General features: G+C 44.5%; 1 protein-coding gene and 1 long non-coding RNA gene across 2 annotated transcripts; both read left to right on the top strand.

Moving 5' to 3' along the window:
* The first annotated feature begins 41,068 nt into the window (after nt 1–41,068).
* LOC136520708 (transportin MOS14-like) lies at nt 41,069–59,685 on the top strand. The gene is made up of 28 exons (XM_066514352.1): nt 41,069–41,432; nt 41,909–42,249; nt 43,183–43,260; nt 43,694–43,756; nt 44,902–44,949; nt 45,026–45,172; nt 46,037–46,168; nt 46,787–46,827; nt 46,970–47,061; nt 50,384–50,511; nt 51,876–51,951; nt 52,041–52,161; nt 52,236–52,335; nt 52,468–52,549; nt 52,641–52,723; nt 54,032–54,151; nt 54,297–54,348; nt 54,632–54,787; nt 55,404–55,527; nt 55,635–55,716; nt 55,790–55,878; nt 55,954–56,028; nt 56,128–56,182; nt 56,740–56,859; nt 56,941–57,033; nt 57,117–57,262; nt 57,549–57,726; nt 58,983–59,685. Exons 2-28 carry the CDS (start codon nt 42,121–42,123, stop codon nt 59,268–59,270), a joined length of 2,898 nt encoding a protein of 965 aa, XP_066370449.1. The 5' UTR covers nt 41,069–41,432; nt 41,909–42,120; the 3' UTR covers nt 59,271–59,685.
* Nucleotides 59,686–65,378: 5,693 nt separating this feature from the next.
* Nucleotides 65,379–65,835, top strand: LOC136538313 (uncharacterized). Its single transcript, XR_010779293.1, has 3 exons — nt 65,379–65,498; nt 65,598–65,681; nt 65,767–65,835. It is a non-coding gene; the product is annotated as an uncharacterized lncRNA (long non-coding RNA).
* The last annotated feature ends 6,254 nt before the right edge of the window (nt 65,836–72,089 follow it).

Here is a 72,089-nt window from a genome sequence, read left to right as displayed (position 1 = left end):
CTCGTTGTCTCTCTAGATGCAATTTAGGAGGTCTCTTCTTGTTTTCGCCCTAGACTGATATCCTTGGAAGGTGGACAATAACTCTGTCTTGAGCTACTGCCAAGAAAGGATTGAAAGGGGTTTCAGCAAAGTGTACCAATCATGTGCGATGTCTTCGACTGCCATGATGAGAGATTTCACCAGAGTTTGTGTATCACCCCTGACGGAGACTATGGTGATCTCATAGCTGGCTAGGAACTTCTTTGGGTTTGTCTTTACGTCAAAAGCTAGAATGTGTGGCTTGTACCCTAGCGGACATGGGTATTGCTGAAGCTCTTTAGACAATGGAAAAGTTGAGTCATATGCATCGGCGTCCTCATTTAGCGCTGGGTCCTTAGGGATGACGAGGTTTTCACTGCCCAGCGCATTCCCTGTGGCCCCCGCTCCATGCAGTGCTCGGATTTCTCTTTGTAGTCTATTTCTTTGGATTTTGGCCTGTCAAATGGCTCATTGGGTTTGATCATCTCTGCTCTGTGCTATGGCTTGCTGCAAAAGCTAGCCCTTTTCACGCTGCAGCCTCATAATGTCTTTCTGGTACTGCTTCAGCCTCCATAATTCCCTTGCCTAATCAGTTATTTTGCCTTCTTCGTCTTCTTCGATCTCATTTCTATCTTGATCAAGTTGGACCTCTTTGACGATGCCTTTTGGTATTTCCTCACTGGTTTGGGTTGTCGCAGCACTGTTCAGCTATGGGTGTGGTGTGGACGGCTCCACTGTTGCCGCTACTGCCACGCCACTTCATGCGGCCACTTCTGCTACCACGGTGGTGGCTGTAGCAGCTGCGGACGGCTCTACCCTGTCCATCGGTAACTTTGGCTTCTTGGGTGGCATGATAAGCTCGGGCAACAACCACGGTGGGTGCTAATGTTTTTCTAGGCCTTAGCCTTCGAATACCAAGTTGTCGCATGAGCAGATCAAGCAGACCGGACACCAAAGTGAATACAAGGTGTGGAAAACACGGCAGATGCATTCATAGTGAAATAGTTTTTCTCCTCTAACAATTTCTACCCGTGGCTATTTATACACACCCATAGGCTTTTTATGGATGGAACTACCCTTCTACCTGCTACATAATCGAGGAAAAATCTTGTCCGCCTAGGACTTGTTCACCTTTTTGGGAGGTATCACTTGCCTCAGGTAGCACTGGCCCTTTAGTCCCCACACCGTGTCGCCATTTTGCCAACTGAGTGGTCCCCAGCGGACCAGGGTTGTCGACACCCTGTCCCTTGGCGAGCTCTCCTCTGGGCAAAAACCTGCAAGGTCAAATACACAAACAAGCTCCATGCATTCAACTAGGCAAAATGTCCTGGACGACTACCATACCTACCGGTGCGCCTGCACCTCTTCATCCGGGCGAAAGGAGCGTACCATGTGCCTGGACCACCCGAACCCAAAATGTGTGACCAACCTCTCGCCTTGGCGAAACGATGACAGTCTCCACTTAATTCAGTGTCGTCTTTTCGCCTTGGTGAAAAGACCATGATCCGTATGGGAAATAGGGCTAGCCTCTTCACTTTGGTGAAAAGGTAGTAGGCCCTTGTGTAAACATTAGGCTGGCATTTCGCCTTGGCGAAATGACAAGTGATACGTGAGCTGCGCTCTAGGCTTCTCTTTCATCTCCATGCGTTTTGAGTCATTTTGCTATGGCGAAACAGTGGCTACATAGGGGGCGACAATGTATGAGCCCCGTGGGGGTGCCCAAAGGCTTGGTGTGCCCCCAACATCGGGTGTTGCACATGGGATGCGCGTGGGAAGCAGTTGGCGGTGTGAACAACGTCTGTGGCAGCGTCGACCAACTGCTAGTGCACTTGCTCACTGAGCCTGATGCGCTAGGCGCTCGCTCCCTCCCTATGTGGGCACCATCCAGACGCTAGCGCCCAGATCAGACATTCGGGCGCTACCAGGTCCGATTCTTGATTTGTCCTGGTCATTTTTCTCCTAAGGGAGCACACTTGACATGAAACAACCACATGGTATCATCGTTGATTTTCTTTTACCTTTTTTTGGTGAAGAGAGAGCTTTATCTAGTTAAAGTTATGTGTATTTTGTTCAGTCAATACTAATGGGTCCTAAATGCGCGCAAATGTCTCTACCACAACCAAACCGCAAATTGACACTTTGTCTAGTTATAAATTTGCTAATTCATCTACCAATTGATCCTCTCTTTACTTTTTTAGAGGTAAATGCCCATAAGGGATGCACTTTGATCCATATGCATGAAAAAGGTACATATATCAGCCCATAAAGCCAGTTACAAAGTTTTTGTTTCAGAGGACAATCACTATAATGATTCAAGTTGGAAATATGAAAACAGGGCTTTCCAACCACATAGTAGAAGCATTTCTTGCTAATTGATATGTTGTGGAGTTCATATTTCTTGGAATGTGGTAGAACTTTCCTCTAATATTCTTGTAGTACTCCTTCATATCTTTAATGATATGTCTTATTCTCTAGTAAGGAAGAGTATCATATTGATCCTTCATACAGGACATGAGTTCAAAACTATCAATAAGAAAATCACACTCATAAACATGTAGGGAAATCAAAGAGAGGTAGACCAAGGAAAAAGGCTTAAGGCCTCTGCACAAAGAGGAGAATTAGCTTGAGAAGTTTTGTCTAAATGTGTAATGCCTAGGAGGACTGGTCCCTATGATATTTTATGCAAATGCCTAGACCAGTCTCCTGACCATTGACTAGTATAGTGCCCGTGCTAATGTCACGGTGTCATTTTAGAGATGCACATGAAAACTTTAATTTTATATATACACATTAATAAAAAAAAGTCAGGCTTGGCACTGTTGACGAAACTTGAAATTTATATATACACATTAATCCAAAATTTATATATACACATGATATAATCTTATGAACAGCACTATGCTTCCTCTTATTCCAAATCTGATAGTGAAGATGTCAATGAGCGCCTTGCCACTGGCCCACTGTTGATGAAACTTGATGATGACAACCTTCGGTGAAGACTCCCTCAAGTTGCTCAGCACAATTCATCTATGGTGTTGACCATAGCGAGCATTCCTATATTTCCTGATGAGAAACATGATTTGTAGAATGAGAACTTAGTAAAATAACTCTTGTCAGGACAAAAACAAGTTTATGCGAGCTAAGGAAATAGTATATTGCCCGTGCTAACACTACGGGGCCACATTAAATTCAAAGTTAATTCTATAAAATTTGAAGTAGACATGCACGTGTGACACGCACATGTCTAATATTTCATATGCAATGGAAGAATAACTACTGTTTTTCTTGCATTAAATATGCATACAAAAAATGAAGCATCACAAACAACTTGTAGTAGGATAGCAGCCAATAAAAATTCAAAAAGTCGACATGAATTGCCTTTAAAAAGGGTTACAATATAATTATAGTGTCATTCAGAAAGATTAAATTTTCTAAAGCATCGAATCATGACCTGAATATATACAAGTGCATCTTGAACTTTATTTCAACCTTAAATGAGCTCATTTAAAACAAAGAGAATTTCAAAATGGCACGATTATGGTCTATGGATCAGTTTCATGAATTTTCATTTGATTTCACAGATCAAAATGGCAAAAGTACCCAAGCATCTAGATCACTTGTTCGCATTTTAGAAACATCATACCAAGTCCTAGCTCTTTCACTGTTACCATCTTGCACATAGAGAAGAGAAAGGAATACTGACTGCATGTCCATTCCATTTCCTAGTGACTTCTTGTGCAGCCAGCCACAGCCCAAAAGCGAATCATTTTAGGAGGACTATGTATGCTCAATTAAGATTGTGTATCAGACAGCAAGTATCAATTAATTAAGAGGGAAAACACTCAAGAATGGACAAAGATGCGGTGAATATTTAGGTAAAAGGAAATGTTAATCACTGCGTTTAAGGTTGTTGGAATAGCTGTAATCCAAAGCTAGCAACTAATTTCAGGTTTTGAAAAGCATATCTTAACAACCTTGAGGAGTCTTGAGGAGCACATTGTCGTTGTAGAAGAGCTGCAGCTTTTCCATGGTGTCAGTCAGGCGGTCCAATGCGAAGACGGGATTGTCATTGCCGGCCTCCTTGACAAAAAGAGATTCCGTGACTTCTTCCTGTCCAAGACGTTCGTCAGGTAGTTCTTTTAGAAAACAATCTCCAAAATTTGTTATGTCAGTCCCAAATGCCTATTTCCAATGCACAAAGGTTTAGTCCTATGTGATTTATTATGTCAGTCAAACATAGTGTCTGCAATGTAATTCGGCTAAGTTGTGGCTTTTAATTCGACTTCAAACAAATGAGAAAAATAAAAATACCACAGTTGTCGAAAGTATGGGAGTGCCAAGGGAGGCACGACTTTTCTAGTTACCAAACGAATCCACCACTGGAGAACCGAAACAAAACAACGTAGATCGGGGCAGCGAAACCCTAGGGCTCCACCAAATCGGATTAACCAGGGAGGAGGGAGAGAGAGGCAGTGATATCTTACAAATCGGAAGTGGAGTCCGGCGGCTGGTGACTCCACGCCGTGGCCACGCGTGGCTTCCTAGCCCCTGCGGTCGGTGGCCCAACATCCGCAACCGGCAGCCTCCGCTCGTGCAGTGTCACGATGTCGATCTGGAAGAGGTGGCCGTCGGCGTGTGGGGCATCGGGGAGAGGAGGAGTCGGCGCGTGGGGCGTGGGGGAGAGGAGTCAACAACTGCCGCACCCTCGATCGCGCCGAGCATCGGGGTGTCATCGCCCCTACCATGCCCTACTCCTCCGTGTGCAGCCACCGTTTCCCCACCTGCCCCGATTTCACCCGTTGTTTCTTTTTTCTCGAACAGAACAAAATGGGGCGCAGGATGGAATCGAACCCGGGCCGAGCCTTGGCATTGCTGGGGCGCGGACGTGGGAGATGGAGGAGTACCATACGTGATCTCAGGCGCATGCACGGGGGAGGTCTGCGGGAGAGCGATGGAGGGCAGACACACTAAACATGAGCCATCGGATTTGGATGAGTAATGAGAGAGAATGGCTAAGAGATAATCTGGCACATCCGTTTTGATGGTGTTATATTTTCTGGTTGCATTCATGGGTTTGGATATAGCATAGGTCATGACTGTGGAGCAGGCATTTGTTGTGTGGCTGTAGATTTATTCTAACTGGTGTATTATAGGGGTGGTAGATAGATAGATAGATGGTAGATGTAAGAGGCGTCCTACTTGCAACAAGTAGAAAAACAACTATGTTCTTCATAATTATTATGTTTTCTTAAGGGGTCCTGAAAACTTTTTTTAGATTAAGGAATAAAGAAGTACTCCGACCCTTCCCCATTCATGGATGAATGAGTATAGCCAATTCTTACAACTCCAAGGTGCTTAGACCCAACTCCCAACTCCGCTAAACACAAACTAATCAAATAAAAAAACTGGGTAACTCAGACTCCTCAAAACCTGAATAGTACAATTCTCTATTCTAGCTAACATCACCACTCCATCTTCCCAAAGAATTCGATCACCATTACTTCCAAACGTCTGCATCCCTCCTTCAAAGCATGTCTCTCTTCCCCTTTAGATAACTGAGATAGGTGTCTAATCTAGTGCGTCCCTCTGAAAATTACCATCCCGAAAGAGTTAGTAGTGATTGCTTTATTAAAAACAGTATCATTTGTACTCAACCAAATAGCTCGGCACATCGCCGCTACACCCACTATTACTTGGTTCCTAATCTTTGGATCAAAACTCTTTGTCCAAGGACCAAACAGATGGATCATATCGCTAGGTGGTTGGAACTTGAAAATGGTAAACAAAGAATTCCAAATGAATTTAGTCATATGGCAATAAAAAGTATTGTTTCTTCGAGACCACAAAAAACACATTTAGTGTCTCCTTTCCATCTCCATTTTTTCAAGTTATCTTTTTGTGAGAACTACACCTCTCTTTAAATCCCAAAGAAAAAACCTTAGTTTTAAAGGCAATTTTGCCTTCCAAAACTCATTCTTCCCAAGGAGACTTTCTTTCTTCATAATATCTCTGTATAGAGATTGTGTTGAGAACTTCTCATTCTTATTCAGTAGCGAAATGAATTCATCCTTATTATCATTCAACGTGATAGGTAAAAATAAAGCAACAAGACTAATATAGTCCTTCAACTTTTCCCCAACCAATGCTCTTCTAAAAGAAATGCTTAGAGGATAGTAGGGATGAAAATGGTACAGAAATATCCCGTACCAAATCACATCATTTTCTACATTTGATCCGATCAAATTCGTACTTTCGGATAAATTCGAAATCGTTTTGAAATACAGAACACCAAATTTGAAATCTGAGCAAAAATGGTTTAGACATTTTCTGACCATTTTCTATTTTTCTACTTTTAATTCGGAATATCCCAAATTTGAAATTTCCACAAGAAGTCCAGCCTTAGAAAAATTGTATCGTTTTCATGTGATCTCGAATGAAGATGTTTTTTATATGAAAATTGTAGCTCTTGACGAGATCTACAACTCCTAGTTTTAGTTTTTTCATTTGAGGTTGTTAAGATATTCAAAAAATAAACAAAGTTTCAGCGGTATAGTAATCGCAAACAAGCGCCTGTTGCCTTAGAAAAATCATATCTTTCTTATATGGTGCCAAATGGAGATACTTTTTATATGGAAGTTGCAGGACTTGTTAATTGTTATGCACTTTATCTCTTGCACTTGTTAATTGTTATGCACTTGGTCCTACTGGTCAATATTCCGTATGGATTTTTTGTACACAGATCGTGTTCGGCATAATTCCACTCGAGTGTGTTCGTTTTCAAAATTCTCGATATTCCATAAGTTCGTGTTCTTTTCGTTTCTGGCTTTATCGCTTTCGCTTTTGTTTTCGTATTCAAATGTAAAAGTAGAAAACAGTTGAGGGGTTTTCTGACCGTTTTCATCCCTAGAGGAGAGCTACCTAGCACACTAGGTACCCTAGCACTCTTTCTTCTCACAATATTGTACAAAGTTGGGTATTTCAACATTAAAGGTTCCTCACCAATCCAAAGGTCCTCCCAAAATCTAGTTTGGTTTCCATTAATGACCTTGAATCCCTCTTTCTCTAGGAAAAGATCTTTAACTTCCAAAAGTCCCGTCCAAAAATGTGAATCACCAGCATTTTTAATAGCCTGAGAAAGATTCTTGTTTCTCATATATTTCCTTCTCAAAAACGCATCTTGCCATAGTCCCTCTTCATTTAGTAATTTGAAAAGCCATTTCGCCAACAAACAAAGATTTTGAACCTCTACGTTCAAGATACCTAGACCCCCATATATTTTGATTTGCAAAGTATGTTCCATCGAGCAAGTCTGTACTTCTAATTATGTTCACCGCATTGCCAAAAAACCTAGATCGATATTAATCCAATTTTTTAATGACTCCTTTAGGAGCAGCGAAAAAGGACAACATAAACATTTGTAAACTACATAAAACTAAGTTTACCAACACTAACCTCCTCCCAAAAGAAAGTAACTTGCCTTTCCAACTACTAAGCTTTAAAAAATGCTCCTCAGTCAGACTCCAATCCTTATTTAACAACTTTCTAAAGTGCATCAGAATTCCTAGATACCAAAAGGAAAGGTTGCTCTCCTTGTAAGCAAAATAGTTCACTCTTGTGGAAATTGGTTTTGAGGCCAGACAAGCTTTGGAAAGCACCAGTTTCAAGTTGCTAGCACCCTCAATATCACTATTCATGAAAAGAATAGTGTCATCCGCACACTGGGAAATGGAGAGACCTTCATCAACTAGATTGGGCACTAAGGCTTTGAATTGACCATTATTCTTAGCCCTAGAGACAAGAATGACAAGAATATCAGCAACTAGATTAAAAAGGATAGGCGACCAATTTCCTCGTCTGAATCCCTTCCTAGTATGAAAATAGTGACCAATTTCGACGTTTACTATAATCCCTACACTTCCCTTGCTAACCACCAACTCAATCCAATTACACCAAAGAGGTTAGAAGCCCTTCATTCTCAAAGTCTGTTGCAAAAAACTCCAATTGATTTTATCATAGGCCTTTTCAAAATCAAGTTTAAGAATGACCCCATCTCTCTTCTTCTTATGCAATTCATGAATAGTTTTATGAAGCACCACTACTCCTAGAATATTTCTTCTGGCAAAAAGGTTGTTTGTAAAGGTTTCACTACTCTAATGGAAATTCCATTCAGTCTATTTGTTACACCTTCGTGAAAATCTTAAAACTAACATTGAGCACACAAATTGGTCTATACTGGTGTATTTTGTTTCACTACTATAGATTGATTTATCACTGTCGCCACTTTCACTGCCATAGCGATAGAAGCGACCATGTGATACCTCCACCGTCGGTTGGAATGATGGCGAAGCCTCCTAGGAATGAAACTGGTAGTTCAAACTTCTACCACCGACGTGTTAACGTTAGATGTGATAGTGGTGTTGGGGTTGCATTTGCTCCATCGCATGAAAAGTCGGGCCGATTGGATACCCATTTTGTTCGTCGGCCCTAAACTAGCATTTGGTTAAGTGGTAGTAAATTTAATGTGAGTGTTGAATTGCCTCAACTTCCAAGGCCATCAAATCACCTTTACTTCCGCCGCTTGAAACATAAGAGTCGTACCCACTGCGCTACATATACTTCAAGCCCAGTGCCCTCTGAAACCACCCCTCTTCTTCATCCATCATCCCATTCTCTTCCAATCTACAAAGAAAATGTCAGAATGCCCATCAAGTTTCCAAGCTGTCTGTCGTCCAACGACGATGACTTGCCAGCCCACCAATCCTCTGAGGAGGACATCTCCTCCAACGACTGGAGGCCTTCTAACTATAGTCCTCCATGGAGCTCTAAGAAGGAGGACCCGAAGGACAAGGACGACGCCAACACCAACACCAATGCCAAAGATGACGACTCCGACTCCAACTCCGACTCTGACTCTGACTCTGATTTAACCTCGCCTCCTCCCAAGCGAGCGAGGCGAGCTATTTAGATTAAGTAGTTTATAGTTAGTATAAGTAGTTTTAATAGTTTAGGTTAGTTATTTTGCTTTTGAATGAGTACAATCATGTACTCATCCAAATTGTATCTATATGTTACATATACTGAATGAATCAATGAAAAAAATTCTATTCACGCAGATTTGATCTCTTCAATGCCACCTTTTTTATATGAAATGCAAAGCAAGTTCTTTCCAATACTACTTCCAAAATGGTAGTGCACGGATTTGATCTCTCGACGAATGTTTTTTGTTTTTCTATATATTTTTGTGAATGAAAAGGGAAAAAACTATCATGTACAGTTGTGTTTGTTTCTAGAAGAATCTAAAAGCAGTTTAACTGATGACAATCGCCGTATTATAGTGTTGGATTAGTGTGGCAATGATCGGCTTAATATGGACACTATTTAACTTATCCCGTGCCATCCATTCTCGCTGCCGATCAATCTAGACCGTCCGTTTGGCAAGAAACCTAGAAGCACCCGGCCCGTTCCCAACTCCCCTCAGGTCTTGTTGGTGCTTTAGCGGTGGTTCAACCAACTAAAAAACCCCAATATAAAACCATTAGTTCTCCCCACCCGTTGTTGCTTCATCTTCATTCTCCCCTCCCATTGCTTCATATTTATTCTCCCTGCTCGTTGCTTCATCTTCATTTTGACCCATCACCTGTACTTGCCCTGCCTCGAGCACCTTGCATTGTCATCATGGACAATGCCTCATGAAGGTTAGATGGATTCGATCACCCCCCTATTTGCATTTTGTTCCAATTGGTTTTAGGTTCGATATCAGTTTTGTTCATATTAGGAATTTGTTCATTGCAACAGATGTCTTACTTTGGAAGAAGTCATTTCAATGTGAGCAACCTTGCGTTTTGGTGGCTAGGGGTGCCACCAGGATCCCAGATGATGTTATTTGCTACTTTAGGGACAGAGCATTCACCTAGACCGACTATTGATTGTTGAGGGCCATTGTTCGTCACCTTCTCGGACCACAAAATTTGACAAGAATCGTTTAAGACCCTAATTATGGAGAGATTTTTGTGCTTTGCAGGTCTGGACAGGAAGTATACATATTTTATAGATACAATGTGTCCGTGGACGAAGATGCTATCATCTTCGCTATGGTTCACTACCTCTAGCTTTTGGGACCGCATCAACCAATTGAGTACCTTAGCAACTGCCTACCCATCCAACATTAAGTCTTAGAATTTGTGAAACTTTTATGTTAATGAAGTTTGTATGTACTGATGAAACCTCTGGATTAGTATGTATGGGTATTGCATAATCGTTGAACTATTACTTTGGTTGAAGTGTTAATTGAATTAGTTGGTCTTGATTGTGGTCCATGTGTACACCTCTATGTAAGCACAAATGATCCAAAGCATGCCTTCTTCTATAGGTAGATAGTACCATGAATCAGAGGTGACACAACATTTCATCTTGGCCGGAGTGCGAGGGTTTGGAAGGATGTTTTGATGCCTTGGTGGGATGCCAAAGCTTAGACAAAAGACCTAGGCTGGCCTCTTCACTCAAAGTGTCCTACACACCCTGACTGCTCCATGGCTACATCTAGCTCCAACTCCTCCCAGTGGTCAGCAACATCCTAGGGCGCCGTTGTGAGAAGAACATTGGCTCTAGCAGAGGAGGCTACAATGGGAGGAGGCCACCCATCCCATGTCATGTTGAGAACAACCCCTACGCATATCAGCCACCACTTTTGTGTCGCTACGGCTTGAAGACACCTTGGAAGATTTCTTAGAGTGATGGAAACCCAGGACATCAGTACCATAGATGTTGCAGGGCAAATAATATAACTTGATTTCTTTCTTGTTCATTCTATTTTCGCAATGCAAATGCTGAAATCCTGTTGCACTTATGGTAATTTGGTTTTTTCATAGCATGACTTAGATTGTGGGTTCTTTAAGTGGCACGATCCCTAATATGGAAAATTTCTAAGGACTTTGATTTTGGATTTACGTAACAAGATTTGAGAGCTAAAGACGGAGGCCAATGTTACAACAAATGAAGAACATCTACAGGAGGAGGAAGAGATTATGCCACAGATTGAAGAAATGGCCAGAGTTCCAACGAATGTGATGGAAGATTTCATTCCTTTGAGAAAGAAATATGCTTCCTATTCTTCTAATTCACCATCGAACTCAAGTTGGCTTCCGTTCAATCTGAGTACTAGAATTGTGCTTTTCTTAGTTTTCTAAGTGCACAGTTTCACTTTGTTTCAATGTCAAACATTAAGACTATGTGCCTTAGTGTTCATCACCATATCATACGGTGGTCTTTGGGTGGTAATAGGATCCATCCGCCGGTGATGGTACTGTGCATTCACTGCCGCTTAGTTGTAAAATTTTCAATCCTGCATTTGAACCCTCCCGCGCAGAACTGGTGAAAGTTCGATTCCCACATGGTGTAAAAGTTACACAGAGAGCAAGCAACCCCAGCCCCAACATTTCTCCTAACCCTTACCCTCCCCCGCCACCGCCCCCTCCCTCCCCACACATAACTTTTCCTGCCTCATTGTTGTTGTTCATCATCTCCGCTCCTGCTCATCACCATTGCTTAGCTCTTGTTCCGCGTCGGTGCACATCGCCGGCTTGCCCACACAGATCCACCCGCACATGAACTGCTATAGTCACCGGCGTTGCCACTTGTGCTCACCACCATGAGATCCAAAAGCAAGTGTAATAAGGCCTTACTTGCATCGCCGTCCCTTCTCCTCGAAACTCATCTCCTTACTAGTGTTTATTGATGCAATTCCATGGCAGGGCGGCCTCATCTCTTTGGCTGGTGGTGTCCTTCCAGATGAAGGAGCCCGCAACATGAGGAACGCAGTGGACAACCTCTCAGATGATGTGCTTGCCAACATCTTTAGCTACCTCCCCGCCCGGTCCTTGTGCTGTTGCAAGTGTGTCTGTCGCTCCTGGAGGCGCGTCATCTCCGACTCCTATCAACGTAAGAAGCTTTCATAGACTGTCATCGGCTTCTTCTATGGCACCTGGTGGAAGGGCAATCGCCACTTCACTAGTATCATCGATGAACGGCCCTCCTTGTCCTTCTTGCCCTTCTCCCTTAAAAAGTCCTAGTCTTAGATTGTTGCAGTAGTCTTGTCCTTTGCTAGTGTGCTGGGCCTGATGGATTACATCGCTATGTTGTCTACAATTTGGCGATTGACAAATGGCATGTACTGCCATGTAGCATCCATTCTGTTGGTCAAGCTCGCTTACGTTTTGAACCAACATCCTTGCACTTCCATGTGATTGAATTTGTTGAGGTGGAGCGTGCGTGCATAGGTGTGGAGATCTATTCATCTAAAACTATAGCATGGATCTTTAAGGAATCTAAATGTGACAAGGGTATATTGTTTTACGTTCAAAATCAAGAAGTGTTTTTCTTAATGGTTTTATGCACATGGTTGAGTACTCTATGATAGTTGCTGTGGATATGGAGGAAAGACATGGAGGACAATTCGTAAACCTAGTGGTGCTGAAATGTCCATCCATCAAGCTCAGGGTCACATGTGTGTGTGCTGTGCTAATTTTCGCAATAGGTCTTGGCTTGTAGTGTGGATACTTGAAGACTATGGTACTGATAACTAGAATTTAAAGCATGTTGTGGACACAGAGGAACTAGTTGGACACATGAATATTAAAGTTGGTTCTAAGCTTTGTGATGAGGAGTACAGAGTGATTGTAGTTCATCTAGTGGAATTTCATTTTCTTTGTTGGGAAGGATAGAACATTGATTGCATATGATATGGACCACAGAAAGGTTCATGTCATCCAAGCACGTGTCATCTGCTTTTGTAGAACAAGAGGGCATTTCCATATGAACAGGACTTACTATCTTCCTTATGTTCCATTGTTCATGGAGTCATTAGCAGAGCGGTAATAGTGCATTTCCTTCATTTCGTCGTCATGATAGTCTTTGTTCAGGTAGGCAGTTGTTTCCATTCTATGTATGTATAGGCTAATTTTGGCTTGTTGACTAAAGGAATGGTATGCTCAATATTATTAATTCTACTATTTTGTTTAGGTTGTGGATTGTAACAGAACCGTCCAATTTATAAGAGCACAAGTACAAAAACGATCGTCTAAATGATCAAATTCTCGCACTTGAGCCCATATAAACCCGGTAGTCAACTGAAATCACGAAGGATTTTAAACCAACTTGCATACAACCAAGATCACAGTAATTCAACATAACACATCACACGTTACAATATTTCACAAACAGTTTGCAGATAGATTACAACACATCAGAGTCATAGTTATTACAAACCAAGTCTTGTAAAGTAGCGGAAGCAAATAGTTTAACTCACACACATGAGTTCAAATACAAGTACCAGCTTGCCGATCACATCCCACAAAACCATTCGGATAAGATAAACAGAGATCATGCCCGTTATCTAGTCTTCGTCACCCGTCGGGTGGAGACAGTACTTATAGAAGCCCTGATAAAGAAGGTCATCTGCAACAAGAGGGAATAAACCCTGAGTACGAGGATGTAGTCAGCTAGACTTACCCGTCGGAAACCAAAAATAAAAGACACCTAGGATCATGCATAGCTTAATTTAGTGGATCTGGCTGACACTTTCTTTTTGCGGAAAAGCATAAGTAATAATGATCAACTCTTAACTTGAGCTAGCAGTGACTTTTAGCCATTAACATGTCATCTATGTTAGCACCTGTACTAAGCAATCACTTGAGTAAGATGCAAACATTATTAACCATAGCAGGTATAAACTGTGGCAACATTATCATCATTCTCCATTTAACCATATCGTTAAATTAAGTGAATCTACGTTGCCGCTGCTCAGTCAAGTTCTCACTATCCAGGAGAGACAGTGATTCAAATCGATTCCTATCCAGCTGGAGGGGTATTCCTAACCACAAACCCTGCTTCCCCCATCAGGGTCGCAAACAAGTCACCTTTGGTACAATTCCGGAGTCACGGGTACGATCAGTGCCGCAAAATCAGAGAACCACTCTGCCATGAGTGCTCGGTGACTTATCCCGCCCATGGGCTTACACCAATGGCTCTCCACACATCCTTACTGCCATCCAAATTGCGACCAACTGCTCATGATCCTGGCCTGAGTCGAGCTACTAGGCTTCACGGTCGGAACGACTTATCTGACTAGCTAAGTGTTAGGCTGTGTTCAACATGACATGAGGACGTACAGCGTGTCGGTCCTTAAACGACACAGACGGAGTCACTATGTCCAAACCTACACAAAACTCCACCCGGTCTTAATTCATTATTAACATGGTTCTTTTCCACGATAGCAAATATAGCCAACTGTGACCCACCTCATCCTAAAGCTCGCAGGTGATAGGAAATCACCCGACTTCTACTGCACTAAGCATGGCTAAGCATTTAACCCGTTCCTGAACTTAAATAGGATTCAAGTGCGATATCTGGATAAGGATAGATATATAATGCAACAATTGGTTCCAACCAATTCCTATACTTAATGCATCAGCAACAATAAATGATACTCAAGATATTTGCAAAAACATGGGAGACATAATATGCTCTGGGGTTTGCCTTTCAGGAAAGAGGATGGGCGGTGGTCAGGGCACTCGGGCAACTCCTCCTCGGCGGCTGCTTCATCGGTTGCCTGAACTTCGGGCTCCTCCTCCTGGCTCGCTCCCTCGAACTCCAGAAGCGTCACTCCCTCCGGCACACCTATTACATGTATGCACAAGATAAATATCATGGATGCACATGAATGAAGTTAGGGATGCTCGGGGAATGCACATGCTTACTGTAGTCCGCATATTCTAACTTAAGCTCTATTCAAATCACTTTAACTTACCAAGTTTGTACAACCTAATATACAATTGCTCATCTTCAGTTAAGGACCTATCACCTGCACCTAAGTATGTTCTCAAGTTAGGCTAGCACCTAAACAATCAACAAGAACATTGCAACAACGCATACACACAAACATTCATATTTCAGCAAAATAGGGACTATACAGTGGTACAGTAAATTGATCATAACTGGAGATCTACAAATCGAAATTATAGGTAACAAGACAATTTGCAAAGCTTATGAAATTGCCTACAATTCATTTTCAGACCTCAAGGCATGATTCCAACCTTTACCAGGTCGAATTTATATAAACACATAATCAGGTCTAACCAAGACAGAGAGCAAGCAAAACTGTGATCCAACTTTGAACGACTGTAACTCCTAAACTACTAGGCCAAAATCCACCAAATTTTAACAGGAGCTAGATACATAAGTTCTCTACAACTTTTGTATTCACCACTTTCCTAGAAAACTAATTTATCATGGTGAACTTTACAAAGTTCCTAGAACTGTCCAGAAAGATATAAGGCAAGAAAAATAATTATAAACTTATGTTGCAAACATATAAATGGGAAAAACCAACTTTACTCACTCATCACCCATATCAAAAGAACACCAGAAAGTAAGGTGTTCACCACCAATTCATTTCTCTTAATGTCTTTCTTAATTTATTTAATTATTTAAGAGGAATAATAAACATATATGAAAACTGCACCATTTAATCTACAAAACTTAAAGTAGGTACTACATGCTCCAAGTAGGTTACTATAAAAATTTCACCCAAAGTTACCAATAGAAACATCCTACACAAAAATATCAAGACAGCGAGGCTGATTTTGGCATAAATTAGAAACCCTATTGAAAAGTGTCAAACAATAGATTTCCTATTTTTCTTACCATCCTAAAGTAACCAGAACCACCTCCAATAAATTTCATGGGCATTGGATTCATAGATTAATTATTAATATTCACACAAGGATCATCTAATGATAAAAGGGAAATTAATAACTCAGAAACTATTTATGCACTGACTCTAAAATTTTTACCAAAGCTTCTACTCATCAAGAAGAGCTCACCATCCAAATTTCATAATTTTTGGATCACAGGAACTCTAGATATGAGTTAAGCAAGTTTGCATTCATTTAAAAACACATTTCAAGTTTCAATTTAATTCTTCTAGAAACTTTATTACAAGTGTTCATGTTATATTTTACCTAAATACTACACTTCACCAAGATCCTAACAAAATTAGAACCACCCAATTTGGATCTACCAAACTAGAGATATGAATTTTACAAAGATGCATTCAAAACTGAAATAAATGAGCTATCCTTTTACTTAACAGTCACTGACAGCCGGGGTCCACGTCTCAGACGGGCCTGCACGTCAGTGACCGAAAAAACAGGGGAGGCGGCTCTGCTCAATGCGGATCAGCGGAGCACACCGACGGCGGCTTCTCTGGCGATGAGGAGGGTACCACCATGTCCGCCTTGACCTCCCGCATCGATTGACCTCCAAAACCTAAACTCTACTAGCCTCTAGGTGCGTCGGGCATGGCGCACGGTGGCTCGGCCATGGCGCACAGTGGTGCTCCGATGAACCCCAGTGCTAGATGCCCAGACAAGGCACGCATTGGCTTCCTAGGACCATGGCGGACCTCCCTACGCTACCTCTACCGACTGCGGTGAAGTGGTCGAGTGTGGCCGCGTGAGGTCACCAGCGGCGGCCATGGCGTGGCGGTGCTCGGCCGTGTTTCGGCTCGGCTGGACCAGCATTGTTGGTAGCATCATCACTTGAGCATCTACATGTGATGTAGAAGATGAGGCAAGAGCTAGGGAAGGAGGAGAGGTGTAGTGCTGTGCTGGCCACGGCAGAGCGCGAGCGCGGCGGCACTCAGGTGAGCTTTGGTCGGGGCGGATTCGGCAAAAGCCGCTTACCTAGAGCTCGTTTGGCTTAGCAAGAACATCTTTGAGGCCCATGAGGTGCTAGTGGAGCTATGGTTGGAATGGTGCTAGTTGTGGTGCAGCGGCGAGCTTGCGCAAGCTCGGCGGAGCAAATGGCAACGGCGGTGGCTTCTTAGTGGCTCAGGCGTGCGCGGGTGGAGCAAATGGAGCATGGGCGTAGCTGGGGTGAGCGCGGGCGTGATGAGGCGCTCTCTGGCCCAACATGGCCTATCCGAGTAGTGCAGCACTGACGCGTGGCCATCCACGCGGCGTTCAAAGCCTGACGGCGGTCGGCACTGTAGCGCGCCATCAGAGAACCATTCGCCCGATTGACAACGAGAATTGTCGACCTCCAATCTCTTAAACCGTGGTGATCCAGGTTAAGGCATAGTTGACAAAATTGTAGTACCAAGTGAGGTCTTCAACTTTTCCAATTGGAGCTTGAGCTGGTTCATCTTGGTTAGTGAGATACAAGGCTCCAAACATCGACACATGAAACTGAAAAGCAGTTCCCAAACTAGGAAAATTCTAAGTCTCCAACTAGTCCCCAAAACTGACTTATGGGCCATTTTTTAGCATGTTCTGCATATTTTCATGAGATGGTCATAAAATAACTTTTGTTCCTTATAAAATTTACTACAACTTTGCTTAAGGGTATATAGCCATGCAAACACTCTAAGCTATACTTTTTAAATAGTCAAACAAAAGAGTCCTAGAGGTCAACACAAGTCAAACCATTACTTGGAAGCATAATTAGGCAATATGGTCAACATGAACATTGTTCCTAATGACATTCTAAGTGTAGCTAAGTTGTTTGAGAGGACATTTGACACACATTTGCATAGACCACACATGAGCACACACAAATGCTAGCATAAAATCAAGCAATTCAAATAGAAACACATATGAAATGATAACATTCATCATGGTATGATTCTTATGAATGAGATGATGATGCACATGCTCATGTGATGCAAGTGTTTTAATGCAACCATAACGCTGAGGTGTTACAAGGATCAGAGATGAATAAGAGGGGTTCCATGGTGCATTGGCTACCAATCCAAAGGATGCACTAATTATATTCATTTTGCCTTGCAAGCAGGAGTACCACATATAAGGAGCACAACTACGTTGTTTTTTTTATGTAAGTCTATATAGATCAGTACCTTTAGTATGCTATATGTATCGCTTGTGTTAGGACATCAGTTGAGAAAGATCTTATGGTAGCGTCCATTGTTATTATAAAAAGTACTCTTGTTTGTGAACATGCTTTATGGATGTAATAATTATATATCTGTATGCTTTGTGTTCATCAAGCTATTAAGAGCCTAGCTGAATTAGTAACTATTGTGAAACTAGATGAAATTTTGTCACCGTCGCTATAGCTATGATGCGGCAGGGATCAAAAGTATATCATCATCGAATCCTCTAGTAACCTAACACCGACTAAATGATCATCAAAGGCAAATCATGGAGCAAGGTGATGGTGACCATGACCTTTGTACTAGCAGATCATACGCTAAAGCGATGGTGGTGTTAACCTCTACACAGACATCTCGACCATTGAACCGATAGTGAACCCGCACCGCTGCCAGTCGAGTCAAAGTACAAGGCAACAGTGCTAGTGACCACTACACAGGCGGTTGATGTGCCCACACGATGGTTTTGATAGCCTTGACACAGTCAGATCATTTGCCAATTCAGCGGTGTTAGTGTACATATACAACCGGGTCATGCTCCAATATGACTAAAGTAAGGACCTAATCATGGATGGATCATAAGCCAATCAGCGGTGTTAGTGTACACCGTAGTCAGTCCCAGATGGCGACGGTGAAGGCTATGACCATCACTGTTGATAGCTCACTGCCGAGGCCGAAATTGGACTGCGATGTAGGTTACAACGTGGCTGTGAAAGGTGCGAGTGCAGTAGTGTTTACTTCCCTCCGCCTCAAAATTAATACAATGGTGCCGAAATTCAAGATAAACAGATGCAACTAACCAAGATGGAAATATCTAAACATGGCCATTAAATCATATTTAACGAGACTCCATAACACCTTGTACAATTCAATGGGGAAGCTATCAGCCCCTAGAGCCTTATTATGTTTCATCTAAAAAATGGCTTCCCTTACCTCCTTTTTCGAGATTTCTTTAGTTAATAGGCCATTTTCCATCTCACTAACTTGGGGGACATCGTCTCTTTGAGACTCATTAAGAGAGAAGTCATTTCTCTACGATGATCCAAAAAACTCTATATAGTACATAGAAATAAAAGGCGTATGCTCTGAAATTTCTCTATTCAAGGCTTCCACCGTGACGAGGGGAACTTCTCTCCCACTCCGTGCTAGCTAGCACTCTATCCAATTTCTCACAAGTTGGCACGCTCCTAGAATTAGCCCAAGTAAATTTACATCTTGACATTTCAATCTCCCTTAAATCCAATCCATCTATGATGGCATTGAATAAGAAGTGCCATCAAGCATCAAATTTATTATTATTTTGCTTACTTGGATTCCTTATAATGTTAAAATCTCCACCAATGAACAGAGGTAGGGATACTTTACTACACGCCCAAACTAGTTTAGTTAGAAACTACTCCTTGAACTCCGATTAGGCTACCCTGTAGACGGCCAGTAAACACCACTGAAAACCATCATCTTTGTTTTTGAGATGGAATTTTATAAAAAAATCATCGTTATCGATGCTCCTGAGATCAAAGAAGTCTTAGTTTGCTCCTACCAGCATACCTCTAGAACTCCCATGTGGCTCAGTCTAGTGCCACAGAAACTTCCTTCCACCATACAATATATCAAGCTTAGCTTGCGAAAAAAATCTTTCTTTTCAGTAAGTCATCAGTGTGTAGGGTCGAGATGGCAGACTAGAGGGGGTAAATAGTTGTCGAGGACCTAATACTGGGGTACCCAATGAGGTGGAGCTAATAACCATCAAACATTGATGCTCCCGAATAGGCAAGGACGCAACTACATTTCTTGCCCCATGCCTCGCCTGGCCCCTAAGGGTTGGCTCCACCTCGCCCGACCCCGAGGCTGGACTCCACCTCGCTCGACGTCTAGGGGTAGACTCTGCCTCACCCGATGGCTGAGGGCTAGCTCCGCCTCACCCGACGACTGAGGGCTGGCTCTGCCTCACCCGACGTCTGCACCCTAGCCCTTCATAATGATGAGCACAGGGTAAGATAGGACACTCTGGTCAACCACAGTACCGAGGACCATGTCCTGCGCGCCTGCGGGAAAGTATCATCAGGGTATGATGGGACGGGCGCTTTAAGCCCTCCTAGACATGGCAGAGCCTAAATAGTGTTGTAGGCGCTGACTTTTGTCCTACAGTGTTGTGGGCGCCGCCATCAGCCCTCAGGCGTGGATCCTGACACAAGCATATGACAACTACTACAATTCAAGTGTGAACTCGCATCATCTATAGTGACGGACATATGGTCACTTCCCCATCTACTCCCCATAGGGTCATAGCTTGGCACCCTGGCACGCCACACCGTCCACCGGTATAGGATAGGATGCAACCACTTGCTGAATGAGGCCAGAGCATGGCCCTATTAGGATCAGCGAACATGCCATCCCTGGCACGGTCTGCCATGTCAGCAGGGCGGCTCAAGGGAAAAGGAAGACCCGGCTCCTTCGAAGGATCGGCTCAACCTCTGGTTTTTTCCTTTTTCTCCCATCTATAATCCCTGCTCCCCCTTGGTCTATAAAAGGGAGGGCAGGGCACCCCACTAGGGGATGGTTCGATTCCACACACAACACACAGCCAAGCAGCAACCGAGCTCTTGGCATCCTTTCGACCTTTCCATCAGAGACTTAGGACTAGTCTCTCTCTCGACCGTTTGTACCCTCTACTATGAACCTTTTTTGGTACTAATAACATGAGCAGTAGCGAACTGGATGTAGGGACATTTAGCCCAAACCAGTATAAACCTTGTGTCCTTTAGTACACCATTTGAGCCTAATGCACAACAAATATAAATTTACTAGTTGGTGTTTGTTCAAAACACTGACAGTTGGCGCACCAGGTAGGGGACCTTTGAGCGTTCCATATCAGGCCTTAGATGGCTAGCCACACAATCAGGTGGGTCCTAGGTACACATGTGCATTTTGGTGACCTAGACTTCATCGTCATGGTGGGAGGAGAGTTGGCGTTGGCCCATGCTGCCATCCGATCTCTCTCCTCCATCGGCTTCAACTATGGGAGGCTTGAGCGCTAGCTCAGCGTCTCCCTTGGACCCTAGCCATCTAGGGAGGACCTATGCCACCTCACCCTCTCTCCAGAACACTCCGCATGGAGTGCCCCGATGGTGCTTTGATTTGGTCTCTACAACGTCGCAGCGACCGTTAGCCACCTTGTGGCGCAGCGCATGATCCTGTCCCCCACGAACAACGAGTTTAGGGGGATGATTGAAAGCGTAAAGGAATCCCTCCATGGCCTCCTCGTGGAGGAACCGAGGTCAGACTCTGGCTATGACTCTAGCAGGGGAGCCATCACCCCTCCCGAGAATGTTTCATGGCGGGTACCCCCGAGGGACATGTTGAAAGCATCTCCACGGAGGAGGCTACCCTAGCAGGCAACCTCGGTGATGGATCCAAAGGGGAGATAGTGGCCCCACCTTGCGTAGGGGTGGAGCAGCTAAGAGCCTAAAAGCGGGAGATCGAAGAAGCCAGAATCTAGCTTGTGTAGGAATGCATGGAGGTCGATCGAGAGATCGAACGCCATGGAGACGGTGGGCGCGCATGTGCCAGGGCCCATGATGTGAACCAAAGGACCATCATAGACGATGAAGCCCTTCCTCGCTTCACCCAGGCAAGCCAGAACATCACCGCTATGATGGCCTTGCTCCATGGCCTTCCAGAGGCTGTGACGCCCGAGGATCGTCAAGCCCGCCACGAGATTCGCACGCTGCTCGAGCGTGCGGTGGCGTAGCAGGCGTAAAGCTCGTTGTCTCGGTGATGTGAGCTCGACACCAGCTAGCGCATGCCCTTAGTGTGCTCTACCAAGGACACGTCTGTCCACTAGGCACCACAAGGCGGCAGGCAATGCGCTGCAATCCTGATACATCAATGTCTTGGCCGCAACTGCAACGCACGTAGCACTCTCGATGCCCGTAGATGCACCTACAACGACCCTAGAGAAGGAGCCCACCACAGTTATCATCCTCATCGCGGTGGATGCTATGATAACGACAAGGACCGGAGCCCAAGCCCTGGCCTACTGGGCCCTTAGGCCTTTGGCCGCCACATCCTCAACGCTGCTTTCCTGCTAAGGTACCGACCGCCTACCAATATTCCTAAATACTCTAGGGAGAGAAACCCCAGACTTTGGCTCAAAGACTATTGGCTTGCCTATCAAGCCGGTGGTGCGGGTAATGACAACTTCATTATTCACAACCTTCCACTGTTCTTAGCCGATTCGGCACGAGCATAGTTAGAACACCTACCGTCCAACACAATCTAGAGCTGGGCGAATCTAAAGGAGATCTTTGTGGGGAACTTCCAGGGCACATTCAAGTGCCCTAGGAACCCATGGGACCTCAAGAACTACCATCAAAAGGCCTATGAGATCCTCCATGGGTACATCTGTCACTTCTCCCAACAGTGCAATGAGCTCCCTAATGTCGCCGACACCGACATGATAGGAGCCTTCCTATCTAGGATGACCTACGAGTCATTGGTTCATAAGCTAGGATGCAAGGGCTCATGAACCACCAAGGAACTCCTAGACATCACCATCAGCCATGCCTCCAGAGAAGAGGTGGTCGGAGTGATCTTCGATCACCTTGAGGGCAAGGCAAGGTGGGATGAGGGTGCCGACGAAGGCACCTCCAATCGTTCCGCCAAAAGGAAGAATAAGAAGCAATGGTGCGAGGACTCACTCGTGGCCATTGCTGACTACAAGGGTGGCTGGAAGCCTGCGGAGGGCACTCCAAACCGCTTTGAAAAATTACTCGAGGGGCCATGCCCGAACCATGCCTTTCCTGTTAAGCATCTGCTCAAGGACTACAGCCTCATGTGGTGGTTCTTGTCCAGAGGCTCCTACAAAGGGGAGTAAGGGAAGGACCCTGCCCCCACTGCGGATGACACCGAGGAGAAGGACAATGGCTTTCCAATGCCGGACAACTGCCTTATGATCTTCGGAGGATCGGTGGCCTATGACTCCAAATGCCATCAGAAGGTCGCACGCCACGAGGTCTATACGACTGAACCAGCCATGCCTACCTTCCTCCAAGGGTCAGAGTCCACCATAACCTTCAATTGGGCCAACCATTAGGATAGCGTCCCGTACCCAAGGAGATATCTGCTCATGGTCAACCTGATCATTGGCCCAAAGTGACTCACCAACATACTTATGGATGGGGGCAGCAGCCTCAACATCATGTACACAAAGACGCTTGATGAGATGGATGTCGACCAGACATGCCTCTGCCCGACCTGAGCGCCTTTCCATGGCATCGTGCGTGGGAAGCAAGCCAAGCCACTTAGGCAGATTGATCTGCCTGTCACCTTTGGGGATCAGTTCAATTACAGGACTGAGACCCTCACCTTCAAGGTTGTTGGGTTCCCCAGAACTTTCCACGCCATCTAAGGACATCCATGCTATGTGAAGTTCATGGTCATCCCCAACTATACATATCTCAAGCTAAAGATGCTGGGCCCCCATGGAGTCATCATCGTCGGCACCTCCTTCTAGTGGGCCTATGAGTGTGAGGTCGAGTGTTGAGGCCATGCCGTAGCGATCGTTGCCTCTAGGGAACTCGCCGCCCTCAAGGAGGAGGTCACCAAAGAGGTGCCTGACACCAAGAAATCAACTGGGTCATTCGAGTCGGCCGAGGGCTCTAAAGAAGTCCTCATGGATCCCAGCAGCTCTGAGGGCAAAATGGTATGCATTGGTACCGTGCTTTCCTCCAAATAGGAAAGCGTGCTCATCGACTTCCTCCACGGCAACAAAGACATCTTTGGAAACCCTCGGATATGCTAGGTATTTCGAGGGAGGTCACCAAGCATACCTTGAAGATCCATCCAGGCTCCAAACCGGTGAAGCAACGCCTACGTCGCTTAGACGAGGAGAAACACAGGGCCATCGATGAAGAAATAGCAAAGCTATCATCGGCCAGATTCATCAAGGAAGTATACCACCCAGAGTGGTTAGCTAATCCCGTTCTTGTATAAAAGAAGAATGGGAAATGGAGGATGTGTGTTGAATATATGGGTCTCAACAAAGCATGCCCAAAGGATCTGTTTCCTTTGCCGCACATAAACAAAATAGTCGACTCTACCTCAGGGTGCGAAACCCTCTGCTTCCTTGATGCATACTCCAGCTACCATCAAATCATGATAAAAGAGTTTGACCAGCTTGTGACGTCCTTCATCACCCCCTTCGGATTATTCTGCTATGTCTCAATGCCGTTCGGTCTGAATACCACTTGAAAGGTCCTAATGGCTAGAGGGGGGTGAATAGCCTATTAAAATTTTCTACAACAACACTTAACAAACCGGTTAGACAATTATGAGGCGAAGCAAGTGTTGCGCTAGCCTACTAAAAATGCAAGCCACCTACCACAATTCTAGTTTATGTAGTTTCTATCCACACAATAGCTATGACACTACACTAAGTTAGTGTGCTCTAAAAAGCTAACTAAAGAGCCACACTAACCAAACTAACAGCTCTCACAACTAGCTACACTAAAGAGCTTGACAACTAGTTTATGGTAATGTAAAGAGAGTGAGCAATTTGTTTATACCGCCGAGTCAAAGAAGGAGCCAATCAATCACACGAATGAATAACAATAAAGACCAATCACCTCGGAATCAAATGATGAACATGATGATTTTTACCGAGGTTCACTTGCTTGCCGGCAAGCTAGTCCTTATTGTGGCGATTCACTCACTTGGAGGTTCATGAGCTAATTGGCATCACACGCCAAACCCTCAATAGGATGCCACACAACCAACACAAGATGAGGATCACACAAGCCATGAGCAATCCACTAGAGTACCTTTTGGCTCTCCACCGGGGAAAGGTCAAGAACCCCTCACAATCACCACGATCGGAGCCAGAGACAATCACCACTCTCCGCTCGACGATCCTCGCTGCTCCAAGCCATCTAGGTGGCAGCAACCACCAAGAGTAACAAGCGAATACCATAGTGAAACACGAACACCAAGTGCCTCTAGATGCAAACACTCAAGCAATGCACTTGGATTCTCTCCCAATCTCACAAAGATGATGAATCAATGATGGAGATGAGTGGGAGGGCTTTGGCTAAGCTCACAAGGTTGCTATGTTAATGTAAATGGCCAAGAGTGTGAGCTTGAGCTGGCTATGGGGCTTAAATAGAAGCCCCCATGAAATAGAGTCGTTATACCCCTTCACTAGGCACAACTCGGGGTGATCGAACGCTTCGGTTGGATCGACCGGACGCTGGCCCTCAGCATCCGGTCACGTGATACATGCCATGTGTCCCCTCTCTTTGAATATTGTTCACCCAATCTCAATGGTTAATAGTCGACCAGACGCTACGGCATAAGTGACCGGACACTGAGCCTCCAGCGTCCGGTCGTTTCTAGTAAGGTTCCAGAAATGAATTTCTTCAAGCGGATGCATCCGATCATGCTCGACCAGAGACACCTAGTGTCCGGTCACTTGGTGACTTCTCTGTGCATGACCATGTTAGTGTGACCGGATGCAACCAGCTAGCGTCCGGTCGTTTCAGCGCCAGTGTCCGGTCGATGACCGACGCTGCGCTTCTTCAGCTGCTACTGACCGGACGCGCCGGTCCTATAGATACCAACGTCCGGTCACTTACACTAACCTCCGTCTTTTCTGTCTAGGGCACCGGGGAAGTTCCTAACCCTTGCTCAAATGTGCCAACCACCAAGTATATCACCTTGTGCACATGTGTTAGCATATTTTCACAAACATTTTCAAGGGTGTTAGCACTCCACTAGATCTTAAATGCATATGCAATGAGTTAGAGCATCTAGTGGCACTTTGATAACCGCATTTCGATACGAGTTTCACCCCTCTTAATAGTATGGCTATCAAACCTAAATGTCATCACACTCTCTAAGTGTCTTGATCACCAAAACAAAATAGCTCCTACCATTTATACCTTTGCCTTGAGCCTTTTCTTTTTCTTTTTCTTCTTTTTAAGTCCAAGCACTTGATCATCACCATGGCATCACCATCATCATGTCATGATCTTCATTTGCTTCACCACTTGGAATATGCTATCTATGTCATGATCACTTGATAAACTAGGTTAGCACTTCAGGTTTCATCAATTCACCAAAACCAAACTAGAGCTTTCAACGCTGGGGCTACATACCAACGTTGTATGCTCAAATGCTTCAGGGACCTCATCGGGTGGACTGTTGAGGCCTATGTTGACAACATCGTGGTCAAGTCAAAGTAGGCAGACCACCTTGTTGTCGATCTTGAGTAGACCTTTTCAAAACTTCGAGCTAATGGCATCAAACTCAATCCCAAAAAGTGTGTTTTTGGGGTCCCGAGGGGTATGCTGCTTGGTTTCATCATCTCCGAGCATGGCATCGAAGCCAACCCAGAGAAGATCTTAGCCATCACAAGGATGGGCCCAATTCAGAACATGAAAGGGGTACAACAAGTTATAGGGTGCCTCACCGCACTCAGCCGATTCATCTCACACCTCGGCGAATGAGGTCTCCCCCTTTATGGCCTCCTGAAGAAAGCCGACCGCTTTGAGTGGACATCCGAGGCCTAGGAGGCACTTGACATGGTCAAACTACTTCTGATAAGGGCCCTGATCTTGGTTCCTCCAACCAATGGAGATCCCTTCTACTATACATAGCGGCCACCACACAAGTGGTCAGCGTCGCCCTGGTAGTAGAGCGGGAGGAAGAGGGGTACGCCCTCAAAGTACAGCGCCCTATGTACTTCATCAGCAAGGTACTATCTGACTCTAAGACTTGCTACTCCCAAATCCAGAAGCTCCTGTACGTCGTCCTCATCACCAAGAGGAAGCTACACCACTACTTCGAGTCACACCCAATGATAGTCGTGATGTCGTTTCTCCTCGGCGAGGTCGTCCAAAGCCAGGACGCCACAAGAAGAACCTCAAAGTGGGTGCTCGAGTTGATGGATTAGGGCATTACATATGCCTCCCAAATGGTGATCAAGTCCCAGGTGTTGGCTGACTTCATCGTGGAATGGACCGAGGTCCAAACACCACCGGCGGCCATCGATCAAGAGTACTGGATGATGTACTTCGATGGATCACTAATGAAGAAGGGCGTCGGCGCGAGGCTAGTCTTCATATCACCCCTTGGGGTTCACATGAGGTACATGGTTTATCTCCATTTCCCCTCACCCAATAATGTGGCTGAGTATGAAGCACTCATCAACGGCCTATGAATCACCATCGAGTTGGGCATCCGACGCCTCGACATCCAGTGCAACTCCTAGCTGGCCATCAACCAAGTCATGAAGGAGTCGAGCTATCATGACACCAAGATGGCTGTGTACTGCCAAGAAGTCCGATGGCTAGAGGACAAATTCGATGGCCTCTAACTCAATCACATCCCAAGGCACCTTAATGAGGCGGCCAACGCGCTTGCGAAAGCGGTGTCCGACCAAGAATCGGTGCCAACAGGTGTCTTCACCAGCGACCAACGTAAGTGCTCGGTACGCTATGAAGGGTCGGAACGGGCCAATGACGGTCTGTTTGATCCAGCCTTAGAGGCTAACCAACCAATGGCTCCGTCCTACCCCAAGGTCATGGAGCTTGAAGAGGATCTAGTGATAGAGCCCGACCCTCTAGACGACTAGAGAACACTCTACCTTGACTACCTCCTCCATGACATGCTACCAATGGACAAGATGAAAGCTCGATGGCTTTCACGTCGCGCCAAGTCCTTCATTCTTGTAGAGGGTGAACTCTACACACGAAGCCACACCAGGATCCTATAGCTCTGTATCCCCATCGAATAGGGGAAGCTTTTGCTGAGCGATATCCATAGTGGGGTCTATGGTCACCACGTCGTGCCTAGAACCCTGGTTGGGAACACATTTCTATAGGGCTTCTACTGGCCCACTACAGTAGCCGATGCCGAGCAGATCGTACGCACCTACGAAGGGTGTCAGTACTATGCTCAGCAAACTCACCTCTTGGCCTAGGCACTCCAGATGATCCCCATCACATGGCCTTTCATGGGCTAGGGGCTCAATCTGGTTGGGCCTCTCAAAAAGGCGCTCGGAGGATACACCCACTAACTTATCACCATAGACAAGTTCAAAAAATGGATCGAAGCTTGGCCGATCTCCATGATCAAGTCCGAGCAAGCTATGCAATTCTTCCTCGACATCATCCATCACTTTGGAGTACCGAACTCCATCATCACGGACAATGGCACATAATTCACCGACAAGAAATTCCTTTGATTCTACGATGAACAACACATCCGGGTTGATTGGGCCACCGTCGTGCACCCCCGAACAAACAGGTAGGTTAAGCATGCAAACGACATGCTTCTACAGGGCCTCAAGCCCAGGATCTTCAACTAGTTGAACAAGTTTGGTGCACACTGGGTCACTGAGCTCCCTATGGTGCTCTGGAGCCTAAGGACAACTCCTAGCTGAACCACCGGCTACACGCCTTTCTTTATGGTCTATGGTTCTGAGGCTGTCCTCCCAATCGACCTTGACTATAGAGCACCAAGGATCAAAGCATATGATGAACAGGGAGTCGAGGCATCCCATGAAGACGCCATGGACCAACTAGACAAAGCTCGCGACATCACCCTCCTCTGTTCGGCCAAGTATAAGCAGGCACTGCGATGGTACCACAGCCGAAGGGTGTGGGACCGAGCCTTCAATGTTAGGGAGCTGGTTCTCTGCCTCATGTAGAGCAACAAGGACCGCCACAAGCTCTCCCCACCCTAGGAGGGGCCATACATCATCACAGAAGTACTCCAGCTAGGCACCTACAAGTTGAAAACCATCGATGGCGAGGTCTTCACCAATGCCTAGAACATTGAGCAGCTATGTCATTTTTGCCCTTGAATAAAAGCATACTTTCTCTTATCAGTTATGTCATCAAAATCCCCGATCTTTTGTGACATCCGACCCCTACAAGTGCGAGGGGTCGCACCTCACTTGGGGGCTGGTATAAGTATGTTTATCATACAAACAATCTCTATGTTTCCCCTTTTCTCATGATAAGTCCCAAGGACAAGGATTCTAGGAACTAACTCTGAGTATAACTGGTAGGACTGCAGGAAACCCACACCCTAGCGGCTACATTCTCCTTGCTCACCAGCGTGATCAGACTTAGCTTGCCCACACTCTAAGCTTTTTGTGACCTTAACTACGGGAAGGGTCGGAGGGCACTGAACCTCCTTTACAAAAAGAGGGAGAAGAGCTGAAAAGTTGTTTGCCGTAACAAAATTTAAGAACTTGTTCATTTTTGCACAAATTCATCGCTTACAAAGTGATTTCATCATGAAAAGGACTGATGTATTCATGAATACAAAAGACTATTCACACAGGGTCTCCCCCACAACTTATTTGATTATAGTTTCTGACCAGCTCTACTATAAGTCCTACCGCTCCGTGGGATCCACAAGGGCGTCGTCGTCTGCAACGTCGAGCACCACATCAGTGACCGTGGTGCCTTTGCCAGGGCATCCAAGGACTATGCCATCATGATTAGCCACAACCCTAACAACAACACCTAGACAGGGGGTGCCGCCTATCGAAGAATGGCCACCATGGCTGATGGATGTCTCTGACATCTCATCAAACTTCATGAACTAGCCGATCTGAGTGGATGCAAGGGTGAAGCCCCCCATCAATGTGGTCCTGGGTGGCTTCCCCACTGACAAGGCTCACCCGGAGAAGATTCACCAGAGGAGGTCCCCGTACGGCTCCATCCTGACGAAGGCCTCACGAACGATGACAAAGTCAACGACGCTCAGCACCATCCAATACACCTCCTCCTTCGGTGGAAGCGACCCCTTCTCGGTGAGGGTGGCCAGCACCACCTCATCTACGTTGGATGACCTCTAGCTTGACATTGCACTCTGGATTCACTAATGGATCTGTGAGTTCTCCTCTCCCTCGCATTACCCTCTCTCACTTAGGAACCGCCACAACATGCGAATGTGCTCGGTGAAAAGGACGGAGGAGAAGCGATAGCTCAGGAATAGGTGGAGGAATGGGACGAGAACTCCTCTCCCCCCTATTTAAGGACGAGACACAACGGTTGGAGAAAGGCAAAAGGTTGGGACGAAAAAACCTCTCCCTTCCCCTATTCAATGCAGATGGGAACTCGATGCTGGTGGGAATTCAAACAGACACTCCTTGACCAACGAGACTTGCCCTGCTCAATGAGACAGTGCCTAGTCAAATGGGACATGGCCTAGGCATGGCCCGCCACTACCACGTGTCGGGCACAAGAAACAAGGTGCACCCGCATGTAGGTGACTCTCTACTTCCCCATGCAGGACCTAGAAGGACCCGATGATAGAACCCCCATCAAGGGGGGCCCAACGGGCCTCCTGGGTTGATTGGACGACCTAGGTAAAACGATGAACGAACGGCCACCGAAAGATAAGCACCTCTGTTTACTTACTTTGCGTGTTAATTTCATTACCGAGCCTCCAACCCTAGCAACCGCAGGGGCACGTACATCGCTTGGGGGCTGCCAAGAGTGTCTACATGTTTAGACATCCTCTTCGCCCAACCCCGCCTTACGTTGAAAACTGGAGAGATGAGGTGCGGGTGTAAAACTTTGAGTAAAACTGGACGAACCGCTAGACCCTACGCCCCGGCGGCTAGGGTGTTTTTGTTCACCAGGATAATCGAATTCATAGTTCCCTGTACCTCAAGCTTTAGCATCCGCCTTCTTGAGAAGGGTTCAGAGGGGTCCACCTGCAGAATCTCCTTCAAGGAGAAGCTGTTAGGTCGCCTAAGTCAATCAAATGGCTTAGATTGCCACCGAGAGACAGAAACAAAAAATTACGATGCTCACGCAGGTCACGCTGGCCCCGTCACAAACGTCGGACCTGAACCCCACACAGACATGTCCGGTAAGAGTTTCTTGTCGCTCATGCCACCAAGGTAACATTACCGACCCCCTGCTTTCATTTCAATTGAATGGTACATTAATCCCATACATCTAAACATTGCATATGCAATTGTTGTATCTCAACGCTTCGTGTCACATCATGAAGCGGTAGTCGCCTCATTCGATATGAGCGACAGCTGACCGAGGTTTGAAGGTCGGCCCGCGAAGGGCTCGAGGCCGCCTCGCGTCAAATAGAGACAGGGGAGAAAAACTGAGATGAGCCCCAGCGGCCTTGCCCGACCCCGCTCAGAAGCGGATAGGGACACCTTGACCTTTCTCGTTCGATTCTAACCTTGAGCCAAACCCACAGAATCTCCATCAAGGAGAGGCCAACGGGCCATCTGAGCCTATCAAATGGCTCGGGCATCTACCGGGAGGCAGGTTAAGAAGTAGTGGAATGCCACATGAGGGCTCTGTCGACCCCGTCAGTGAATGACAGACCTGGATTCCACATAAACATGCCCATTAGCGAGCTCATTGAGCGTGACACTCAAGCCATTGAGGCAAGTGTCGTTAGCTCAACCCCTCTGGTTGTCGAAGCTAAGGACAGGGTGATGCGTGAAACATGGCCGACCCCTATTAGACCCCATGGGGCTCGGGGGCTCAAGCCGCTTGATCTGAGATCGAGAGACTGAGGTTCGAAGGTTGGCCCATGAAGGGTCTAAGGCCGCCTCGTGTTGAACAAGAGATAGGGAGAAAACACATATGAGCTTCAGCGGCCTTCGCCCAACCCACATAAAGGCGGATCGGGTCATCTCAACTTTCTAGTTCAATCTAGCCTTTAGCCGAGCCCATAGAATCCCTATTAAGGGGGAATCTATTGGAAGGCAGGTCAAGGAGCAACGGAACGCCACCTAAGGGCTTTATCGACCCTATCACAAAGCAATGGGATCGGATTCCATTCGAACATCCCTGTTAGCGAGCTCATTGAGCACATCACTCGAGCCGTCGAGGCAAGTGACGTCACCTCAACCCCTCTGGGTGCGAAAACCTCGGACGAAGCGACATTCACAAAAACGAGCCAATCCTTGACCAAATCCCCGCCACGCATGGGGGCTCAGGGAAGGCTAGACTTGCAATGAGACCGAATGCATGGTCATAGAACAATCGTTAAAATCCTAGGTAAGGGGTACGTATGAATACAAGAGTAAGTTTGCTACCCTCGTCTTGGTCTCTAGTAACATCCGGCCCCAGCAACCGCAAGGGTCAGATCTCACTCGGGGGCTGATAAAGGTATAAATACCTCCTTTTTTCAAAACAGTCATTGCGTCAGACCTCTTCCTTGCGTTAAGGTTAGTGGCAAGGTTTGTGGGAACAGATAAACGAGCATGCCTGGTAAGACTGCAAAAACCCACGCCCCAATGGCTATAGTAACTTTGCTCACCGGCATAATCAAAATTTCCCCCTTATACACCTCGGGCCCTATGGTCTTAACAAACAGATGGGTCAGATCGCACAAACCTTTTTTCTTGAATGCAAAAGGGAAGAAAACAAGTTCAAACAAATGAAACAAAATGATGAAATGAAATTATGAATCTATTTTTGGACACAAAAGAGCCGACACTTGTCCACAGATTACAGAAAAATGTTTATCAGACTTATTCGACTAACTACCTCCTCGGGGGGAGAACAATGTATTTCATCCTGTTCGCCAGGTTTCGCGCAATAGGAGTCGCTGCCTTCTCAATCTCATCTAGCTCGGAGGCTTCGTAGCCAGGCGTGATGCTGAGACTCATTATCTCCAAGTTGATTTCCTAATCATAATGAGAGTGGGCAACAGTAAAGGCATGGGTGATCCCAGTGTGAAAGGCGTTCTCCTCAAGTTGGCGCACCCGCGCCATAATATCTACGGCACGGGCCACAAGTGAGTCGGTTTCCTCCGGCCGCAACACCCCTAGGTCATCGAAAACCACCCCGACAGCAGCACGCAGGAGATCGTGCTCATCACTCTTGGCCTAAAGAATCCCTTGCACCTCAGCAAGCTCCATGCCCAGTCCGGTAGAGATGCTCTCGACCTCCAACCATCGGGCCACCGTGACTTCAAGATCCACCCGGAGGGAGCTGACCCCCTAACACGCCTTGTCGCACTCTCGGATGGCCTGGTCATGCTCCTCACGGGCCATGCCACGCTCTGAGCAGAGCCTTTCTACAATCTAGCATAGTTCGTCTCGCTCTCTACGTAGCCGGGCAACCACCTCGGCATCAAGATTTGCCTTCTACTACAGGGCCGTGGACCTCTCCTCGGCTTCTAGCTTGAGATCCCGTTCTCTCTCCACCTCATCTAGGAGGTCGATGACCTGCTGGTGGGCCTCAACATCCTTCTAGAGTAGCTCATCCTGCTCCTTCTGGACCCTGGTGGTTGCCTCCTCATCCTGCCACATCCTCACTGATAGATCCTAGAACATCCCATGGACCTCCTCCGCGTCCCTACGCGCCTCGGCTTCCCGTTGTTGGGCGGCAGCTGGGTGCTCACATCTCCACACAGCCGAGCCTCCTCAGTGAGGCGGTCCCATTCCACCTTCTGCTCGTGAAGGAACCAGGACTTCTCCCGGCTATGAGCAATGAGGGACTAAAAAGAAGACCAGTGTCAAAAACGCAAAAATACATGAAGAAAGAAGAAAGCAAGAGGGGAGATCAAGTGGATACCAGGCCAGTGGGAATGATGACGTCACACAGGATGCCCCTGGCCTAGTTCAGGACATCCATCATGGCTGAGATCCCTCCGTCGAGACTCTCCCACTCTATGCTCTCGGTAACATCGTTGAGAAAGAAGAGAATCGACGTTGGGTCTTGAGGATCCATCCACTGGAGCAGCGACTCACCCTGCGTGGGCGAGCGGTTGCCCCCTGACATTAGGGCTAAGGGTGACCCCCCACTGGTCCTCTCCACCACCACCATAACACCCGAGGACCCTCTGGCCGTGTCCCCCTCCATTCGGCCTGCCACGGGCATCGTTGCCTAGGCCGCCGGTGGCACAAATTGCACCGCTCCCTCGGACACCACCATGGCAGCGTCTCGCTATGCCTGGCTTGTCACGGTCATGGCCACCTCTGCTTGCGATGCCGAGGCCTCAGCTTGTGGTGTCGTGCCCACCACAGAGGGCGCCACAAAAGCGTGAGCGGTGGCTCCATCCGCTCTGACATAGGTGGCGGAATCACCTCCGCCGCCATGTGCTCGGTGACCCTCGAGGGCACTTCTTTAGCCTTGACGTCTGCTTGACCTGCCGAGTGCATGGGCGGCACCGCAGGCGGCACCTGATCAGCCGACAAGGCCGCAACATTGGCTCCGCTCCTGCCCGAAATAGGAGCGACATCAGGCGATGGCGCTCGTCCCGCCTAAAGAGCAATGCTCTTCTTGGGCACCAGCGCTAAAGAGCAGCCCCATCTCAAGACTCTGCAAGAGTTAAAAGCCATAGGTCACACTAAAAAAAATAGAAAAATAGGAAATATAGAGGAATCGGTGACTTACGCTGGCGCTGTTGGGAGGTAGGAACGTTTTGGGGACAAGCCCCCAGACTCCTGCTCTAATTCATCTAGGCAGGACCATTTTGAGCCTACCCCCTACTCCTGGGTAGAGGGGCTCATCTCCTTTGCCTTCGAGGGCACAGCGGCAGATCCACCCTCCCTTATCAGCTCATGGGGCACGATAGTGGAGCCGCCCCCCTCCATCGGCACCTCGGGCATGGCGACAGATCCGCCTGCCCCTCTCCACCAGCACCCTAAGTGTAGCGGCAGATTCATCCTCTCCCATCGGTTCTTAGGATGGGCCAACGGTCTGGCCCACCTCCTCTGGCCTCACGGCCGCATCTTCCCCGGCATGGAATAGGAAGGGTCCCTACATTGACGAGTGGGCACCTATCATCATGTCATCGCCTCCTAGGGCGCCCCACTCAATGTCGGCAACTACCTCATCATACTCCTCCTCGTCATCATCATCGTTGTCATCACTATCTGTCTCCTCTCCTCACTCCTATGCTTGTTGCTTCTATAGCATCTTCTTCCTCTTGAACTCCTTCGTCTTCCTATCCCACTCGGCCACGGTGTGATTCACCATCACCACAAGCGGGTCCTTCAGTAGTGGAGCTAGGCTATCCATGAAGATGAGTCTCTTTGGCCGGTCCTGCTATTTTGAGGTCAGCATCAAGGGCTTGGGAATTCAAGTAAAAAGGAGGCATGGGGAAAGAGAACTTACGAAGTCAATGAACCCCGATTCTGGCCACATTGGGGGATGCCCCCACACTAGATACAGGAAATCAAGGACAATGTTGGTGTTGTCCTTTGAAGGCTCCATCGCCTCCTTGATGCATTATGCCACTTCAGAGGGGGGAGTGCTTCGTCGACAAGCATCGTCCCTTCGAGTGACGCCCTAGGCACCATCAGGTATAGGGGAAGCGCGCGGCTCATCAGCAGTGCCACCCTTCGCGTATGGTAGGCACCGATGATCCCCGATCCCTTCACGTCCCTCTCTTTCAGAATTTGGAGGGCAGCAAGATGGTCCTTGATCTTCTTCTTGGCTTTGTCCAGGACACCCCACTTCCATGACTTTGCGACCTCTTCGATGATACGCCCAAAGAACGCTGGCAAGGGGGCAGCAATGTCATCCTTGACGTAAAACCAATGCGAATGCCACCCCTTGTTGGAGGTCGACAGACGCATCGACGGGTATTCGTTCACCCGGTTGTTGCGGAGATGAATGCTGGCACATCCCACCGGCATGATCAACTCTTGCTTCTCGACCCGCTTCTTCAAAAGGTTGACGGCGAAGAGATACCGCCATAGGTCGAAGTGGGGACTAATCCCAAAGAACCCCTCACATAGGGCGAAGAACGCCACAATGTGCTGGACCCCATTAGGAGTAAGGTGCTGCAACTCCACCTTGTAGTAATCTAGTAGCCCTCGAAGGAACTTGTGGGCGGGGGTGGTGAATCCCCGCTCATGAAAGCAAGCAAAGGACACAACATAACCTTCGAGCGACAATAATGTGTCTTCATTACTGGGCAGCTGCCACTCCTCAGCAGTGGTCCATGGGCAAAGGAGGCCACAGTGAACGAGGCCCTCTAGGCATTGAAGGGTGATATCAGATCTACACCATGGCTCCATTGAACGATTAGGAAGGGGGTGGATGCGAGCTTGATGGCAACTGCGATGCAGGTGCGGGAGCTCAGGCGATTGGCGGTGGAAGTTATAGACACGAAGGCGAGAAGGCAAAGTACGGAACCCTAGGGGCGAACCCCTTAGTTTTATAGGGGTGATGGATGTGAGAAGGGCAACCATCGTCCTAGATCTCTGTGCCTGCCACGATACACCACCACGTCACATCGCGGGATATGCACCAGCAATCCCTATCCTTTCCCACCAGAGTCACGCCGGACATTTCGCCTTCTTGGGCAGACTAGGACTCTTTTCCCACAAAGGGGATACGGGTCAAGAACCATTTCTCCGTCCCGCCCGGGCCCAGGAGTTCGAGGGCTAGCCCAATAAATTTGACGACTGTCCCAATGAGGGATGGGCCCACGAGCAGCCAAAACTCAGGCGCACGAGCCTAAAAAAAGTCTCTATCTACAATCGAGTCTCAACCGGGCTGACCCTAGATGAATCCCCACGAATAAGATACTAGGGTTCCCTTTAAACTATCCAGTTGTCAAAAATACCAAATCTCACAGCCATACCCATGAAGGGTCTGAAATACCCCCCGGGCGATTCTATCCGAATCACCTAGGGGCTCAGGGGCTACACCCGATGGGTGCACTCATGCACACCCTCTAGTGAATCGAAATACCCCTCAGGCGATTCTATCCGAATCACCTAGGGGCTCGGGGGCTACACCCATCTAGTGCGTTCGCGCGCACCCTTAGGCAAGTCAAATCACCCCTGGGCGGTTCTATTCGAATCACCTGGGGGCTCAGGGGCTACTGTCGAGGACCTAATACTGCGGTACCCAATGAGGCAGAACTAATAACCATCAAGCACTGATGCTCCCGAACAGGCAAGAACGCAACTACACTTCTTGTCCTGCGCCTCGCCTGACCCCTAAGGGTTGGCTCTGCCTTGCCCGACCCCCGAGGGCTGACTCTACCTTGCTCGACGTCTGGGGGCAGGCTCTACCTCGCCCGATGGCTGAGGGCTGGCTCTACCTCGCCTGATGTTCCGGGGCTGGCTCCACCTCACTCGACATCTGTACCCTACCCCTTCATAATGATGAGGACATGGTAAGACAGGGCACTCTAGTCAATTGCAATACCGAGGACCATGCCCTGCGTGCCTGTGGGAAAGAATTGTTAGGGTATGATGGGACGGGCGCTTTAAGCCCTCCCAGGCATGGCAGAGCCTAAATAGTGTTGTAGGCACCGACTTTTGCCCTACAATATTGTGGGCGCCACCATCAGCCCTTGGGCATGGATCCTGACACAAGCATATAATAATCACTACAATCCAAGCGAGAACTCGTGTCATCTATAGTGACATATGTATGGTCACTTCCCCATCTACTCCCTGTAGGGTCACAGCTCGGCACCCTAGCACGCCGCACCGTCTGTCGGTATAGGATGGGACGCAACCACTTGCTAAACGAGACCAGAGCATGGCCCTATGAGGATCAATGAACATGCCATCCCTGGCATGGTCTGCCATGTCAGTAGGGTAGGCTCAAGGGAAAAGGAAGACCCGGCTCCTTCGAAGGATCGGCTCAACCTCTAGTTTTTTCCTTTTTCTCCCATCAGTAGTCCCTGCACCCCCTTGGTCTATAAAAGGGAGGGCAGGGCACCCCACTAGTTGGATGGATCGATTCCACACACAACACACAGCCAAGCAGCAACCGAGCTCTTAGCATCCTTTTGACCTTTCCATCAGAGACTTGGGACCAGTCCCTCTATTGACCGTTTGTACCCCTACTATAAACCTTTTTCGGTACTAATAACACGAGCAACAGCGAATTGGACGTAGGGACATTCTGCTCAAACCAGTATAAACCTTGTGTCCTTTAGTACACCATCCAAGCCTAACGTGCAATAAATATAAATTTACTAGTTGGTGTTTGTTCGAAACACCGACAATAGTCCTTTCTAAAAATAAACGTGCCGGCTAACCAAAACAAATGCAGAGTTAAAACTATCAGCCTAGCCAAGACTACACCCCTCTATCTAAGTTCTTATGCACCTTATAAGAGATCCTAATTAGGCAACAAAAGTGTCGGGCTAGTTAGAGCTCACCTAACCAATTCTTGAAGTAAGGTCACACAAACCTTTGCAACTAGTACTTCAAGCACAGGGGGGCTCCTACACCAACTAGTATGCAAAAGCACAAAGCCTAAGCTCACTAGCAATGCTCAATAACAAGGCTACTCAACCCAAATTAGAAAGCTCAAAATACTTAGCTACATAAACTAAGCAATGTGACTAACAAGGCTACTCAAGCCAATTAGTCACGTAAGAGAGCTACTTCTATGCTACACAAGCAAGAAGATAATTAGCAAGCTACACAAAGCTAACTAATTACAAGAGCAACTACACAAGCACAATATATATAAGTAAATACAAGCTTGTGTAATGGGATTGCAAACCAACAGGATGAACAAAGTTGGCACGATGATTTTTATCCTAAGGTTCACTTGTTTGCCAACAAGCTAGTCCCCGTTGAGACAAACTCCAAGGTTGTCGTCGATCCTCTTGCTAGTGGTAACCCACAAGTCACACTCTCTCACATGGAGTGCTTACCATAAGCTCTAGCACTTTGACATGGCCGGACCACTTGTCGCTCTTCGTGTCTCGCTCTAATAGAGTTGCTTTTCGTGGCTCTCGCGGGGTAAGTACAATACCCCTCACAATCACTTCTCCAGAGCACCGCATAGTCTTCCTTGAGTGCTTTAATGGAGACCACCACTAAGCCATCTAGAAGGTGGCAACCTCCAAGAGTAACAAGCACCACCGACTTACAACTCGATCACCTAGTGCCACTCGATGTAATCTCACAATGCAATCTCATTAGAATCACTCACTCGCAAGTGATTCGCACTCTTACAAGCACAAGTAAGTTAGAGGGCTCTCAAACCAATCACACACAAGGGCAACACATCCCCAAGGTGCTCAACCTCCGCCATGGCCGAGGCACCCCTCTATTTATAGCCTAAAGGCCAAATAGAGCCACTACCCCTTCACTAGGCATTCTGCGCACCGATCGGACATGCCTGTAGTAGTGACTGGACGCATCCGGTCGCTCCGATGTCACCACACGTCACTGCATTTGAAGAGAGCCATTGGCACCTAATGGCTATCTCACCCCTACGCTCGTACTACTCAGACTGGACGCGCCGGTCACATGACCGGACGCTCCTCACTCTAGAGTCCGATCACGAACAGAGATGATCCAGAGACGCTTTTCAATGACCGAACGCGTCCGATCACCCATGATTGGACTCCCCATGCGTCCGATCATGCCACTGCTTGTGTTGTTAGCCAAGGAATAGTGCGAGGGGCGCATTTGGTCATGCTCCTACGCTAGAGTCCGATCGCGCTAGCCTCTCTGCCTGATCCCTAGGTCACTTGACCGGACTCGTCCGATCACTCTAGATCCAACGTCCTGTCGCTACAGCTACTCAGCCAGCAGCAGGGGATGAGTACCGGACGCGTCGGTCACACCAGGACAGCGTCTGGTCACTCATTGTGACCTCTCTTCTCTTCTTAAATTTGTCTCCTTTACAAATGTGCCAACACCACCAAGTGTCCACCACCATGTGCAAAGTGTGTTAGCATTTTCACAAATATTTTTCAAAGAGTTAACACTAAATTTACCACGCCACTTGATCCTAACAACGATGCAAAGTTAGATCACTCAAGCGGCACTAGATCACCGATATGTAAACAAGTTTGCTCCTCTTCTATATACATCTATGACTGGTGAAATGAAATGCCCTACAAATATACCTTTGCCTTGCATATTCTATTTCATCTCCTCCATCGTTGATGAAATACATGCACCAACACGATCAACAAATGATATGATCCGCTTCATATCATCACGTGACCTTATTAGTTCACCGATCTTGACCTCACTTACTCTTCACTGTTGCCTTCGTCCATCGGCGCCAAGTCTTGCTCAAGCTTCACCGCCACGTGGTCCATCCCTTCAAAGCCTCCAACTTGCCCTTCACGCTTGCAACCGATCTATCAAGCCAAGTCTTGTCTTAATCTTCTCCACCTTAATCACATGACTCAATGTCATGTCTCATATGCAATGAGATCCTTCATCACATGTGTGAGTCTTGCAACAAATCCAAGCCATCTTCACTGTCATGGCATGAGTTGCTCATACAAGTGTACATGTGGATTAATCATCTGGGTATCTCACATTTAAACACATTAGTCCACCTAGGTTGTCACTCAATTACCAAAACCAAACAAGGACCTTTCACAAGAAAGAGAGTGTCCAAAAGCTTCATGTTGAGCCTTTTGCGCAACCTTCACCTGAAAATGACATAGTGGATAGACTACTCCTTTTTCTGAAATGTCAAGGAATTTCTAGCTTTTATGTTAAAAAAGGAATTTCTACCTTTCCAAAAGTACCATAGAAGATAGCAAACCAAGTCAAAGAAACTCTCGACGCCACATGTGTGGTGAGCAAAAGTTGTGCCAAGCTTTTGGTCAGAAGAGGAGAGGGAAAACACGCTGCAACCTTGGTGACTGTGGCACGCCACCCATTGCCTCAGGTTCGGCCGTAAAAGCAAACAGAGGCTCATCTTAGAGTCCGTTTGGTAGGACCCTACATTCTCACAAACGTTTTAGATTCGGATTATTAGGAGAAACATTTCTCTTAGAAATAGAATCATTTACTGCAACTGTTTGGCTGGTTGTCTTGATTTAGAATCAGAAAAGAGAAGAATACAATGGAATAGACCAAAGTGCCCTTGAATGTGATAAGGTTTTCTTGAATTAGTACGGGGCAAAATAAAGCATTTACCAGCATAAGAAAAATGCATTATTTTTGCTTGTACATCCTCGAACAAAATACAGGTTTCCATGTCTCCTGAAATCATATATTGCATTCCCAGATCCATTGATCACACAAATCCATTCGACTGTAGGGGGAAGGCTGGTTGTAGGTGCGCTGGGAGGGACAACGATGGGCTACATAGGCAACGACGGTAGCTCCTCTGCGACGAGGGAAGGCCATTACTAAGGGGTGGGGAAGACCGGCAGCAGTCAAGCGCATGCGAGGCCACCGACTGGGGGCGTAGGGAGGCGACTCCTCCTCGCCCTTACCGCCTGGCGCTTGCGTGTGCCTCGGAGGGGATTGGGGAGTGAAGCCGTGGGAGAGGGGCCCTACCGCCTGGAGCTCGCGCGTGCGAGGTAGGGGGTAGGGAGTGGAGCCACAGGGGAGGGGGCCACGGCCATGGGAGCCGCGGTGTTCGGCTTCTTCAGCGGTGGCGTCTGTCATCGCTCGTCCGCTCAAGCCTTTGGTCGCCCGCGTGCGATGTGAAAAGGTGCGGTGGCAGGGGTGGTAATTTTCACCAAGACAGAGGAGGCTTGCGTCGGGAGGGAGATCAAATCGGTATGAAACCAGGTTTGGCCGTTTCGTGTTTTAACGAAGCGATGTGAAATGTTTCGGTTCCGATTCAAGGGGCAAGTAACTCGTTTGGATCCATTTCTGGTGATTCTCCTAAGAAACAAAAACCTTTTTTTCCTACCAAACGGGACATTAGCTGTGGCGACTTGTGACAGAGCCTGGACATAAAACCAAACACGCCCTTCTTCTCCAGCCTGCTGAACAACAGAAATCCACTTCTTGGTTTTTATTTGATAATTAGTGTTTAATCATGGAGTAATTAGACTCAAAATGTTATACAATTAGTTTTTTTATCTACATTTAATGCTTCGTACACATATCGTAAGATTAGATTTGATGGTAACTGTAGCACTTTTTGGAAAAAAATTTAGAACTAAACAAGCACTTAATTACGCGCAAAAGCCAAACAAAAAAGAAAAGAAAATTTACAAGTCCGTCTATTTTCTCGTCGAATCGCGCAGGCACGCGCAACCCAAAGTACGGCCGGACTCGTCTGCTCCCATCCTCACCTCGTTTCAAATTTTCCTCTGTTAAACCCTACCCACCCGACGAATCCCTCGGCAGATCCAACCAGCTTGCCGGAGGAATACACCGGGAGATTACATCAAGCGGCGGGGAGAGGGAGGAGTAGGCGGCTGAGGGAGGGTTAGAGCTGGGCGAGGCCGTCGCTGTCATGGAGGCGCAGGCGACGGCGACGGTGAAGGAGGCGCTCGCGGCGCTGTACCACCACCCGGACGCCGCCATCCGAACCGCCGCCGACCGCTGGCTTCAGGAGTTCCAGCACACGCTCGACGCCTGGCAGGTGTGCACACGCTTCTCCTTTCGATTCGCTCTCTCCCTGTTCGTGTCCTGAGCTGGGTGAGGGTTGGTTTCTGTGTTTAGGGAGTGGGACGCTGCTGACTTGGGTCGGGTAAGAGTGGGATTTTCACGCAGTCGTGTGAATTGGGCCTGAACTAAGGTGAATTGTATCACCGTTGGGAGTGGTTCTCTTTCCGAAGCTAGCTCCATAGGAGAAGGTGGGGATTGAGATTAGATTTCTTGGAGTGGGACTTTGTTCTGACCCCTGTTGACTGCACATTGTGTCTGCTACAGCTGAGGCTGCTGGTAGGATGTCTAATGCAGGATGGTTGTGGTCTCAGTTGGTGTGCATTAGTTTGGAAAACTCAAAGACTGGATCTTTTAGGTACAGTTAACTTTTTAATCCTGTCAATTCCTTCTAGATTAGGGTTACTACTTTCTAGTGAACGCTGACGATGCAAATCTACATGTTGAGCTTCATCCAAGTGTCTTTTATAGGACTTCTATGCGAGTTTGATGCGATGCCAGTATGCCACTGACTGGTTCAACTTAGTCCATCTCCTGTAATTGGAGGTTGTGACGTGTAACATGTTTTTTTTTTTGAACATTTGTGACGTGTAACATGTTGCTGTGGCTATCCAGGCCTTTGAACAGACTGCTGTTAGGAAGTGATGATTTAAGAAGATGAAGGGAGGATAGAGTTGTGCATTGGCAATGTGTGCATTTGCCACTTGTGTGAATTCACCAAAGTTGACACTCTCTTTCAGTGTTTTCTAATTTCTTGATCTGTTATGGGTATATATAGTGTGTTTGTATAAAATTTAGAGTTTCTTGTCGGCTTGTGGTAGATGAATTTTCTTTGACATTGTATTATATTGCAGCCATTTTATTGTCAAGTTGAGCATATTTGAGTGTTTTTCTCATTCTCCTTATGCAGGTAGCTGACAGTTTACTTCATGATGAAAGCAGTAATTTGGAAACTCTCATCTTTTGTTCTCAGACCCTCAGAAGCAAGGTAAACGGAAAGGGGCGTAGCCGCACCTTGCATGAACTATTTAGAAATGTTATACTCCCTCCGGTACCGTTTATTAGGTGCTGCTGCAGTTTGAGAAATGTCCCTCTTATTAGGCGCCTCCTAGAAACCAAGGCAGGCATTTAACTCTCGCACAAAAATCGAACGGCTGGCTGCAACTGAACGCTAGCATTTTCGTGGCGTTGTGCTCATGCATGCATGCAATGAGTGAATGCAGAGAAAGGGGATCCAATACAGGGCTGCCATGTGGCAAGTATGAGCTCTAAAATCCTGCACCATTTAATAGTTCTCCTCAGTCTGGTATTTTCTTGGTATCTGGAATTCAAGTCTCTGCGCCTAACAAACGGTACCGGAGGGAGTAGTTTACTTAGTTTTCACAGTGATTCTCAGTAATACCATTCCATGTTATTTGTAGGTACAAAGGGACTTTGAAGAGTTACCCTCGGAAGCTTTTCGATCATTACAGGATTCTTTATATGTAAGCACTGTCTTGTTAAGTTTCTTTTACAGAGTATCTATGTTGTATATTGTGGAAAGAAGTCAGCTAGGGCTACCATGTAGTTCTATTGTGGTTTGTGACATCTAAAGTGGCTTAAAAATATCACATAATATTTGCATAAAGTAAAACACATATAAGTATTTGTGTATCGTATTATTTTTTCATATAATTACATAATTTGGAAGTCAATTCACTAGTCTAGACTTTCAAAAGAAAGCATTATAAGTGATTACAGGTGGAAGCAGCAAACAAACCTTTTCTAGTCGCATCTAGTTGCTAATTTACAGCTATGAGCTTTGAAACTAAAAACTACCCCCTTGATTTCAAATGTAGGTCGTTGTGACAGTGACACGGTCTCCAATATGACACTTTGGCTTGCGACTTTTGTTAAAATATTTTAGATAGTGAAAATTGTATATTATGGAAATATTTTCCATGATGCATATGGTAACATCATCCATGTGAATCAACGTAATTTTTCATGTGTTGGTGGTCCAAGTTGAAAAGTTTGACCAGATAATGTAATCGCATGAAAGGACCCACATTTGGAATCGGAGGTAGTATTTCTGTTCCCTAGCCCTTAAATATCCCACTCACTCTCAGTAGGCGATACCACCACCAGAGTCAATCATCAAGCCGAAGTTTAGTAAACTTCTATACAAGGGCACATTTATTTATTTTGGGCAGCGGACACCTTTCTGTCACTCCAAGGCTTGCCCAACTGCCAAATCTGGGAAGCTAATTGCTGTGCATATATCTTGGTGGACCTAATGTTACCTTGGGGCAATGACTAGTACATGCAAAGGGCACATTTATTTTGGGTAGCAAACACCTTTCTATCACTTCAAGGGTTGCCAAACCACCAAACCTTGGAAGCTGATTACTGTGCATATATCAAGGTAGACCTAATGCTATCTTTGGGGGGGCAATGACAATGACTAGAACAATGCAGTGTATAATTTGTGCTTCTTTGTGTTCTATGAAATACTCTGCTTTTGAAGTTCTATTGCAATGTATACTGTGTTCTCCTATCTGGTCCTTTTGATTTCTTAGCCTTGTTATAGTATCTGGTTGACCTTTTAAGGAGCTTTGCTACTTTTTATTTGAATTTGCTGCATTTGCAGGTATTGCTGAAAAAGTTTAATAAGGGACCACAAAAAGTTAGAACACAGGTAAAAATATAGAATCAAGCTATTGTTTATGCTAACACAATTGTTGTAATACTAACACACTTTGGACCATCTTCAGATTTGTATTGCAATTGCTGCTCTGGCTGTGCATGTACCTGTAGAGGACTGGGGAGCTGGTGGAATTGTGAATTGGCTAAGCGATGAAATGAAAGCTCATCCAGAATTTATTCCAGGCTTCCTTGAACTGCTTATAGTTTTGCCGCAGGTACTTATATATTCTTTGAGCTTTTTATCAAAAATTGACAACCTATGCTATGTTATCCAAAACAATGTTTGGTCATCCTTTTTTTTTGGCAAAGGTGCGTATGTAAGGCGAATTTCTTGTGTGCGCAAGGGTTTTTACCCTTTTCTCTTCTTTAAGACAAAGATACGCAGCTTTCCTGAGCCCTGTGTTTGAGGGGAAAAAAATTGAAAAACCCAAACAAAACTGTAAAACAAAATTTAATGGAAGTTAAAGCTGTGGTCCTTTTCTTGTTCTCTCACAATTTTACATACACGGGGATTTTGAGAATGGCTGAGACTCTCAGAGAGAATACTTCGTTAACGTTTATACCGCTTCCTTCAAAGTAGCCTCACTTCTGTCATCTCTTGCCATCCTTACCTCCCCTCCTCTCCAAATCCCTATGCTCCTCTTCTTTGCCTCTTGTCCATTCTTCTGTACCCGACTACTTTGATATTTCTATCCACTTCCTGTGACATGCTCTGCTCTAGGATGAGACTACCACCACTGTGTAGTTCCATGGACCATGCGTCATGCAGATCTATGGCCATCTGTGCCGAGAGCATGATCTGGGATGTTTTGTGCCACATGCGCACAACCCAACCTGTAACTGCCAACCTTCTATTTGCCTGCACTTGAGCTTTGGCAAATTTCTAGCCACCTTACATGGATGGCCAGATCCCCTGTAACAATCCTGGGCGTTTATGGTGGACAATTCTTTCTCATAGATTTATTCATGTGACTTAAGTTACCAAACATGGCTCGTGCATAACATCCATAATTCCATATATTGTTATGCAGTCTGTCGGTCTCAGTGAAATTGAACTTTGTCCATTGCTGTGTTTACAGGAAACTTCTAGTTATAAAATCGCGGCTCGTCCTGAAAGGCGCAGACAATTTGAGATTGACCTTTGTTCATCTGCTAATGTTGCTATTGATTTATTAACTACTTGCATGGCCATTGATCAGCTGAAAGAACAGGTTTATTTCCTCTTCAACATTTCCTTTTACGATACTAATCCCTTTAGTGTTATGATGCATAAAGAGGTTGTGCCTACGCATTCATATATTTTTTTGTTCAGAGCTTAGCTATTTATTTTATACCTACTCTGCTACATGCACATGTAATGTGCTCCCATGATTGGTCCTTTATGTGCTACTCTCCTTTCTTCCATATATTTGTAGTTGTCCTTCAGTTACTTTGATGGTTGTCAATAGCTTTCCCTCAAGGAGCTTGCTACCTTCATTAATAACTTTTGAGCTAATATCCTAGTTGCTGGTCCTTACAGTTTATATATATTCTGCCCTGTACACTCACTCTGGCAGATTGTGTCTAACTGAGAGAGTATATAATGTACTGTCCATTAATTTTGTACGTGCAAATGTGATATCCACTTTGTATAAACTACCTCAGATGTGAGTTAACAGACCTTTTATCTTTATATACAACAATGTCACATCTTCATGGTATCTTTTTTTAGGAGAAGCATCCAATTCATGTTTCAATGTTCTTTTTATTGAAACGTAGAAGTTAACTTGCAATTCTGAGATACATTTCAGCACTGCATTTATAGTGTATCTTTGATTGTTCCTTTGCAGGTTTTGGAGGGTTTTTCTTCTTGGCTTCGTTTCTGTCATGGGTATGAAGTTTCTGGTGTTCTGATAGTGATACTTCATTCCTTGAAAGTGTAGCTGTTGTAGTATGTCTCATTCTATTCTTATGCTACTGCTGGTTAACAGTATTGATTTCAGTAATTATAATTAAAGTCTTCTTTCTGCCAGAATCTCTGCCTCTGAACTCGCATCACATCCTTTGGTCCATTTGGCACTCTCTTCATTGAACTCTGATCAATTCTTGGAGGCAGCTGTAAATGGTATTGTTCTAAATATGCCTTCAATTTCTATTGTATTCAGGCTGTTCAACTTTTGTTATCTTATACTTTTCACCCTTTTGCCACATTTAACCAATTGAATTCTATACACAATTCTATGACCATTTTTCTGGTGTGCTTGTGTTATCATGGTTATACTTGATTCTGTGTCTGGTATAATAAAAACCTGATATGTCTCTAGATTATATACATCTATATCTATACTGTATACTCTTACAAAAACAAAACCCCACTAGCATGCAATTATGATAGCCGTCTCTTCATGCAAGGTATCCACGTCAGGAAGCCTCGTCCCCACTAACATGCATTTAGCTGTCCACATCATCCACTAATGTTCATTTATGAGTCTGTCTCGTCATGTAAGCTAAGCTATCTAAACTAATGATCCACATAAGGCCAATAATGATAGGCCGTCCGATTTCCATTCCAAACCATATCTGTCCGTTCAATGCCATCTGTGATCCCCGCAGGCCGCAGCAACGCATGGGGCATTCTTTAGTTCTTACTACTACCTCCATTATCTTTTATAGGGCGTACAACCATCGTTTTTGACGATTTGTTGGGCGCGGGGTTGGAGGTTGGAGGTGAACAGCGGCTGTGTCATTTACTCGATACGTATGGAACCCGAAGCGTTTTTCATGTTGAGTTGCCTGGTCTAGTTCTGTGCTTGTTATTTTTTCACCGCGCGCGCTACGTTGGTTTGTTTCACCAGGCAACAGAAACGTCGCTGCATGCATGCATGCAGATATGGGGCATGATCTCGCTCCTTGACGCTGCATTACTACTACTCATCCTTGCTATCTGAGTTTCCTTGGTATCTGCAATACTAGCCTCCACGCCTAATAAAAGATAATGGAGGGAGTACTTACTAATTAATTATTTCACGCTCAAGATTGTAAACATAGCAGTGCTCATAAGATTATTGTTCTTTAATGGTTGAAAGGGCCTCTAGCTGAGTTGGTTAGGTGGTCTGAGTAGCACTCCTCAGGTCCTGAGTTCGACTCCCCGTGGGAGTGAATTTCAGGCGGGGGTTAAAAAAATCCCCTCGTCTGTCCCACGCCAAAGCACATGTCTAAGGCCCGGCCCTGGTTGCGGTCGTTCTCACATGGGCTCTGGTGCCACTGTGTATGGGTGGGGCACGGGTTTTCTCGACCTGTGTGAGAAGGTCTTCTTCTTAATGCAATACCCGGGGGCTATCTTGCCCCCTGGAGGTCAAGTTTTTTTTTTCTTTAATGGTGTTCATGCATCCAGTTGACATTGTAAACAATGTCAGTATTTGAGTACGACTTTGGTTGTGAGTTTCCATTAAATATACATAAAATGGCCTAATAAAATTACAATAATATGAAAGCATTTTCAACTTTGAAGGCGAATAAACGCATAACATATTCAGATGGTGATTAGATATCTACTAGATAATGTTGACCAGAACTAAAATAGTTCTTTTTTGTGAGACAAATCTATGATGGTTTGACTGCATTTTAGGACATCACCTCAACATTTTAGGAACAATAGAATACAACTGTTCGACTACCCAATAACATATTCCTTAAAATTGCTATGTATCTGGTACCAGGTATCAGATTCCAGATACCAGGATTCAACATGCTGCCCCTTGAAGCAGGAATATATTGACACCTAGTGCAGGTTTCAAGTTTGTAGCCAACCGCTGCAGGTTTTGTTGTTTTCATTGTTTCAACATGGGTTCAATGAGGGTCCTACAAACTTCAATAACCAAATCAACTTCAGTACGTGCACACCTCTCAAAAGGTGTGATAAAACGGGAAGATTTTAGGGCAGTTTTCTGATAGACGAAGTGAAGTTAGGGCTCAAGGTATTAGTGACCCGTTGGTTGGAGGCTGGCTGTGTCGCTGTGGCAGTGTGCATAGAACTATAGAAGGGGCTCCATGATGAATCACACTTAGATCCAGCTCCCAGGCTGTATCATGTCTAACTGGCATGTGCATACTCACCCTGCTGCATCATCTTAAGGCATGGACCATGACTTCCTTGTGGGATCCCTGTGCAACGCGCTCCTTGCGTATTGCTTTTTGCAACATCATGTCATCCATGTTCTCACAGAAGACAAAGCTATGCAGTCTGTCACACCAAATCCTCATCTAGTCTGGCCAGTCTCACAGAGAATAACTTCAAGTTCTGCTTCTCCATAGGCTGTGTGTTGGCCAAAACAGGCGGAGCTTTTCTTGCTACCATATTCAGAAACTGCGCCCCTGAACTCCTGAAGGATTTTCATGCTCCATTCTATTTTGTTTCTATACATGGGAAGTCCAGGATACTCTCACATCGCCCTTGCCACTACAGCCTACAGTAAAGATTTGCCGGTAGCAGTCCTGCAGTTGCTGCTTGTCAATGAGTTGGTGGCTTCCAAGGGTTATGGAGCTGCCATGCCTGTTGGCTGTTGCCAAGACTGGATTCCAAAAGCTGCCGTCTCCTTCACGTGCCATTGCCTTCCACCAGAGTCCACATTGTTTCCTCCAGCTGCTTCATTGTATGAACTATGAAGTATCCTGTTTGCACTGCTAGCATACATTTGATGTTTGGATATTGGGATTTATATTTTATCCACTTGGCTCTCATGATTCTGTTACTGTGGTTCACTGTCCAATTGAAGTGACGATGATTAGTCATCTGCCTTTATTGCTTGCTTAATAAAAGGCATAAACATATTACATTTGCATGGGATTAATATTAAAGAGTCACTGTTATTTGCTCAATATTCTTCCAAACAACTTTGCAAGCTTGTCGCATTAGCTTGATTTTCTGGGCTTATAAGGTAGTAAAAGCTGGTTTACGGGTTAAACTAAGCTTGGTCAAACCAACACTCTGAGCTAGGGATCCAAGTGGGTACCCAGTGTTTTCTAGGTCTTTAGTTCATTTTTTCTCCTAAGTTATCTATGTGGCATGCCGTTCTAGTTCGTTTTTGCAAGTTTTGGGTTGACCCAATGAGAAGGGCGGGCCTGGTGCAAGCGGTAGAGTCTTACCGCCTGTGACCGGAAGGTCCTGGGTTCGAGTCGCGGTCTCCTCGCATTGCACAGGCGAGGGTAAGACTTGCCATTGACACCCTTCCCCAGACCCCGCACAGAGCGGGGGCTCTCTGCACTGGGTACGCCCTTGGGTTGACCCAATGACCCCAAACAAGTGAACTTGCATCCCTACTGAGAATGGATGTAATTAGTACTGGGAATGGCTGTAGTTAGTTACGACTAAGATGACTAGTCCAGTAATTCTCATGCCTTTGGTTTTGTTGGAACCTCACTGATATAGTTAATGTTCTAATTTCCAGTTACATCTGAACTGATACATGCTACTGTATCTCATGGCTCTGGTACTATTGCTGAGCAAATGCCACTCATTCAAATTCTTGTCCCTCATATTATGGGTCTGAAAGAGCAGCTCAAAGATCCATCCAAGGTATGACATCTCTGGCCATATTCTGCATGGACGGTCAGTGTATCTGTCAAATTCCTCTTCATCATGTTTTGAGTGTTAATTTTATCTCTTCAATCTTCATGCTTGCACATATCATTTGGTGGAATTAATGTACTTCGTTGGTGATTCTGGAAAATTCAAAATTTCTGTTAGCGCCGTAATTAGGATTTAGGCATGAGTCACTCTAAAAAAAGATTTGACCAGGGGGAGAGATGTCCCCCTGATTTTCATCTTAAGAAGCTGGTGCCGTGACTCGAACCCGGGCTGGCACAGCCAACCGCTTCTTTGGCGTGTTGTGCTGACCAGTTGCACCGTGAGAGTGTTGGCAGGCATGAGTCACTCTAGCTCTCTTTTAGTTATCTTTCATTGGAATGCGCAATGAAAAGGTGTAAGCATTGTAGATTGCAAGATGTAGTAGATTGATTGTTGTGATACAATGTACATGAATATATAGGCAAGAACAGGGGTGGCTTATAAAAACGTAACCAACCTCCAATATCCTCAATCTACACAATTCTGGACTTATAATCGAAGGAAACCTCCTGAGCATGCCCTGGCTGTACCCTGTGTAGAGGGATAGCCGGCTGGGCTACTCTAAGCTAAGCCCATGGCCCATATGTATATAATCCCGTCTAACAAAAGGAGCTAAAATGCTTTGGTGTTGTTTGAGCTGGTAAAGTTATTTTACCCATAAATCCACAGTTTCCTGTCTAAGGAAACTCTTTTAGTGCATCTTTGAATTTTGAAAGTAAATTTTTAACTTTTGTTTCTGAACAAACACAAATGCATCCAAGTCTGAGCTTTTAAAATAATCGGACTGTTGGGGAAGATGCTATGATAAACAAAAGCCAGTAGGGCAATTGATTAGCAGAGGGAAAATTAAAAAGAGAGAGAGAGAATTGCTCCATTTGTCCCTGAAGTTGCATGGTTGTGTCACCCTTACCCACACCCACCGTAAATACTTTGTGAGACCCCTAAATGTTAACTCTGTTTGTGTTAGTGGCCCAAATCACTGTTACATTAGTGATAGTCCTGATGTGGCATTGAACATGGCCTATCAAGCTTTTACCATGTTGGCTTTCATCATTTCTCCCCATGCTCTTTGTCTGTCCTCTCACTGCTGCAGTACATACAGATCCCTAGGAACAGACTACTCCTCTGGCCCACCATTTCCTATTCCTCCTTTATTGCCACTAAACTCCACGAGAAAATATATTAACAAGTGCTTATTATATTTATCTTTTTTGTTATATTTTATATGTTTATACCTTGAGTGTTTGGTAAATATGTAGAAATGCATGTGTTGTTTTGCTTCTATTTTTTATGACCCTTTGGCACATTTTTAGGATGAAGAAGATGTAAAAGCTATTGCTCGTTTATATGCAGACATGGGTGAATCCTATGTTGACTTGATTGCCACAGGTAAATTTCATGGATTATGCTGATCACCATTGAGATCCTTCTCTTGCCAATGACCCATTTATTTACTTTTAATGTTTGAGCTTTACCAGGTTCAGATGATTCAATTCAAATAGTAAACGCATTGCTAGAAGTTACTTCTCATCTGGAATTTGATATTTCCTCTATGACGTTTAATTTCTGGCACCGTCTTAAGCGTAACCTGATCAGGAGGTAATGGACTAACCTAATTAAACATCATGTGCTTTGCCTGAGAAATAATGTTATCAATGCTTCATGTATTTTAGGGACTCTTATGTATCATATGGATCAGAGGTGGCAATTGAAGCTGAGAAAAACAGAAGATTACAAATATTTCGTCCAAAGTTTGAAACTCTGGTGTCTCTGGTACGTATTTGAGGACTGAGGATTTTATAACATCCTCCCTATAATCTTGCCATGTAATGAAATCAGCAATGTCCACTGAGTTATTTCATTTCATGTGTCTGATTTCATATATTGTGTTGATTTCCGGATCAGGTCAGTTTCCGAGTTGAATACCCTGAGGACTACCACACCTTTTCCGAGGAAGACCGCAGGGATTTTAGACATGTTAGATATGGTACAGTACCTAATTTCTTTTAGCTGGTTTCATCAGTCCATTTTGCCTATCTTGTGGTTGTAAGACATATTTAGGGCCATTTGTGTTTCAGCTGTTAGTGATGTGCTACTTGATGCAACTGAAGTTCTTGGGGGTGACTCGATGCTAAAACTACTTTCCACCAAGCTAGCTCAGGTGATCTAAACTATTTCTCTTGTTTTATTTCTGAGATCTTGTGCTAAATCTCTTTGTTGGCTTGGCAGTTTCCTTACTCAATGTATTTTGTGATGTGATTTGTGATTTGTTTAGTTTCTCGGTTACTTTGGCATCTTGTGCTCATTATTATAATGTTTCTTCTCCAGAAGGCTTTTCTTTTATGGAAACAATGATTTCATGTCTCCATATATAGTCTAGACAGAATGACTGTATTCCAGCATAGGTTTGTCTGGCCCTTCTGACTTTGTGTATATGGATTTTGGGTTGTTGGGCTAGTTGCTCAGTAGTACTACAACAGCATGCAAATAAAAAATAGTATTTGTACGCTGTTGATATGATTTAAGATGTTAATAGTATATTGATTGACATGAAGCGCTTACTGATCAGAATTCACAGATGGATTTTGGATATTTGAGGCGCATTAACAGTACAGGTGCTGATTGAGTATCTAGAGCTTTGGGAAGTTTTAGAGGTATTCCATTTGAATCCTGATGTACCAGATCAACACAAGTGGAGATTTATTGAGACTGACATATTCTTGTTGCTCAGCATACTTGGCCTTTTTTGTGTTAGTGTATGGATGCCCTGTTACTAATAAGGGAGACTGAATTGGATGATAGTATTGAGAGCTGGCACTATGCACTAGACTTGAAAAATTAAAGAGACTAATGACTTCCAAAATCCAAGATCGAAGATGTCGTCGAAGCATGCTACTCTTGGACAATGTCGATGTAGAAAATGACCTCCTCCAATACCTCCAATCTTCACAGACGGTACTTTAACTCTTCAAACATGAACCTTGCTTTTGGTTCAAAAAACATATGAACCTTGCTTTGGAGACTTTGAACTCGACGAGAATAAAGAGACGTGTCAAATCAAGCCAAAGGAAGAACAGAGAGATCACGGCTGCAAGATGGCAAGTAGGACAGAATGGTGATGATGATAAATAAACAGCCATTGATCATGAAGTGTAGCAAAATAGCTACGAAAGAGACCGAGAGGGCATAGTCGCATCAATGATGATGATGATTAGCTAAATCTTTTTTTTGCGAGTAATGATTAGCTAAATCGATGGGACTCAGCTAACCAAAGAGACTTTATGTGACTAACACGAGCACATGATTTACTTTTTGGGATGGAGGGAGTAGATATTAACAACATAACGTTGATTGCTTAACCTCAGGCTTCAGTTTTCTTTAAAACTGACTGACTATTGCCTGCCCAGTGTTGCACCAGAAAAGTTTATTTAGTTCTCAATAATAACAGTTTTTCACTTTTGTATTTTAGGCATATGGAAGCTGCAACAATGAGCAGAACCCCAAGTGGCAACCTGTAGAGGCTGCCCTGTTCTGTATACAAGCAATTGCAAGATCAGTCTCAGTTGAGGAGCGAGAAATTTTACCACAGGTATTGATAGCATATTGATTGTCCCACAATGCTATTGGTTGTTCTTCCTTAACTAGATCATCTACCAGATCTTCCTCTGATAAGCTACCTTTTGTTTGCACTGAATTCTTATTTGGTGTTGATGCGCTGTTATTGTTTTCTAAAGGTTATGTCACTGCTTCCCTGCCTTCCTCACCATGAGCAGTTGCTACGAACAGGTATGTTTTACCGTGCAGATAGTTCAGAAGTCCTTGATCTTTGCACGGTGTTTATTTAATTTTATGCTGTACCTGCTCAGTAGGCAGTAGCTCGTTAGCTCTATCAAGATGTTAATGTTTATGACAGTTAGAGCTGCTTATTCACATTGACAGATTTTTATTGTTACTGAGTTACTTGGTTATATTTGTTTTGATCCTTCTAGCTGCGTGTTTTTGAATAACAACCATGCAATAAATGGTTTACCTGGCCTGTTTATCACAATGTTCTGAAATATACTTACAGTTTGTTCGACCATTGGAGCATTTTCAAAATGGATTGATGCTGCACCAGCTGAATTATCTATTCTACCACCTCTAGTTGATATTCTCAATAAGGGTATGAATACATCAGAGGATACAGCTGCGGCTGCTTCTATGGCCTTTAAGTACATATGTGAAGGTATGCATCTGCATCTACTTAGCAGTGTATTATCTTTGTGCATCTGTTTCGGAATTGTGTTATTTATTTTAATAAGTCTAGCTTGGTACTGTTGGGCTATTGCCTATGACTGTAGTAAAATTTGAGATGGGCTATTCTATTAAATGCCATTCATGATTTGGCACCCCATTTCCTCATTGGTGTGTGATAGCGTCTGGTGGCAAATCCTGAAGTGCCAGTGCTGTTGAATAGTATGGGGTGTTAGGTTTCATGCACCAACCAGATGAACCCAAAAACTTAAGCCGTTGGGAAGAGGTGGGCAATCCACTTTATACTTCAACACTCCCACTCACGTGCAGCCACATACAAGGCGCAAACGTGGAAATAAAGGAGCGGAGGACTTAAATGACGCCTCTGCACGACTCGAACTCGAGACCTCTGGCTTTGATACCATGTTAGTTTTCATGCACCAACCAGATGAACTCAAAAGCTTAAGCCGTTGGGAAGAGGTGGGCAATCCACTTTATACTTCAACATGGGGGGACTTATTCTTGCTTTGAATTTTGCCCAAATTTATGTTTTGATGCCACAAATTATTTACTGTTTGTTTAATTTATTATCCTTTTTTGGTGATAAGACTGTAGGAGAAAGTTCTCAGGGTCCCTGGATAGCCTCTTCCAGATATACCATATTGCAATTAGTGGAGTTGGTGGTTATAAAGTTTCTTCAGAGGACTCGTTGCATTTGGTTGAAGCCCTAAGGTTCTATGATTCCTCCCATCCAGCTTGGCTATTTTTGTTAGTAAAGCTTTTTGGTTGTATCATGTACTCACCTTGCACGCTTTTGCATTCTGATACACTTCGATCAGTGTGGTTGTTACAACGCTTCCACCAGAATCTGCTAGTAGAGCCCTGGAGTTAATCTGCCAGCCAGTAATCAATCCCTTGCAAGTAGGTATCCCTTTTTTATAGTCAATTAGACATGCCTAATGTATCCATTATAATTTGTTTGCTTCGATAAAAGGAATTAATCCAGCAAGGTGATCAAGTTCTTCAACAAGTCCCTGCTCGGCATTTAACTGTACATATAGACCGACTATCAAGCATTTTCAGGTGGTGGCCTTCTATTTCTAAATTTCTTCCATTGAAAAAATATGTTTGTTTACTAAATCCTTCAAATTGTTCCAGCAATGTGAAACAACCAGAACTAGTTGCTGAAGCTGTATATAGATATTGGCCGACACTCAAGAGTATCTTTGATCAGTAAGTATGATACCATGGAGTTATTGACAGAAGTTCCTATTACTGCTATATACATGAACGTTCTCCTCCACTCCTTTATCAAAATACTCTTATGCACAGACGAGCATGGGATACCCGTACCATGGAGTCAATATGCCGATCTTGCAAATTTGCTGTAAGTTTGTGACTTGTTTGGCATATTAATTGTTTGATATAATTTATATTCAAATCTTATGCAAGTGCCCCATCAAGATTGCTTTATGGAACTATTATCTTGTATCAGACATGGAGTCTGAATAACTCTGGTTCCTAATGTTCCTTGGTTTAACTGTTTAATTAAAAGTTGCAATGAAAATCTACCTGATGTTTTCTGAGTAGTGTGGAGCATGTGCTACAGCATAGCCTTGTAAGTTTCAGTTTATCATGTTTGATGCACCAGGGTGCTTGGCATAAAAGTGTTACAGGTAGTTTGTAAGTTTCAGCTTATCATGCCTAATTCAGGGCTTTGTAGACTGTTGTTTCAGTACTTCCCAAAATGTACAAATTATCGTCCATTAAGTAATAAAGCTGGAGTTGGAGATTGCAAATAAGCCCTTACCATGCTCTAAATTTGTTCTTTTAGCTTCTAGTAAGGGATTGAAGCAGATTACAAATATCTCTTGTGGTCACTTCAATACCATCTGGATATTCATTGTCCGCTGACTAATGCTAACACGCCTTTTCTGTGTGAAGGTAAGGACATGTGGAAGGGTCATGGGAATGACGATTGGTGCAATGCTTGAAGAAATCCAAACTCTCTACCAACAACACAAACAGTCTTGCTTCCTTTACTTGTCCAGTGAAGTTATCAAGGTTGATTTATATTTTCAAAGAGTCAGACTTATAAACTTGAACTGTATTTTCACCTTCTCTGACAATTCTTTTTCTTTGTAGATTTTTGGATCTGATCCATCTTGTGCGGGCTATCTTACTAGCTTGATACAAATACTTTTCATTCATACAGTGCAGCTTCTCAGAACGATTCAAGTAATTGTTCTTCCTTTTTCGTTCCTAGGTGACAATTACATATTGGCAACACAAAAGGTGACCAAAGTGCACTATATTTTCAGGATTTTACAGCCAGACCAGATATAGCTGATGATTGCTATTTGTTAGCATCAAGATGTATTCGTTACTGTCCTGATCTATTTATACCTACAGAAATGTTTCAAAGATTGGTTGACTGCGCAATGGTTGGTATAACTATACAGCACAGGTAATGGCCTCAAGATTGGCTGACTGCGCAATGGCTGGTATATATAAACATTTGAACAAGACTCTGAGATGCTCGAGTTGGTTCAAATTCGAAAAATTCTCTATACATACAACAAGGCCCTTATTGATATATATCAAAATCATTTAAGAGTTGATCCGAATCTGACCATCTAGCAGTCTTGTTCAAACACTTTTATCTATGAAAACGATATTCTTGTTCCCTGTGTTTTTTTTTTCAGTATTGAAGTATTGAAGTCTAATGTTGTAACCTAACTTTTATGTAACAGGGAAGCCTGTAAATCGATATTGTGTTTTCTATCTGATGTCATTGACCTTCCAAACTCATCTGACGGGGGACAGTACCGTGAAGTTATTAACACAATCATACTTCAACGTGGTGCAACCCTTACTAGAATAATGATTGCTGCCTTAATAGGGGCGTTACCATCTGGTCGTCTGGAGGAGGTGGGTTGTAAGATTGTATCTTTTTTTTTATAAACAAAAAAAAACTGAAACGTGCATGAGAATTGTCATTGCATTAGAAAGAAAACTAATTTTCAGTGGCATTTCCATTATTGTTTGTTACATTCGCGTCCAGCGAAGAATTGTTGAACTACCCTGTCTAGCGCTACTCTACGCTCTACCAGCAGCTAGAAAGAGCATGTCTTACATGATGTTTTCTTTTGCTCTACCAGCAGCTAGAAAGAGCATGTCTTACATGATGTTTTCTTTTGCTCTACCAGCAGCTGGAAATACATGAATCAACATTCTCCTTTGTTATCAGATATCTCACTAAAAACTGATGCAAAGAGGCAAATGTAGCTCACTTTTTTTTTGTCAAAATATGTCTCTTATTTGATCAAAAAATTACTGGAATACCTTTTTAACTACATAACAGCATATTGGATTGGAACGTTAGTTCCTTACTGATATGCTACCCCTGTTCAAAAAATTTAGGTCGTTTTAGTTCTGCCCTAAGTCAAACTTATCTTTGACAAAGTTTATAGAAAAATGCAGCAACATCTAGAACATAAAAAATTAATGTCACTAAATCCATCATAAAATATGTCTTGACAGTGTATTGATTTGGTAACATGATGTTAATGTATTTTCCATAAACTTTGTCAGAGTAAAGAGAAGTTTGACTCACATTAGGACTCTTATCTGGTCACTATTTGTCCATCATTTTAAGAGTATAGAATATAGACAAAAAAATGACTAAAGGTGGAACTGAATGTCTTCCCACTATTAATTATGGTGATTATTGCATTTGTGCTGTCTCAGGTGTAAGTAAAGCCACATTACTTTTAGTTTCCCTTATATTGCATACTTTGTCTTTTTTCATCCCCACATTACCTACATTCTACTTGTACTTAGTTGGTCGCTTCCAACTATCATTAGTACTGCGGGAAAAAGTCTTAGGCCTTGTTTGGCGGGGCTCCCTCTGGCTTCGGCTCTACTCAAGGAGCCAGAGCTTTTTTAAGCTCCTAGTTCATTCCTTGAGGAGAGAGAAACAGCTCCTGGTTGTGCCAAACAGGCTCTTTATCGAGACCATGAAATCACCAACTCCACTGTGGCACACAAACAGCCATTTGTGCATAAAATCAACACGAGAATGCCAATTGTAGTTTTGATATTTTATTGTATTACTGAAAAAAATTTAGAGCAAAGCATGAGATAGTAAGATGATAATTGACAGGTGGATTTGTACCATTTTGCAGGTTTCTTATGTTCTGCTGTCACTTAGCAGAGCCTTTGGTGAGAACATGCTGAACTGGGCAAAGGAAAGCATTAATCTTATACCACTACAAGCCCTAACAGATGCAGAACGTTTGTGTTTCTTCAACATCATATCTGATGCTGCTTCCGGGTCTAGTCTTCATACCATAACAGATAGATTTGGAGAAATCTCAGATGTTTGTAGACGAAACAAAACAGTGCAAGACCTAGTTCAAAGTGCGTTGCGGCCTCACGATTTGACCTTCACGGTGGTTCCACAACAGATGTGATAACTGCAAGGCAAGTTTAGAAAGCCAGTTCATGCATATTTTCAAGTTGAGAAAAGCCACTGAGTCAGTCTTGATGCAAGACTCAAGTCATATTGGGAATTTTTTTCGTAGTTCATACAGGTTTGAGTTGCGGCGGCATACAGTTCAGATTTGTTCAGAGCATAGATAGGTCAGTAAGCATTGTAATTCTTTCGTGTTTCTCCTTTGTACATGTGCCGTAAATTGTGTATTTGGGGAGGGAGATAAGTTGTGTTGTATTATTTCAAAAAACAGTGTTATACTGGGTATAACTGGCGATCACGCGGAATGGTGATCTACCATGGGCCTGATTTTGCGTTGGCCGGTCAGCTTCTTTTTTGTAAAGTGAGGTGGCCATCGATTTTATTATGAAAGCTTATACCGGCTGTTCAAGGACGGACAAGTTTGTGTTCCCTTATGATCCCCAGATGTGATGGCCTATGATTAGAACTGGTGCAATTTAAGCTCACCTTGAATCAGGGGCAGACGTTTGAAATAATTTGGCTAGTTGCATCTACTCTCGGTACATAAAAGAATGCAATTCTTGCAATTTCGAGAAGTCAGTTTGAACTTTTAATAAATTTATATAAAAAAGTACAAATATTCATAATATAAAATAAGTATTATTAGATTAGTTATAAATATTTTTTTATAATAATTTATTTAGAGACATAAATACTAGTACTATTTATATAAAGTTGATCAAACCTGAACTGGGTTGTCTGACATAAATTCTATAATTACATTCTTTTCTGGGCTAGAGGTATTCGTTAATCAGTGTGTCCTCGACGAGGTTTCGTCCCGTGCTTGCAGAATGCAAAAGCTAGTACAAGACCACACATCTCTTATTATCAAAGCAGGAGACTTTGGTCGTCAACCAAGCTAGCCACGTCGCCCTGAATTCCTCTCGCCATCCGATCTCGCGTTCTAAGGTCTAGATCACTTGAAGCGGATTCTCGCCTGCAGCCGCTTCTTCTGATTAGCTTCTCTCGCTTCTCATCTGCTTCTTCCACTTCTCGTCAGAATCCAGTCAACCAAATATATATAGCAACTTCCACTTCTCCTTCCTGATTCTTCTTCTCACCCCCTCCTCTCTCTCTCTCTCTCTCTCTCTCTCTCTCTCTCTCTCTCTCTCTCCGCTCTGTCTCCCTCTTTTTCCCGACGCGGACAGCGGCGACGGCGGCGGGCACGAGCGGCGCATGGCCGCGGCGGCCGTGCTCCTCCTCCTCCATCTCGTCCCCCTCCTCCTCTCTCCCTCCATCTCCTACCTCTCACCTCTGTTTCTCATTCTCCTTCCTCTCTCTCCTCTTCCCTCCCGATGCGGCAGCGGGCGGCATGGCCGGCACCCCACGCTGCGTGCGGTCGGCCTGAAGCGACGCCGCTTCCTCCCCCACACTTATGTGTTGCTTTCATAGTTGTTTTGTCTTCATCGGATTCTTTGCCTTCACTCTTGCCTGTTCTAGGGTTAGTATTTTGGCCAGCTCTAGGTATGAAGAGTTCGTTAGGGTTACCTAACTTCAGGTACGAGGAGTTTCCTTGCAATTTTAGCATTCATGATTTCATAGATTCATTCATATGCCCAAACTGTAATGCTTATCTATTACTTTTTATGCAGATCCTATGTGGTTGGAAGAAATTATTTTTCTCTTACCTCAAATATAATGCTTTGGTATGCTCTACAAGTCTCATGCCCTTTTGCTCTATTGTCTTATATCTATGTCCTTTGAAATTTGGGGTAAAATTGATACTTGAGGCTCGTTGGAAATATGCTCTGGTATGCTCTACAAGTCTCGTGCCCTTTTGGTCTATTGTCATATATCTATGTTCTTTGAAATTTGATAATCGAGGCGTGTTGGAAATAATTATTTTCCTCTTAGCTCAAATATGATGTGCTCTGTTATGTTGTACGAGTCCCACGCCGTTTTGGTCTATGGTCTTATATTCATGTTTTTTTAAGATTTGGGATAAAATTGATAGTAGAGGGTTTTGGTTTCTCAATTTTTTGGGACAGCATCCACATATCGCCGCATCAATCAAAAAAACTATTAGACATCGTTAAATGAGGGGGTTTATTCTAATACAAAATGACTTTGTGTACTCCTATATATAATGTTTAGTTCTTTTCCGATCGTAGTTAAAAGCCTAAAATATCTTATGCTAACTAGATGACACGTTGTGCCTTGTTCCTTTTTAATTTATCCCAGTGCTTATATTTTCTACTCTCTTTATTTATGCTGGTAGCTAAATATTTATTGGAGCAACTACATCAAACCACTCTACCACTGCATCCTGGTTCTATGTTGCCTCTTAACTCATGTACACACCTATATATAATGTTTCCTTCATTTTATGGTGACAGCTAAAAGTCTAAAGTATCTTAGGTTAAAGAAATTACACACCATGCCTTGTGTCTTTTTAGCCTATCCCGATGCTCATGTATTCTGCTCTCTTCATTTATGTTTGGCTGGTAATGTATTATAGCTGACACTTTATTTTTGGCTATGAGCAGGCTGCCATCGCACTATATTTTTCTTATGGAAAATGTATAGATTCATTGATGTGCATTTTAGTATAATTATCATGGTGTCCTCCTGTGCATGAAAGTTGCCCGTGCCGCCGTTTGTGTTGCTGCAAGGACAGTAGGAATGACGAGTACGTTAGCCACCCAACACAAATTGCTCTTAGTTGGCAAGAAGTTCAACAGAGAGTTTATCTCTGACCTTTCTGCAGCAACATTAGGTCCACCACTGCACCACAACGTTGTTTCCTCTTCTAAAACTGTTAAGGTAGCAACTAGATACTTTACTTAGTATTATGCAGTTCTTTCAGCGCTTCAAGCAAGATTGCTCAGATTTTATGCTTCATCTTGCTGCAAATATTAGATGCAATATTTTTTTAGGCGCTAGGCGGTTTCTAGGCGGTGACCCATCGCCTAGCGCCTAGGCGTGCCTAGGCGTTTTCTAGGCGTACAGAGCAGGAAGATAGAAAGGAGCAGCCGAGCAGAGGAGAGAGGAGCAGGGGGTGGGCGGACCTCACCTTGGGGTTCCCGAGAGGCGGGGCGAGGGGCAGCGAGGCAGGTGAGGTGTGGAGCTCACCAGCAGTGGCGGCCCGGGGAGGAGGGGGCGCACGGGAGCTCCAGGGGCGGCGGCGGGCCGGCGGATGGAGGCGGTGCGAGGAGGCCTGCACGGAGGGAGAAGATGGCCAGTGATGCGGAAAATGGGTCCACAGCGTCAAGTACAAGCTTCGCGCACGACGAATCGGCCAAAGACGTACCGTGGCCGGCGAATCGATCCTTCCGCGCCGCCACTTTCTTTCACATGTAGCCGCCCGCTCGCGCGCGCGCATCCCGCCCAGGCGCCGCCTCCTCCGCAAACGCGCGCGCCCACCGCCTAGATGCCGCCTCACCCCCTAGGCCCCACAGGAGGCCTCCGCCCAGCGCCTAGCCGCGCCTAGGCGAGCGTGGAATCGCACCTTGTTTTTCACTGATTAGATGATGTCATGTGTTTATCTATTAAAGTGTATGGGAATTCATTTATTAAAGTGTATGGCGGTTCATCTACTAAAGTGTATGCCTTGTCAGTGTTTTTCTTTTCAAAAAAACTCCACTCCAAATGCATGCTGCAATGGTCTATCTGTGCTATTCCTTTTCTTCCTAAATTGATTATCTGCATCTTTTTTGGCTGCAGTTCCATTTCATAGATCACAGGGAAAACGAGGTTGGGTTAACAGTAGAGGCTCCTTTGCATCTTTACATGTAATAATCCTTGTGATAAAGATGATTGTCTCCTTTGGTTTATTATATTAAGATTTTAGGCATCCACATACTTTTTAGTTTGCTCCCATAGTCTAACCACTTGGTGGTTTTATCATGCCTACGTCCTAGAAACACATTGAAGTTGCTGCGCATGGTGTTAGGCTAAGCTATATTCCGAGAGGCATCTTCGTAAGCCTTCGTATCGTTATCTCGATTCTTCCTATGCTTGTGGCCTGCAGCAGAGCAGCTGTGCCTTTTTTTAATATATGTATGCAAAATTGTACCACTATTAAATGCAGTCTATATTTATAGCACACCACGCCTGATCAAATATAGCTTGAGTTTCACATATCCTGCCTTTTTCTAATTTCCTGATGCTGCCACCGACTACTGTCACAATATTATGGTCGATATTTAAAGCACACCATGTCAGGTCATATATAGGTTTAGTTTCACAGATCCAGCCTTTTTCTAATCTTCTAACGGTGCCACCGACTTTGTAAGAACAATTATGAGATTTTAGCAAATTGACAAGTTTTAAATGGTCACTGACAATTGAGAGCCACAAACTGATTCCAAGAATTCAGGATACACATTAATGTTCAATAGATCTTTGAATATTGTTGCACTGTTTGTTTGAACATAGCCCATTTACAGAATCTCTTCTCATACTTATATATGTTCAGAGTTCTTTAAACTTGGTGAAATAATAAATTATACATTGGTGGTGCATATAATTGTAGAGCTGGAACATTGACAATTCATAGATGCAGAGCTGTATTTATTAACAAGATAATGTCTAGCAAGTCTAAGAAGCATGTTACTCTTCTATGGTTGCCTGCTACGGTTTTGACTTGGACTATTTTTTTTTCCAACACTTCAGAAAGATACAGGAGTAGGAAGGCCAACTTAGAGCAGCAGTAAAGTATGGGGAAGGTCAAAGCCATAGTGCTTTATCGGTGTTGATAAATAGTTTTGCAATTAGATTTCCTAAACAAATAGCGCTTCAACTTCTAACAGGACTACTTCTAATTTTGGTACTTATATAGCTTTACTAAAATTATTTGATGGCCAGGATCATGGGTACCTAGAGATTAGAGGCAGCCAGAATCTCTTCTTAGCCATCTGATAGAAGTGCTTCCTTTACGAGATAGTGCACAAAATTTTGGTGATAGTTCTAGTATGTATATTTTCTTGTATATCTAAACTGTCCTAATGAAACTCTCCTTTTGAGTTTTGACATCTATGGATTGTCCATTTTCATGTGCCATAGACCAAGCTCCTATTGTGCTAGGATTAGTGCTTATCCTCAATCGCTAAAATCTCGTCCATTTGCATTTGAGATGTGTTCCGTAAAAGTTTCTCGTATGTTTGGCTCTTTGCTATATTAATTGGAGATATGTCCCATAAAAGTTTCTTGTATGTTTTAACTCTTTGGTTGTTGCATTGGAGATGTATTTCAGAAAATCACATCTAATTACTATTTGTATTTGCTGGTAGTTATCCCAAACATTCGTAGGCATTTGTTCCGGTTCTACAAGTAGTTACATAATTATAACTGATTTATTATTATGGTATTAGAAGAGGTCCATGTTCTATTGTATTGCTCGTTTGGTTAAAAACCTTTTAAAAAAAGAGGCTCATTGACTAGCATGGTTCGTTCTGATTGTTTGACAGAATCTACAGATTCAGGCACTATTTTCTCAAACGTCGGCCATACACCACGTCGTCTTCTGGACAGAAACAATCCTCAGGTATGTCATCTGACAAGCAACAGAGATAACAATCATGCACTCGCCTTCCTTTTCATAACACATTGGAACACAAATATCGCTATAAATAGATAAAAACATAGACATCTATTTATGTGGGAACGCTCTCTATACATACAAATGAATAAAAAATTTACTTCCGGTTCCAACCACCTAGATTCCCATAAACGTCTCTCAACCACAGCCTGTAATTTATCCATAAGGTTCATGCCTACTGAATCCATGACATGAAATGCTTCGCAAATTTAAGAGTTCTTGTTTGAATATTACAAGATTTAAATAGCCTTAAATTTAAAACATTGCCTTATTACTTCTCTTTATACCATCCCTACTTGCCAGCACAGCCACCTCACATGCAAACTTCTCAAATGCCTTTGATTTTGCAGCAGCAGCAGCCATGGACAGTGGCGGATGTGGGATGCGGGATAAGGGGGGGCTAAAACAACAGAGATGTTGATTTGCACGAAGATTTAACGGTGAAATCAAGTTTTTGCTACAGTAATTAGCATTGAAATCAAGAAATTAGGGGGGGCTGGAGCCCCCCCAGCCCCCCCTTTGGATCCGCCACTGGCCATGGACACATACCAATATCCCAATGGCCCATTTGGCTGCAACCAATTGATCTCACTTCCGATGATGACTTCAACATGTAGATCATGCAGGAAGAAGAAGATGCAAGACTAGGTATGCCTCAACATCACAGATCCTTTGTTTTTATAAACTTTTATTTACATTTGTTCCTTATTGGTTCTAACCCCGCTCCCTCCACACACATACATTCAGTCCTAGAAAATTTAGTTGATTACGACTGCCTCCCGGCAGACTACGGTGACCATAAAAATGACGCGGCTCTATCTGATTCAGCAGGTACAACTAAAATAGATATAAATAATAGAACAACTAAACACTTCATAAGCCCAACACTCTATACCTCTTCTTCACTATTCTACAGGTTCTATATCTGGATGTAGTCACCACACCGAGGGCATGTGCCGCTACCAAGAATCAGGTACACCGATTGTCCCTCATCATTTGCCAACTTTATCATATACTTTGTATACCACATATAACTCACACATCTAGATGCATACATAGATTCATCCATCAGCCCCTGATGCTTCGAACAGAACAACAAGGTATTGCTAGATAATAAGATCGGCATCAGCATCTGCACAACTGCTACTTGATGCTTATTTATTATGTATAATATGCATGCTTATGTGCACAGCAGTACCACTACATATATTGTTTCCTAACATATGCAGCCTAGAATTGTACAGTTAAGACATTCCTAGCTTTGTAGAATGTAACCATCTAACGTATGTGCTTTACCACAACTTTTACATGTAATGTAAGCATCCTGCAAGTTCCAGCTTATCACATCGCCGCAAATTTGTACTGTAGTAAGTCATATACGGCATGAGAACTCTACATTGAAAATCCTTAGCTTATTCTCTTACCGACGCGTGTGAAGGCGCGCGGCATTCACTAGTGACCATTATATGGACACGACAGCAACAGGTAGCATCGCCATCACCATCGGTGAAAACTTGAATTAGATATAGCAGTGCTAGCGTTCGGATGTCCGGACGCAGGCGGATGTTCGGACGGATGCCTGCGTCTGGACGCCCGCGCCTACGCCCCGCCCGACCTGATGTGGTGTTTGTGCTCCACCCAACCCCATGCGTGTCTGCGCCTGCGGCCGACCCCACGTGCCCTCGGCAGTTGTAGCAGGTGGGCCACATTTCAATTGCAAAATCTGGTTTACTTTTAAAATATTCAGATGCAACACTTGCAACATACGTCTAAAAACATAAGAAACATTTGAAACATGAATCTAAAATACTTGCAAAAACACCTGAAAACATTTGAAAACCATTACAAACATACGCAACATCCGGATAACACACTTGCAACATCTGTGGGAAACATATGCAACATCTAGATAAACACACTTGCAACATATGTGGAAAACATATGCAATATCTAGATAAACACACTTGCAACATACGTCTGAAAAATAGATGAAACATTGCGAACAAAGGTTTGCAACATACGTGTACAATCATTGCAATATCCTGATCTACTTTTGCAACATGCATACGAAATACTTGAAACATACATCTGAAACATTTGAAACATACACCGGTGTGGAGCTCGATGCCACACAACTCTAGTGGAGAAGGTCGCTCTAGTGGAGAAGGCGGCTAGCGTGGTGGAGAACGTCGTAGTGAGCAAATGGCCTGGTGGAGAGGAAGGATGGCGGTGGCGGCACTAGAGCGTGGTGGAGAGAGAGGACGACATCAGTCGGGCATGGTGGAGAGCATCATAGCAGCATGGTCACGCTAGAGCACACGTGCGGCGGTGCGCATGCGACGGTGGTGCGGTGAATGGAGAGGAACGGACAATGGACTCATGAGCAAATAAGGTTGGGGTGAACGGATACGCAAGTGGAGAGTTGGGCCATTTTGTTGGTGTCATGGCCAATCAACGGCAACGTTCGGCGGACGGACGTTCCTTAGCACAACATTTCCAAAATAACAATGGACATGGCGACCCATATAGTCTATAGGACCGCTCGATTGTATGAAGTAAGAAGTGTGATCATCTACCCCCGACGGTTTTCTTTGGCCATCATTGAAATTGGCTCGCGCCTTCACCCCATGTCGCCAACAAAAAAAAGAATCCCAAATCTGCCCCACGCCCTGCCTCCACTAGCTCATCCCACGGTTTGCCCCACATCACAAAAAAGAAGAATCCGCAGCGTCAAGTCTGCATTCTCCCACACCCCAGCCACGTCGCTGTGCCACCGCTACCCTCCCCTCCATGTGCCCCTACCCCAGCCATCGCGCGGCATCATGGCTCCGGAACTCTATGCCACTACCACTACCGGACCGTGGCCGACCATCACCCACTCAGCATTGAGGCGTGGAACTCGTGCCTCGGCCATAACCCTAGGGCCTGACACCATCGCCAAAGTTGACTCCTTCTCGGTCCCGTCCCACTCGGCAGGAGCTGAAAGCTCTAGTTTGGTTTTGGTGAATTGATGAAACCCTAAGTGCTAACCTAGTTTATCAAGTGATCATGAGATAGGTAGCACATTCCAAGTGATGAAGCAAATGAAGATCATAGCATGATGATGATGAAGCCATGGTGATGATCAAGTGCTTGGACTTGGAAAGAAGAAAGAGAAAAACAAAAAGCTCAAGGCAAAGGTATAAACCATAGGAGCTATTTTATTTTGGTGATCAAGACACTTAGAGAGTGTGATCACATTTAGGTTTGATAGCCATACTATTAAGAGGGGTAAAACCCGTATCGGAATGCGGTTATCAAAGTGCCACTAGATGCTCTAACTCATTGCATATGCATTTAGGATCTAGTGAAATGCTAACACCCTTAAAAATGTTTATGAAAATATGCTAACACATGTGCACAAGGTGATACACCTGGTGGTTGGCACATTTGAGCAAGGGTGAAGAAGTTAGAGGTGAAGAGGAGTTAGTCTCGCTGGTCACAAGGTGATAGGACGCTGGTTTCAGTGGAACCGGCGCGTCCGGTCAGTTGTACCAGCAGAGATGCTGGCGTCGGTCAAATGACCGGACGCTAGGTCTTGAACGACCGGACGCTGGTGAGGTGTGTCCGGTCCTGTTGTCGGGCAGCACGAGTCAAAGTATAGTTATTTTAGTTTTTTTAGAGTCAAAGTATCTTAAATTTGATTAAATTTATATAACAAAATAATAATATTTATGATTCCAAATAAGTATCATTAAATTCTTCATTAATTTTATTTTCATAGTATATTTATTTGATGTTATAAATCTTTATAATTTTCTCTGTACCATCGGCATCATGGATCGCTGAGTGGGATCTTAAACCCTCCATGAGAGTTTTTTCTTGTGATCTCTGAAAATGAATCCCCATCCTCCTTTCTTAGTCTCCGGGAAGAAGGAGCCATCACAATTGGCCTTTAGAATTCCAGCTGGTGGACAAGTCCATTTCTGTGATTGTGGTGTGCTGCTCGTATTCTTTGTCTTCGTTGGCTTGGATTGCGCCGCCAGAGAGGCGGCTCACTAGATGACTTGGCTCGGCTGTCGCACTCCCTCCTCTGCATTTGCTTTGTTCGTAGCCTCTCACCAGGCATACAACAGGGTCACTACCCATATTTGTCATCTCCCGATGCAATATTTAGGTTTATTTATCTTGGTGTTTCGTTCTAAAATGGCTCCTTGACCCCTTTAAGACAGGAGGAAGAAGCTAAACCGTATACTGAGAAAGTTGTTGGGGCAAGCCCGTGCAACGTACGTATGTCTGATTTCTCAAACTTTTAAAACATAGCTCTCTCACACAAGCCCTGTCTGTCACATGTAACCGTGTTGCTTGTCGAGCGCCACTGTAACCGTGTTGTCCGCACTCTACAGTGTGCGGATTTGCCACTGGCCAAATGGCGCGGACTGAATAACCAATCTCAAACTCCTGATCTCTCTAACTAGGTTCTTTTTTTAGAAAAAAGGTCACCCCTGCTTTTGTATTTCAAAAAGCAAACAAACATTCGAGTTCATACAAGTTTTGGCACTGACGCTAGAAACAAAGAGCTGACTTAAGTCTAGCCAAGATACTTATCACAGTTTTTCAAACGCCTGAGAATTCTCATTCCTGGCACCGATGGCGACCGAGGACTGAACACCCAATAGACCCGACTGTGATGATGATCTCGTTGTTTCCTCCTTCCACTCGATCCGGGCCGGTTGTCTTGACAGCTCCTCCAACTTGCTGATAGCTTCTTCCAGCAGTCCACCAATTTCCAGCTTGTACATCGGCATCCACCTCCTTAGCATTCTTGCAGTTCGGCTGAGCACCATCTTCATACCTAACCAACAAACTCCCTGGAAACATATTTCATTCCTTAAATTCCAGAGAGGACCACAAAACAACAGAAGTCATTATATTAACAATCAAGTGCTTTTTGTTAGAAATCCAGAACTTGGCCACCGATTCATAATCCTTTCCTATATCCAATGATCCATACCCACATAACTTTTTGTTTTGCATGTGAACTTGTGGATTTCTTAATGGACTATGTTATAATGATGGACTTCGTAATGGACTATGTTGTAATGATGGACTTTTGTGAATTATGACTTGTGATGATGTTCTAAATAATGGTCTTGTGTTTGTGGATGTATATATGTATATTTGTGACGGTCAGATTCGAATTTAAATTATATATATATATATATATATATATATATATATGGTCAGATTTGAATTTGAATTATTTTTTTGCTGGAAAATCCACTGTAGGGGTGGTTCTTGATTGAACCGCCCTTACAAATACATACAGCAGGGGCGGCTGGTGATACAGCCGCCCTTACAAAAGTCCACTACAGGGGCGGCTGATATTACCAGCCACCCCTACAGAGGGCACTGTAGGGACGGCTGAAAACACCAGCCGCCCCTACAGAGGGCACTGCAGGGGTGGCTGAAAATACTAGCCGCCCCTACATAGGGCACTACAGGGGTGGTCAGAAAACCACCCCTACAGAGGCAACCTCTGTAGGAACACCCTGGGAAGGGCGGCTGACGCAGCCGCCTCTACAGTTAACTTCTGTAGTAGTGACATCCGATGATATAAGGACTAAACTTTAGGGGAAGAAACTAAACAAGGCCCAAATCACCCATGAACGGAACTAATAAACAACATGTTCGCTTGTTGGTTTCAGTCCGCTCAAACCAGCTAGCCAACAATGTTTTCCTCTCACAACAAATCAGCACCAGCCAGCCCAGAAACCAACCAGTGAACAGGCCAAAAGTCATTTCGGACACCATGAGTTTCTCATGAAATCACACGCTGTGCCTCTCTCTCTGGCCGGTGAGGTGTGATATCAAGAAACCGGGCCCGTAGTACCTGGCTACTGCGAACATTTCTTGCTTCAATGCACGAAAGAATCAAATACCCGCTACCTAATTTGAACATACAGGTACTAATAGTTTTTCCGGTAAACATCTGAGGCGCGTTTGGTGGAGCTCGCGCTGGCTCCGGCTCTGCCGCTGTGCGTGCAGATACTGTGATGGAGCCTGACGGAGTACCACAAACGTAGTAGTTCCGGCAGTTCCTTCTCAAGTTCATTTGTGCGGGAGCTGTAGCTGTTTTTTTTTTTCGCCGCTACAGTGATCTAAAAGTTGCACAGTTGCTGCAAGAAGGAGCCCGAGCACTGGAGAGCCGAACCAAACACGGCCTTGGAGTTCTTATATGTATAGAGTACTCTGGTTTTTCCCAGTAAACATTTGCTGATGTAGGCTGCCAAAAGCGGCATTATTTTATATTGCTAGTAGTCAAAACTAAATTATTTACACTATTTTAATTTAAACTAAAAATCCGCTTTGATTATTTGGACTGTAATATATTTAGTTCTATCTATTCCAGTACAGAAATGTGACGTGAAACATAAACAAGCTAGGTCTAAATCACCTTATTAGGGAGGAGACATACATGCACCCTTACCATTACATCCTATATATAAACATAAATGTGCGGTAAAATTATAGTTGGAGGCGTTATTAACGAAGTACTCCCTCCGTCCCAAGATAAGTACACTTCTAGGACTTCGGTAAAGAGATAAATGCCAGTGAAAAATTACAAATATATCCTATAAAGATGCAATCGTTACACTTTGAGAGGAGAGATAATGGAAAAAAACAACTAAAGTTAGATTGTCTTATAACTAGAGGTGTAAATTTTAAACTTTAAAAGTGTACTTATTACGAGATGGAGGTAGTACAAAATAAGGGTGCGATATATATAGGAGTATATACACCACTACTAATCGTCACTCATCAGGCTTATACCAGCATAATAAACGTGTTACAGTAAGACCTGAACAGTTCATTTCGGGCATGAACTGAGTAAAATATTCACGTTCCTGAACGCGGCAAGGAAAAGACGTACCATTTCACGTTGCAGTCCTGAAATGAAATAAAAATGAATAAATACTGTACTAAAATGTAAAAATATGGGACATGTATTATTGAATCGGATCAAACAACACGGATGAGATAGGAGTGATGTTAAAGTAATCATTTGGAGTTGGATGTGGCTCAGCCATATGTGTAACCTGATCTCTACAAAAATGCTCTCGGCTATAACATGTTTCGAATGCCTCTCAGCAATCTACAGCATAGCACAGTACATGTGAAGAAATAATAGCATGCAATTAAATAGAAAAAAGAGACTGTTTCTTTAGGACATTGGAAATAAAACTCTGTGTGCGTATG

The sequence above is a fragment of the Miscanthus floridulus genome, chromosome 2 (genome assembly GCF_019320115.1).
Source record: "Miscanthus floridulus cultivar M001 chromosome 2, ASM1932011v1, whole genome shotgun sequence".
Lineage (NCBI taxonomy): Eukaryota > Viridiplantae > Streptophyta > Magnoliopsida > Poales > Poaceae > Miscanthus > Miscanthus floridulus.
The sequence above is the reverse complement of the archived record's forward strand: the minus strand, read 5'-3'. Positions and strand labels throughout refer to the sequence as shown.

Excerpts from the sequence above, each read along its gene's own strand:
- LOC136520708 (XM_066514352.1), top strand. The coding sequence starts at position 42,121 with ATGGAGGCGCAGGCGACGGCGACGGTGAAGGAGGCGCTCGCGGCGCTG. Across the intron at positions 50,512-51,875 it reads AGCTCAAAGATCCATCCAAG|GATGAAGAAGATGTAAAAGC; the intron begins GTATGACATCTC and ends GCACATTTTTAG. Across the intron at positions 52,336-52,467 it reads TTGAAACTCTGGTGTCTCTG|GTCAGTTTCCGAGTTGAATA; the intron begins GTACGTATTTGA and ends TTTCCGGATCAG.